Consider the following 64,247-nt stretch of genomic DNA (forward strand, 5'->3'; position numbering starts at 1 on the left):
GGAAGTCTAGTTTGATCTGAATTTCTCTGTCCCAACCAACCCATGGTCTTTCCTTAGCATATGAGAATTCAAGGGATTTCCCCTAAACTAATAAATACTGGGAGTTCTCTGGACTGACAGCACTAGCCCCAAGCCCAAAAATAATCCATTTGACCAAAGCAGATATCAACTTACATGCCTGTGATACAATGATATACAGTAGGAAATCTGGATTATAGGTTATACCTATAATGCCCCTTGACTACTACAGAAATCAAGACCATTTGAGCACCTAGATTAGTGCTGTACAATAGAAATTTCTGCCATGATGGAAATGTTCTATATCTGTCTAGCCACTAGCCACTTGTGACTATTGAGAATTTGAAACATGGTTAAGTGAGACTAAGAAACTAAATTCTGAATTTTATTTAATATTTGTTAATTTAAATAGAAATTTAAATAGCCAAATGTGGTCAGTGGCAACCAAATTGGATAGCATATACCTAGATGCTTTGATTTCCTTGAAAAAATTTTTGATATTTTTATAAACTTGATTGTGATTTTTCTAACTTTGTATACTATTATTCACTTTCAATTAATTACTCATTATGCTGTAGCTTTTAGTGTGAAGTTTACTTTAAAAACACAGCATTCCTCCAAAAACTAACCAACTAAAACTGAGAGCTAGAGAGTTACTTCCCTAATGTAGAGCAAAGACAAAAACCTCTGTCTTCTATTACAATTTCAGAGCACTTCAAACTATATCATACTATGTTATCATCTCCTACATTATAAATTCAAAATAGAGAATAAACTTTTCAGATGTGACATATATTTTTTTCCCTATTATTGACTTTAAAACACACTTATCTAGTTCCTGGAGTTAGTCTAAATTTAAATATTTAAAGAATTTAATTATTTTAAAGTGTTTATGAAATGAAAATATTTTATTAATAATTTGAGAAAATTCACAAATGATTTACAAACTAATAAAAGAATTGATGGATTATCTGTCTAATTGTATTTTTTATTATAAAACATCAATTACGTATGCTAATGTTCATGCAATTTTGCTAGCCACTATACATATTTAAAACAAACTCCCAAATTCTTATCAGCTAATACTTTATATTCTAAAGAAAAGCTTCCATGTATTTTTCAAAAACACTATGCTGGTGTTTATTAGAAGAGATAATTTCTCTGAAGTGCTTTAACCCTTCTATGAAATACAGCCTATATCCCTGTACCAGCAATTAATGAGTATGCTACTTGAGGAAAACACATTGACTATGTAAATTGTTAAATTTACTTTATATGACTTTCTGAGTCAGACCATTGGAAAACACTTCTACAAACATCAGAACCTTCCTCTTACAGACCTTTTCCCAGTCCAAGGACACTGGCTAGCTCTGAAGTTCAATCACTTTTTTCCACTAGTATCCTTCATTCCCTCTAGGCATGGAGAATTTGGAAGATTCCCTATTCCAAGCCCACTGGCCAGCCTTCTTGTTTTCCTGAGTCCCCGGTCTTCTGAAGGTGTTTGATGTCCCAGACACCTTCAGAAAGCCTGTGTTGTACTGTAATATTTTATGAACAAGGAAAGAAAAATCCTAAATATTGGATTTTACATCTCAACTGAAACAGTCCATGTCAAAGAAACTACCTATGCAATAAACATATATATAAAATTTTTCTCCATACATCTGTTTAAGGAATAGGTTTCCCTTGAATGTTTAGCAAATAAATAAATAATAAATAAAACAATTATTATAAGGTCACAAGTGGCATGAAATTTGAATTTACTTTCCTGCAGCATTAAAAATATACCTTATTTGCTTATACTTTAATAAGTTACAGAGTGTGTCCATAGAATGTGTTACTACATGATCAAATCACACTGATCAGTGTAATATAATACATGGAAAATATATAGTTCACAAATATGGATTAATGACCATGAGGGTGTCACAAAATATTTCATATGTTAATGTTAAATGATTAAACTATACTTGTAAGCTGATCATTGTAAGATTCTCTGAACACATGGTAATGAAACATTTAATTATTTTATAACTGCCAGAAACATTCTTTTAAATCGTTTGATTAAAAAAATGACTAGTGAATATTTTTTATGAAAAAAATTATTCAAGATAGAAAGAGACCTCTGTGCCTGGTTCCAGCCCAGAGGAATTTTTAACTACAAAGACTTATTTAAATTACGAAGGCCTTTTTCACTTTTGAGTTTCTCAAAGTGTTTCATAATAATATAAACTAGAAATATAAGCTGGAAAGTAGAGGAGAATGCTAATGCTAATGCTAATGCTAAATTATGAAGGGCTTTTTCACTTTTGAGTTTCTCAAAGTGTTTCATAATAATATAAACTAGAAGTATAAGCTGGAAAGTAGAGGAGAATGCTAATGGAAAGCTTGAGTGCTATAAAATAAACTTGATATATGTTTGGCTTTTACTTCTCCCCCCATCAAAAACAAACTTACTTTAAAAAATGTATTTGTGCTTAGTTGTTTATTTCATCTTTTTTATAACGTGTTCAAACCTGATAGCTTATGCTTTAAAATTTTACCCATGGAGCATCACTTGTGAATTATAACACAGAGGAATTTTTATTTTGCTCAAAAGTATCACTCTGTGATACACCTTGCAAATAGCTGTCATATAACTATACTTTTTCTGTTTTTCTCTCACCAGCAGGTACTCAGTAAACACTTGTTGAATGAATGAATAAATCTCAATGAAGTGCCTTAACTTCTCTTGCCAATTATAGAACTTCCACTTTAACCTCTCACCTTTAAACAGCTCCATGTCAAACAAACAAGTCTAATTTGCTATGGAAGGAACCATCAATTTTACTCAGATTGAAAGGAAATAAACAGGTTGCAATACTGGAGAATAGGAAGAGAAGATCCCAGAATCTCAGATAACCTACAATCTATATGTATCCTTAAATTCCTACCACTTGAAAAGGTAAAATAAGAGAAATCTTATAAGCATGAGTGCTTGGATAATAAAGAATTCATTAAAACTCTGACTCTAATCCAACTAATATCTTCAATTTTACATGGATAGAAAAAGGGGGTAACATTTAGATAACATTACATTGTTTAAAAGTACAACTCTGTGACCCAAACTGATCACCTAACTTCAATAAACTAAATTCGGCCCCTTATTTCTATAGATAAGGCTCAGAGATAGCATGTTCTTTGTTTTTCTAAAATTATAAACTTTAAATTGTTTTAAATTAAACCAATGAAACATTTTATTCTTTTTGATAAATTATTTAGCTGTTTTAAAATATTTTTTCTATTCTTTCAATTTATAACATACCATTATAAAACCATTTTTTTCCTACTATACCTGGGTGACCATAATTAATTATTCCAGGCAAAAATCCTCCTATCTGTGCATTGATTCTTTTTTTTTTTTTTTTTTGCGGTACGCAGGCCTCTCACTGTTGTGGCCTCTCCCACTGCGGAGCACAGGCTCCAGACGCGCAGGCTCAGCGGCCATGGCTCACGGGCCCAGCCGCTCCGCGGCATGTGGGATCTTCCCGGACCGGGGTACGAACCCGTGTCCCCTGCATCGGCAGGTGGACTCTCAACCACTGCGCCACCACGGAAGCCCTGTGCATTGATTCTTTGTCAACCTCACTGTCATTCCTTTTTCCACATTACTGGTTTATTTTGCTTCTGGGTTTTTTTAGTTTCAGAAAGACAAAATACACATTGGTGAACAAATGTATCTTTCCATAGACTATTACCACTTAAAAAAAACAAAATAATTCAATAAAAGATGGTTCTTCGTGTTTACATCCCAGTTCCTTACTCTTTCTCAGTACTGCAAAATAAATGCTAAATGAAATCCTTAATTTGGAATTTCAGTTTAAACACTCACAAATTGCACAAAGTCAGTGTTTTACTTAAAGTAAGTCACTTTTTCCATTTTTTGTTTCTGCCCTAACAAACGAGATATAGTTAATTTTAAATGTAAAACGTTGTGCACTATGCAAATCATGTCTGTGTGTCTAAGAAAATAACAAACTTAATGAGGAATGTCAAAAAAAATCAGAACCCATTAGTTTAAAGATACATAGGAGCAGCCAAAGATGACAAACACGCATAAAATTCAAAACAGTGGGAAAAGGGAATAGGCACTGAAACACATAAATCAGTGTTTTGAATTCTTTTTCTCTGTGGGTATAATTGTACCTTAGTTTCTTATAATGATTTATTGAGGTAAATATTCTGTATGGTTTAACAGCTACAGCTTCAAAGTGTCAGGCACAGGCTCTCCTTTATTCATGAGGCAGCTGAGTATTGGGATGTGAATTCACTTCTGTATTCTGGGACTTGGCAAAGTTTGTTTTTAAGGTCCTTATAAAGAATTCATGTTGATGCAGTCTATTCAAATGTGAAAAACACTGTGCTGTAATGAGTGAAATAGAAAATCTTTACAGTAATTCTGGAGAAAAAAGTAAATAAATTGAAATAAGCCACACAGAATTACTTTCAGCAAAGTAAAAAACGTCCCTGAGTTCATTTCAACCATTTTTTCAGGTTTAGGGATGTCTATAAACCCCATCATTGGATGGGCTACTAACCTGGATACTAAATCTAATATCATACAAAAAGAAAATGGTCAGAGAGAAATACATTTAAGTCTCAGTTTGTAATATTCACCTAAGGAAGTCTTGAGGGTTGATTTTCAATTTGCACATGCTATTGCTCTGGGATTAAGGTCTAAACAACAGAAACCAGTAATAACAGTTGCACAACAGATTATTAAAGTTACCATATAGCAACTTTATAGTTTGGAGGGGGAAATGAATAATTTACCAAATATATTTCTTTTGAAAGCATCATGCCAAAAGAAGTTACACATGGATATTTAAGGCACAGAGCCCTATCTTGGAACTCACTGATCTTATGCTTGTCTATGCCAAGATTTTGGCAGGAAATTCAGATTTTTGCCAAGAAATACATGTGCCTTAGATGTATAAGTTCAGCGTGCAGTGGAAATTCAACCTTCCTGGACAGTGGTTCTCTGGTACATGCATACTCCTACCCAAAGTGGCTTTATGATTCCCCACAAGATTGTTTCCCAGTTTAGGGGTTTAGATGTTAACTAAAAGAAAATTTTAAAAAACTTTTTTTTGTAATGAGATTCTCTCATTTCCAGTTAATATAAACTAGGCTTTCAAATTTTGTTCAATTGAGAGAGCATTTCACATTATTCGAGAGAGATGACACTAAAAAGTGGCTTTTCTTTTTCACAATTTTTCCTTTAAAATTAAGAATTACCTAAAAATTCTGCCTGCTAAAAGCCACTCATTAAATTATAAACTTTTTAGTTATCCTCACAGAGTCTAACATAGCCATGCCTGGGGTAGATGATCAGTAAATAAGGACTTAAATCAGATAGTAGCTTATTAGTTTAAAATGGCTCTAAAAAAGTGTTACTTTTCAAATGACATCGTTTTTTTCCCAGAATAACTTTTTCACCCAAAAACACACTAAATAAATATACCATAAAACGTGATATTTTGATATTACACTTTCAGGCAAAAACACTCACTAATTTACCGAACTTAACAATTTCTAGTCAGACAATATCATCTGGAAAATTCTGCATTTTGTACCATGACCCAAAATGTTCTGCCTTGCTAATGAACAATGAAGATGTAGCATCTTGTAAAACTCTAAAAGTGTGCCATATGTTCATATTAAATTCATGTGAAGACAAGATAATTATGAGCCCCTAAAAGGCTAAAAAGTTGATGGGGAAATGGTACAGAAAGAACATACCTTCCAAAGAATGAACACCTCCTCTTCCACCAGCCACCATCCATTATCCATTCTTCTTCTCCTCCTTCAACAAATACAATAAAATTTTATTATTTTATAGTTTATCTATAATCTACATTTATTTGCTTTCAAATGTTATCTATCATTTATACAAACTTGCTTTCATTGTTCCTCAAATAATATATTTTTCTATCTGTAAAGAGCCTGGGTATCTTGGGTTGGGATAATACATATCATAATTTTTACCATTAAAATTAATGGAAATATTTTTTATTTTATGGGTTTTCACTAAACAGCAGAATTTTCAGAAACAAATTAACATCTTTAAGCAAGGGATAGGTATACTGTATTTAAATTTTCAAAAGGCATCACACACCTAGAGAAGAAAGAAATTAGTATCAACTGAGCATCCCAGATTTATCAGGCATAACTCCAGGTAAAGACATGTTAGTTCATCATGTACTTTACAAGAGCTGTGTGAGAGAAGTATTGTTATTCCCCTTTCCGAAGAAAATTGAGACTCTGTAATATGAAATGAAGTGTTCAAGTTCACACAGATAGAAAGTAGCAGGGCCAGAATTCAAATCAAATGTTGCCAAATCCAGTGGTCATTTCTCTGTGCTCATCTTACTTGCATTTCTCATCAGCATTCAACACAATCAACACCTCCTTCCTTCTTGAAACACTGACCTCTTCACCTATGAATACCATACTCTCCTGGTTTATTTCATCCTCGCTAGCCACTACCTCTTAGTCTCCACTGTTGAATCTACCTCTTCTACCTGACTTGTAAGTTCTAGAGTTCCTCAGACCCAGGCCAAAGTCCCCTGAGACTTGTCTCTTTTCTTGGAATAGTACACCCATTCCCATGGATTTAAATACTATCCTTATGCTGATGACTTCCACATATGTATCTCTAGCCCTGACTTATATGAATTTCATATTTGAATATTTAATTACCTACTCTGTTTCTTGACATCATCACCTAAACATGCCAAAGACACTGAAAACTTATTGTGTCCAACAAAGAAATCGAAAAAGAAATCATGATACCTACTCACCCAAATCAGTTCATCTTCCCCCATCTGAGTAAAGAGAAATTCTGTCTACCAATTGTGTTCAAGTCAGAAACTTAAGAATCATCTTTTATTCCTTCCTTTCCATCATCCCCAATGTCCAATTCATCAGAAAGTTCTGCTGCTTCTAATTCTAAAATATATCTTAAATTTTTCTACATCTCTCTATCTCCACCATACCACCTTAACTCAGGTCCTCATTATTTCTCAACTGGACTGTGCAAAAGCTTCACTTCTACTCAAACCTCCTTTAATCCATTCTTTATATTGTAATAAGAGTTAGTTTCTTAAAACATCAAATCAATCACTCTTCTGCTAAAATCCCTGCAAAGGCTTACCATGGCACTTAGGATAAAATCCAAACTCCATAGCATGATCTACAAAACCCTGCCTATCCTTCCAACCTCATCTTATGCCATTCTCCTATCTTTTCACTACACTCTAATTCACAATGCTCTTCTTTCAGCACCCAGAACACACTAGGTTCTTCCCAGCCTCAAGGCCTTTTCAGATGCTGTTCCCTCTACCTAAAACACTTCCCTATTAATTCTAGCTCCTTTTCCTCCTTAGTCACAACCTCAAAGAAACAGTCCCAAACCACACTGTCAAGAATCCCTTGTTTGTTTCCTTATGGTACTTATTAAATTTTGTAATTGTTTTATGTACTTGTCTTTTTGTTGTCTACCAGAACAGAACATAAGCTCTATAAAGGTAGAGACTAATTAGTTGATTGATTTATATTGTTTATTAGTATTTCCAGTGCCTGGCACAATATAGCTCTCAATAAATACTTGCTGAATGAATGAAAACCAAATATGCCTGATTCTAAAACCAATATTCTTTTCACTATATCATGCTGCCACCTTAATGGATCTTAGAAATTATCTAGTCCAAACTTCTCTTTTTACACAAGTAAAAACTGAGATCCAGAAAGATAATTTATTTACCCAAGATCACACCATAATAAGTGACAGAACCACAATAACTCCAGGCTTTCTTACTTCTGATTCAGGCTTTTTCTTCTAGACCACATTGCTTTATGTTGACAGCCCCATCCAAAAATATGACTAAGAAGTTTTCCACAAAGTGGCCAAAAATATCACTAAAAACTTTTGCAACCATTTACAAAATCAGATAATACAAGAAAGGAACAGATATACATCTATATATTTGTACATACACATACGTATATGAAATAGTGGTACACAAAGCATTGATTGTCAAAATCTTTTACATAATTGTTTTTGTTTTTAAAGAAAGTTTTGAAAATATAGACAAATGGTTCTCTATTTTACATTACATATATCATTTACTTCACAATATAAACAAAAAGTTTTATTTCATATGGATAATACATCTAGAATAAACTTTCTTAGGGAATCATACTTTGTCCCTAAAAATTTACTGTAAGTTTTCCCAATAGCCAGTAACTCTCTAAAATTCATGCAAAACATAAAATTCATGTAATTTTGAAACTAAACAAGAAACTAAGCAAAATATCCACAGTTAGTAATAACCACAGGTAAAAGAAGAAACAATCAAACCCAGGAATCCTATACTGCCTACTTCTGGCATCTAATTTCTGGTTTGTAAAGCATTTAGCCATAAGTCTACCTACTCAGTTCATGAATCAATGCAGTCGACACTGTCACAACTACATACTACCTCCAGCTCCTTCCACTCCTCCAGAACCCAAATCAAATAGCTACTAAACCATCTCAAGCTGCAATTGTCACCTGGTGACTGATGGAGAAAACTTTGATCCAACTTTTCTCACCAACAACTTTTACTTCCCTACTAAACACAGAGTATCAATACTCATTATTCTGTCTACTTGTGTATATATATTTAAATTTCCATGATAAAAATTTAGAAAAAATAAGCTCTATCATTAACCATTTAGTCCTTAAAAACAGCTTTGTCATCATCTACCTCCTTCCTCATCTTCTAAAGAATTCTACATAATTTTTCAAAAGTATTAAAAACTATAAAATACAAATCTTTTACTTTTAGCATATAATAGTATTTATTACTGCAAATGATAAATATTTCAGCTATATTACAGTTCAGATAGATTTATGTAGGCTATCCTAGTGAACATTATTTATAGCATTGTTCTCAAAAACAAAAAATCTGCTTCTATGGAAATTTTGTTCGAGTTCCAACTTCCCTAAAGTTACTATGCTAAACTTTCAAAGTTTGTCTTAGTCCATTTGGACTGCTATAACAAAAATACCATAGACTCGGTGACTTAAAAAACAAACATTTATTTCTACCAGTTCTGGAGGTTGGGAAGTCCAAGATCAAGGCCCCGGCAGATTGGTGTCTGATGAGAACCCACTTCCTAGTTCATACATGGCTGTATTTTTGCTGTGTCCTCACATGGTGGAAGGGTCAAGGGAGCTCTGCCCTCATAACCTAATCATCTCCCAAAGGCCCTACCTCCAAATACCATCACATTGGGGATTAGGTTTCAGCATATGAATTTGGGGGGACATAAACATTCAGTTTACAGCAAAGTCATTTTCATATAGTCAGTCATGTCTATTGTTTTTCCCTCATTAAAATTTCACAGTTATTATATAACCTTTGTTATTTACCTACCAATTGCTCTGAATGTTGTGTCTCTTAGTTTTCTTTTTTTTTTTTTGGCTGCGTTGGGTCTTTGTTGCTGCACTTGGGCTTTCTCTAGTTGCTGCGAGTGGGGGCTACTCTTCGTTGCAGTGCGCGGGTTTCTCATTGCAGTGGCTTCTCTTGTTGCGGAGCCCTGGCTCTACGCACGTGGGCTTCAGTAGTTGCAGTGCACAGGCTCAGTAGTTGTGGCGCATGGGCTTAGTTGCTCCACAGCATGTGGGATCTTCCCGGACCAGGGCTCCAACCCATGTCCCCTGCATTGGCAGGTGGATTCTTAACCACTGTGCCACCAGGGAAGTGCCTGTGTCTCTTAATTTTCATTAGGTCTTTTTAGTCCACCAAATGTCTCTCTTGCTGCTGCTCATTAGTATGCAAATTACTTCAGAATATACTGGACTCCTATAGGTTCATGGTTCTGATTTAAAAGTTGTCATTTAAACTCTGGCAAAACAGTCCTGTTGAAAAAGTTTCAAAAAATAAATTTCAGTGGTAGAGTTCAGAGCTCTTTCTTATTCACTTTAGAAACTCAAAATCCTATATCTCAAACATAAACTAACAACCCACTATTAGTATACATTATAGTGGAATATAGCTAAAAGCATGAGTTAATAATATCAAGTTTGTACAGCACTGAGCACTCTCCCATTCTATCATGGAAAGCCCCTAACCTGTGCTGTCCAATATAGTAGCCAATAGCAATCTGTGGCTTATTGGGCTACTGGAAATGTGACTACCCCTAACTGAGATGTGCTGTAGTATAAAGTACACACTGAGGACTTCCCTGGCGGTGCACTGCTTAAGAATCTACCTGCCAAGGCAGGGGACACGGGTTCAAGCCCTGGTCAGGGAAGATCCCACATGCCGCAGAGCAACTAAGCCCATGTGCCACAGCTACTGAGCCTGTGCTCTAGAGCCTGAGAGCCACAACTGCTGAGCCCACATGCCACAACTATTGAAGCCCATGCGCCTAGAGCCTGTGCTCCGCAACAACAGAAGCCACTGCAATGAGAAGCCCGTGCACCACAACCAAGAGTAGCCCCTGTTCACCACAACTATAGAAAGCTGGCACTCATCAACAAAGGCCCAACGCAGCCAAAAATTAATTAATTAATTAATTAAAAAAATAAAGTACACACTGGAGTTTTGAAGACTTAGTATAAATAAATAATGTTAACTATCTCAATACTTTTTATATTGATTGCATGTTGAAAGAGTAATATTTTGGATATATTGATTTTCATAAAATACATTATTAACGTTGTTTCTTTTTACTTTTTTTAGTGTGACTACTAAAAATTTTAAATTACATACATGACTCATATTTGTGACTACTTTTTATTTCTATAGTACAACACTGGCCCAACTGTAATAAACAGAGTTCTACTGTAACCTAAACTGTTTATCTCTCCTCCTCTTACAAAAAACTAAATTCTCCTTATGGTGATCATGATCATGATCATGATCATGGTAACACCTTAAATTTTACCACGTACTTTCAAATACAACATTGTATAAAAGAAGCTAGATATAAAATTATACATACTGTATGGTTCTATTTAAATAAAACTCAAAAACAGGGAAAATTAATTTATGTTCTTAAAAGTCAAGACAGCTATCTTTGGGAAGGAAGAAAAGGTAGTAACTGGGAGGGAAGACTTAAGGGGCACTTAAAATGTTTTATTTATTTTTTCTTTTTTAAGTTAACCATTTTATTTATTTATTTATTTTTGCTGTGTTGGGTCTTTGTTGCTGCGTGTGGGCTTTCTCTAGCTGTGGTGAGCAGGGGCTACTCTTCATTGCTGTGCGTGGGCTTCTCACTGTGGTGGCTTCTCTTGCGGAGCACGGGCTCTAGGCATGCAGGCTTCAGTAGTTGTGGCACATGGGCTCAGTAGTTGTAGCACACGGGCTCAGTAGTTGAGGCTCACGGGATTTAGAGCACAGGCTCCATAGTTGTGGCACACAGGCTTAGTTGCTCTGTGGCATATCGGATCTTCCTGGGCCAGGGATCGAACCTATGTCCCCTGCATTGGCAGGCAGATTCTTAACCACTGCACCACCAGGGAAGTCCCAAAATGTTTTATTTCTTGACCTGGGCAGTGATCACGTAGATATATTTATTTTGTGACAACTGAATTATATACTTAGAATTTGTACACTTTTCTGTATATCTATAGTATTTCTATTAAAAAAATTCAAAAAATAAAATTCTGTGGTCACACTAAAATTTCATTTTATATTACTAGTTAAATTAAGACATCATCTGAAATTTAGGAATCTTTTTTTTTAATTGAGATTTGCTTTTTAAAGAGGATTTTATCCTTAACAATACTTCCACAGTTTTTAAATTCACAGAATTACAGAGTTTTGCAGATGGAAGAAAAATAAACTAGTTTGGCTCTAAGAGAGTTTAGGTGACATGGCCGTGATTAAATTGATAGCAGTGATAGGACTAAAATTTAGAACTTCCATATTACATGGAAGGACTTTAAAAGTTTTTAAGTAGAGTTAGACTCCATTAGAGAGACTTGGAGTCCCTCTATAATCTTGATGGTTTACAATGCTAAAAGGACAAAAACTACAAGTCGGTCATTCATTCTTCCATTTCTGTTGTAATAAAATAATGAATAAATCATAAAACAAGGAAGGAACATCATACTCAGCCTTCTGGTGAGGAACTTTATAAGAATTAGCAATCCATGTCCTTTGAACATTTTTTTAAACTTACTCTTTATGAAAACATACAGAACATTTGTGTTCAACCAAATACTGTATTAAAAACAGAGTAGTCTCAATGCACATTGCCTCTTTCTCTTTCACTTTTGTAACTTGTGCATAAACCAGTTTAGTAGCAACAAAATCAAAGTGCTGATTCCTGCTGGAAATGCAGCTACATTTGAGCTACGAGCAATTCACAAGATTCAAGGCTATAACCACTTATTCTCTTTGTTTCCTTCAGACTTTGAAGCAATTCTTCCACTTTGTTCTTTCTTTTCTTTCTTTCTTTCTTTCTTTCTTTCTTTCTTTCTTTCTTTCTTTCTCTCTCTTTCTTTCTATCTTAAGAAGAAGCCATTCTTCTGGCTCAGAAATTTAAAATAAGCTATGGTAACATCCTTTATGTCTGGTCTTTTCCTGTTTAATCTCTTTTTTTTTTTTAACTATTTTGTTTTGGGGGAGGGGAAAGAAGGAGAGTTCTAAGAAAAGCTTTCATAACAGGTTCAAAAGTATAAAAGCCATTTCAAGCTCCAGACATTTGTAGCCTTTATTTCTATAGTCCTTGAAAGGGCTTTTTAAATGTTAACAGCTAGGATAGGACTGCTTTACCATACTGATTTTCCAGGCTTCATTTCCTTTGTAGTCTTGGGTTCTTCCCCACCCTTAAAATCCCCCAATAACCTCCATGCCAGCTTCTTTTCTAAAATAAAACAAAAACAATTAAAAAAAAAAAAAAGATTTCATTCATCATGGTAATGTGTATAGGCAGACTTCTGAGATCCCATACAGAGTGACCATCTCTCGAATACAGAGTATTAAAATATTTTTGCTTTAATTTCTTCTGTATTTGGTGCTTTCATGTGCCTACTTAACATCCTTTCATTTTTAACATAATGACATGTCACCTGCAAAGTTATTACAACTAAAATTGCTGACAAGAAGCTTTGTTAGCTCCCTCTCCTTAGAAATGCTGAAATACAATCTTCAAAAACTAAGTGTCAAAAAGGTGCTCATTTATATCCTCTTAAGTTTAAAAAAAAAGGCTTAAATCATTTAAATCAATAAATGATACAATCTTATCCTATTTTAGAAAAAAATTAAATAAACACAAAATATAAGTCTGAAACACTGAATTCCAAGGTCAAAACAGTTATTATTTCTGGGTGGTGAGATCATAAATGTTTTTAATTTTCTTCTTGCTTATGAATATATTTTATCTTAAGTGTACATGCATTGTTTGTAATAAGGGAAAATGCTGCTCATAGTTTAAAAAATAAGAGCTGTTTTAATACTTCCAGCACATCATATGAGTACTTCTTAAAAATTCATATACATATATGCTTACATTTAGCTATTTATATGTGTATTTTATTAGTTAAAAATTCTAAAGTATAATTTCCAAAATGGTAAACTCATGACTCTCATATAAATACAAACAATAAGGACAGCAATCATGAGTTAAAATGTTAAGTGCCAGGGATTTTATTTAACATATTAACGAGGAAACCAGTAAGAAGTGAAAATCAATTCATAATAGAATCTGACTTACAGAGATTTATATTCTCTACTGGAAAAAAATTCTTTTGCATTGCCAAGAATAGGAATCAATTACATTGCTATGGGCAGAAAACATTTGCATTGTTTTCAGTTTTCTACAATTTAACTTTTATCCCTGCAGAGCTGTAAAACAGCCTAGTCAATCAAACATCACAAAAAGTACACACTCATATAGAATCAGATAAACCCTCTAGGGCCCCTAAACATTCAGCATTCCCTTGAAAAGAAACCCAGTGATTTTGTTTTGCCCATTTCCAAGTCTTTGACAAATTTTTCTGATACATTTTACTAATTAGTAAACTGAATTAAAACTATCACAACTAAAATTTTAATTTCTTTAATTCTCTTTCTTATGCATCCCCTAGAAATGTTTAGTAAAGTGTGCTGAATTTAATTTGTATATGGTCAAGGTATATCACAAAATATTTGAGGTAGTACAAGCTTTAGAAACTTCACACCAGTCTAAATGATAAAACATTAATAAATTATAAAACATCATGAAATACTGATATACAAAATAGGAAAAACTGTATAAAGAAATGATGAGTAATTCAATATAAAATCATAGTCCCAAACACAAATGTCCATAGAGAAACAAGCTGTCAAATAAAGCATGATCAACTCTGTTTTTCCATCAGTAACTTTTCTAAAGTTGAGAAAATTTTAAGGGAGAAAATCTTAAAACTGAGAAAATTCCATCTGCTGAACTAAATTCCCCTTCTCAACTAAAGAATGATTTTCATCATCTGAGTATTACAATGGAACAACTAAATCCAAATCACAGAAGCATAGTTTGACTAAGAAACTGAAACCCAAAGTATTTCAGTGACACTCCAAGGTCATATAACTACTTAGATATTCAACAATACTTGCTGTTATAAAAATTATAATTCACAGTAGTCCTACCTTACATTAAACATAAAATATCATAAAAACATAAACACAAAAATATTTTAATAATTACTGGACACGGTAATGAATGAAGTGATTAACTACTAGACACAAGCACATTGAAGGAATCCTTGATTTTTTAGATTATTGTCTTGAAAGAGAACAATTATTTCTTGGAATTGAGCATCACAAATTTGTAGGAAATTGATTATTTGCAAGTTTTCATTCAATAAATATCCTGTATGCCACGTGTGAACTAACTCTACATGTAGCAGCATAACATAGTGATTAAGAACATAAACATTACAGCCAGAGCAAGCCATCAGCTCTACTGTTTTTAGATACGTGATCTTAAGCACATTATTAACCTTTATATGCCTCCATTTCCTTGGCAAGTTACTTAATCTGTATATGCCTCAATTTCCTCACCTGTAAAATGAGATATTAACATATATAAAACACTTAAGGAAGAAACTGGGCACAAAGGAAGCATTACCAACATGTTTGTCAAATCACTGGTTCGAAACACGTGGTCCTCAGACCAGCAGCAGCATCCAGAAACTTGTTACAAAATCTTCTGACACATCACAGTCCTAACTGATTAAGAAACTCAGGTAGGGCCCAACAATATAAGCTTTCACAAAAAATCTTCCAGGTGATTCCAATGCGCACTGGAGTTTGAGAGCCATTGGTGTAAATTAATAAGATTGTATCTCTTTCTCTCTGAACTTTAATACAATGTCATTAGTATACATAGCCATTGGTATACTTGGTGTTTTGCACACCTCATTTTTTACCCCAAAACATCTCAAAGATTTGGTTTCAAAACTGAAGGTAACTTCACATCTACTAGGATAGCTATAATTAAAAAAACCAGATAATAACAAGTATTGCCCAGGTTGTGGAGAAACTGGGCCCTTCAAACATTGCTGGTGAGAATGTAAAATGGCGCAGTCACTTTGGAAAACAATCTGACAGTTCTTCAAAAAGATAACCACTGAGTAACCTCATGACAGCAATTCCACTCCTAGACATACACCTATGAGAACTGAAAACATTTTCACACAAAAACGTGTACATAAATGTTCATAACAGCATTATTCATAATAGCCAAATAGTGGAAACAACCCAAATGCACATGAAGTGATGAATGAATAAACAAAATGTGGTATATGACACAATGCAATCCTATTCAGCTATAAAAAGGAATAAAGTACTGATACATGCCACAATATGAATGAACCCTGAAAACGTTATGCTAAGTCAAACTTAATCCCAAGAGACCACATATTGTATGATTCCATTTATATGAAATGGCTAAGAATAGGCAAATCTATAGATTCAGAAAGTAGATTAGTGGTTGCCTAGGGCTTGGGGAAGTGGAAGGAAAAATTGCTGATGGATACATGGTTTCTTTAGAAGATGATAAAATTGATTTCGGTGATAATTGCACAACTCTGTGACTATATTACAAAAATATTTAATTGTGTACTTTAAATAGGTGAATTATGTGGTATGTGAATTATATCTCAATAAACCTGTTATTTAAAAAGCCTAAAACCATGCCAAACTATTATTGATGGAAAATATTTGTAAAATAAAAACTGATGCAATAACAAAAATCTGTACCTAAATCCTAAATTATATTATCCTGAAAGTGAGGGAGGGAAGAAAAGGGCAAAAGGAAAAGTGTTAAATTCTTCACACATTTGACAGGGGAGTCAGGAGACACTGAGATATTGTTTTAATCTTGATTAGAGTAAAAACTAAAGTATAACCATTAATAATATTGAAAACAAAATGTATATCCTCCAAATTAATAGAAAAAAGAAACTAGAAGGATTTACATTTAGATGTTAACTAGTTACCTCACAACTATGGCACTATGAGTGATTTTTATTTCCTCTTCATTTTCCACATTTTCTACAAAGGGTTGTTTTATCTTCATGTAAGTCTGCTTACCTTTGTGACTCTGACTTTTTTAAAATCTAATTTTATTTACTTATGTATTCACTTATGGTTAATTTTTAATATGCTAATAGATTCAGGTAATTTAAAATTCAAAAGATACAAAAAGGATGGTGAAAAGTCTTGCTGCTACCAGTGCACTCAGCCCCCAGCCACCACCACAGGCATGGAGTCTACAAATATTAGCAGTTACTTCTTGGGTATCTTTGTTGACATATTTGATGCATATATATTAATTCTTTTCTGTCTTTTTAATACAAATGCAGTATAACGTATACACTGTTTTGTATCTTCCTTTTTTCATTCAACAATGTATCTTAGAGATTGTCCCATATCAGTACCTTCAGAGCTTCCTCTTTCTTTTTAATGGCTACATGGTAGTTCACTGTACGGATTACCATACTTTATTGAGCCTCATATTCACATACTACTTTTATAATTGGCAAGAACAGCAAAGTGATTTTGGAGAAAAAACTATCTATCTTTTAATCTCAGGCTCTTCTTCCTCATTCTACTTTTTTTTTTTTTTCTTTTCCAAGTAACTGTCTTCTACATGTTCACTGGGTGAATGCAATCACTCTACTAGTTTGCCCATCATATCTAGATGGGTGATTTCCACATTTATGGCTCTCTCCTAACTTTGAAGCCCATATTTCTAACCGTCTACTAGACAACTTCACTTGGTATTCCACTAATACTTTAAATTTAACATGTCTAAAATTAAAAACTTCTTACCACATAAACCTACTCCTCTCTCACCACATTCATTCATATATTAATACAATAAAATTTTATTGAATCATGGTTTATACACAAGACATGATGCTAATCTTAGATCCTATCCAAAAGCATCTTACAGCCTAGAATAGCCAGTAAGACATATATCTTTGTTCATACCTCTGTAATAGCACATATATTTTTGTTGTAAATAATGATGACAGACTAACCAAGATAAATAAAAGGTAGTAGTAGAAAATAATATTGGAATGAATGTTGAGGTCAGAATATAGACCCTTAATTATAGGCTTAATTATATCAACTTAAATCTGTATAAAATGGAAAGCTCCAGAAGTTTTTGAGCAGGAGAGTGTCTACATTCCATTTTCAGATGATGGATCCCGCCATGATGTGTAAAATGGATTTAACTGGGGAACTATTCAAGGATGGGAGAAGGATATAATAAATCTATTAAACAGATGATTTGAACCTGAAGAGACAGAGTGGAAGACTGAAACTCAAGGCTTTGATCAGGCTGGCTTTGATCAGGCTACAGAGTTTTGTCTCGGAATATGATACTTTTGTGCTTATCAGGTTTCAGTCACACAAGACACTAACCATTTCCAAATACATGCCCCACCCTGCCTCCACTGTTTTCCAAGGCCTAGCTCAAAAACTTTTGGGAAAGAATTTCCCCTTTTCCCTCAGCTAAAATGAACTGCTGTAACTTACTGGTGCCATTTAATCATTCTTCCCCCACCAAGCTGTAAACTCCTTGAGGTAAGGGATTACCTATTATTTATTCTGGTTTTCCAGAAATTTAGCACACTGCCTGACACATACTAAGTACCCTATATAAATGTTGAGTTATACTGGCACAGTGGAAAGTGCATGGGTTTTTGGAGTTTGACAGACTTAAGGACTCAATCCCAGCTGAGCCACTCGCTCGGTAGCTCTATGATTATGGGCAAGTATTTAACATTTCTTAAGCTTCATTATCTATAAAATAAAGATTCTTGCAAATTGTTGTGAAGCTTTGATATCAGTTATTTAAAAAGCACCTAGCAAAGTATATAGCACATAGTGGAATTCAATATATAATAGTTATAATAATGGCTTCAGGAATTTTTTTTTAGTCTCAAGTAAAACAGCAGATTTTTTTTGTACAGAGCTTTTATTTCTTCTTTAGGTTTGTTAACTATGCTCAGTTATGACTCCCCTTAGTTGAGGGATATCAATGTATGCACTCAACAAACATTTATGAATGCCTACTACATGCTAAGCATTGAGTATATAAAACTGAGGAAGGCATGGTCTCTATACTCAGGAAAATTATTTTAAAATCCTATTAGTAACAGGGTCTCCTTTCCTTGTCTTTACTACCCAAGAAAGAAGGACACTGCAGAGTTTCTGGGCCTTATACGAGATACAATTCTGTTACACTGTATAATTTCATATTTCCTATATTAATTTAAAAAATATTAACTACCCTGTGGCAGGCATTGTCCTAGAAGATACAGAAACAAAAAAAAATGAAGATGGAACAGTTCCAATCCTGAAGAAGGTATTTTAGAGTATCTTCTTGTTTTTAAAAACAAGGAAGAATGCACCCAACATAGGACCACCTCAATACATAAGGCAAATACTAACAGCCATAAAAGGGGAAATCGACAGTAACACATTCATAGTAGGGGACTTTAACACCCCACTTTCACCAAAGGACAGATCATCCAAAATGAAAATAAATAAGGGAACACAAGCTTTAAATGATACACTAAACAAGATGGACTTAATTGATATTTATAAGACATTCCATCCAAAAACAACAGAATACACATTTTTCTCAAGTGCTCATGGAACATTCTCCAGGATAGATCATATCTTGGGTCACAAATCAAGCCTTGGTAAATTTAAGAAAACTGAAATTGTATCAAGTATCTTTTCCGACCACAATGCTATAAGACTAGATATCAATTACAGGAAAAGATCTGTAAAAAATACAAACACATGGAGGCTAAACAATACACTACTTAATAACGAAGTGATCACTTAAGAAATCAAAGAGGAAATAAAAAAATACCTAGAAACAAATGTCAATGGAGACACGACGACCCAAAACCTATGGGATGCAGCAAAAGCAGTTCTAAGAGGGAAGTTTATAGCAAAACAATCCCACCTTAAGAAACAGGAAACATCTCGAATAAACAACCTAACCTTGCACCTAAAGCAATTAGAGAAAGACGAACAAAAAAGCCCCAAAGTTAGCAGAAGGAAAGAAATCATAAAGATCATATCAGAAATAAATGAAAAAGAAATGAAGGAAACAATAGCAAAGATTAGTACAACTAAAAGCTGGTTCTTTGAGAAGATAAACAAAATTGATAAACCATTAGCGAGGCTCATCAAGAAAAAAAGGGAGAAAACTCAAATCAATAGAATTAGAAATGAAAAAGGAGAAGTAACAACTGACACTGTAGATATACAAAAGATCATGAGAGATTACTACAAGCAACTATATGCCAATAAAATGGACAACCTGGAAGAAATGGACAAATTCTTAGAAATGCACAACCTTCCAAGACTGAATCAGGAAGAAATAGAAAATATGAACAGACCAATCACAAGCACTGAAATTGAAACTGTGATTAAAAATCTTCCAACAAACAAAAGCCCAGGACCAGATGGCTTCACAGGTGAATTCTATCAAACATTTAGAGAAAAGCTAATACATATCCTTCTCAAACTCTTCTAAAATATAGCAGAGGGAGGAACACTCCCAAACTCATTCTACGAGGCCACCATCACCCTGAGACCAAAACCAGACAAAGATGTCACAAAGAAAGAAAACTACAGGCCAATATCACTGATGAACAGAGATGCAAAAATCCTCAACAAAATACTAACAAACAGAATCCAACAGCACATTAAAAGGATCATACGCCATGATCAAGTGCGGTTTATTCCAGGAACGCAAGGATTCTTCAATATACGCAAATCAATCAATGTGATACACCATATTAACAAATTGAAGGAGAAAAACCATATGATCATCTGAATAGATGCAGAGTAAGCTTTCGACAAAATTCAACACCCATTTATAATAAAAACACTGCAGAAAGTAGGCACAGAGGGAACTTTCCTCAACATAATAAAGGTCATATATGACAAACCCACAGCCAACATTGTCCTCAATGGTGAAAAACTGAAACCATTTCCACTAAGATCAGGAACAAGACAAGGTTGCCCACTCTCACCACTATTATTCAAGATAGTTTTGGAAGTTTTAGCCACAGCAATCAGAGAAGAAAAAGAAATAAAAGGAATTCAAATCGGGAAAGAAGAAGTAAAGCTGTCACTGTTTGCAGATGACATGATACTATACATAGAGAATCCTAAAGATGCTACCAGAAAACTACTAGAGCTAATCAATGATTGTGGTAAAGTAGCAGGATAAAAAATTAATGCACAGGGGGCTTCCCTGGTGGCGCAGTGGTTGAGAGTCCGCCTGCCAATGCAGGGGACGCGGGTTCGTGCCCCGCTCCGGGAAGATCCCACATGCTGCGGAGCGGCTGGGCCAGTGACCCATGGCCGCTGAGCCTGCGCGTCCGGAGCCTGTGCTCCGCAACGGGAGAGGCCGCAACAGTGAGAGGCCCGCGTACCACAAAAAAAAAAAAAAAAAATTAATGCACAGAAATCTCTGGCATTCCTATACACTAAGGATGAAAAATCTGAACGTGAAATCAAGAAAACACTCCCATTTACCATTGAAACAAAAAGAATAAAATATCTAGGAATAAACTTACCTAAGGAGACAAAAGACCTGTATGCAGAAAATTATAAGACACTGATGAAAGAAATTAAAGATGATACAAATAGATGGAGAGATATACCATGTTCTTGGATTGAAAGAATCAACATTGTGAAAATGATACTACTACCCAAAGCAATCTACAGATTGAATGTAATCCCTATCAAACTACCACTGGCATTTTTCACAGAACTAGAACAAAAAATTTCACAATTTGTATAAGGGCTTCCCTGGTGGCGCAGTGGTTGAGAGTCCACCTGCTGATGCAGGGGACACGGGTTCGTGCCCCGGTCCGGGAGGATCGCACATGCCACGGAGTGGCTGGGCCCGTGAGCCGTGGCCACTGAGCCTGCGTGTCCAGAGCCTTTGCTCTGCAATGGGAGAGGCCACGACAGTGCGAGGCCCGCGTACAGCAAAAAACAAAAAAACAAACAAACAAACAAAAATTTCACAATTTGTATGGAAACACAAAAGACCCCGAATAGCCAAAGCAATCTTGAGAACGAAAAATCGAGCTGGAGGAATCAGGCTCCCTGACTTCAGACTATACTACAAAGCTACAGTAATCAAGACAGTATGGTACTGGCACAAAAACAGAAATACAGATCAAAGAACAGGATAGAAAGCCCAGAGATAAACCCACGCACATATGGTCACCTTATCTTTGATAAAGGAGGCAAGAATATACAGTGGAGAAAAGACAGCCTCTTCAATAGTGGTGCTAGGAAAACTGGACAGGTACATGTAAAAGTATGAGATTAGAACACTCCCTAACACCACACACAAAAATAAGCTCAAAATGGATTAAAAACCTAAATTTAAGGCCAGAAACTATCAAACTCTTAGAGAAAAACATAGGCAGAACACTCTATGACATAAATCACAGCAAGATCCTTTTTGACCCACCTCCTAGAGAAATGGAAATAAAAATAAACAAATGTGACCTAATGAAACTTAAAAGCTTTTGCACAGCAAAGGAAACCATAAAGAAGACCAAAAGACAACCCTCAGAATGGGAGAAAATACTTGCAAATGAAGCAACTGACAAAGGATTAATCTCCAAAATTTACAAGCAGCTCATGCAGCTCAATATCAAAAAAACCCAGCAACCCGGGCTTCCCTGGTGGCACAGTGGTTGAGAGTCCGCCTGCCGATGCAGGGGATGCGGGTTCGTGCCCTGGTCCAGGAGGATCCCACATGTCACGAAGCGGCTGGGCCCTTGAGCCATGGCCGCTGAGCCTGCGCATCCGGAGCCTGTGCTCCGCAACGGGAGAGGCCACAACAGTGAGAGGCCCGTGTACCGCAAAACAAAAAAAAAAAAAACAAAAAAACCCCCCAAACAACCGAATCCAAAAATGGGCAGAAGACCTAAACAGACATTTCTCCAAAGAAGATATACAGACTGACAACAAACACATGAAAGAATGCTCAACATCATTAATCATCAGAGAAATGTAAATCAAAACTACAATGAGATATCATCTCACACCGGTCAGAATGGCCATCATCAAAAAATCTAGAAACAATAAATGCTGGAGAGGGTGTGGAGAAAAGGGAACCCTATTGCTCTGTTTGTGGGAATGTAAATTGATACAGCCACTATGGAGAACAGTATAGAGGTTCCTTAAAAAACTACAAATAGAACTACCACACGACCCAGCAATCCCACTACTGGGCATATACCCTGAGAAAATCATAATTCAAAAAGAGTCATGTACCAAAATGTTCATTGCAGCTCTATTTAGAATAGCCAGGAGATGGAATCAACCTAAGTGTTCATCATCGGATGAATAGATAGAGAAGATGTGGCACATATACAATGGAATATTACTCAGCCATAAAAAGAAACGAAATTGAGTTATTTGTATTGAGGTGGATGGACCTAGAGTCTGTCATACAGAGTGAAGTAAGTCAGAAAGAGAAAAACAAATGCCGTACGCTAATACATATATATGGAATCTAAGAAAAAAAAAAAGGTCATGAAGAACTTAGGGGTAAGACAGGAATGGAGACGCAGACCTACTAGAGAATGGACTTGAGGATGTGGGGAGGGCGAAGGGTAGGCTGTGACAAAGTGAGAGAGTGGCATGGACATATATACACTACCAAACGTAGAATAGCTAGCTAGTGGGAAGCAGCCACATAGCACAGGGAGATCAGCTCAGCGGTGCTTTGTGATCACCTAGAGGGGTGGGATAGGGAGGGTGGGAGGGAGGGAGACCCAAGAGGGAAGAGATATGGGAACATGTGTATATGTATAACTGATTCACTTTGTTATAAAGCAGAAACTAACACACCATTGTAAAGCAATTATACTCCAATAAAGATGTTAAAAAAAATACAAGGAAAAAGAGTATTACCGAGTTTTTCTGCCACATATGCAGTTCTATTACACTGCATAATTTCATCCTTACCTATAGCCTTCTGTATATGAAACTGAATAAAATCTGATGAAACGATCCAGACTTTATTATCTCCTACGTTACTTCTTGGATTTTAATCTTGTTTTATGATAACTTGAAAATTTAGCCATCCAAGTGCCAACAATTCTGGTGAAGAAATAAAAGGTCACTAGCTTATTAAACTTTTCTGGACTTTCATCAATTAGTAAAGTTTGAACTATTTACTAACTACTAACCTTATTGATGGCCCTTTTTTATTTCAGAATTCTTTCAGAAGTCTACATTACCTATTCAGCCATCCTATTTGTTTATTGATAACAAAAGTAAGGATTCTAAATTATATATATTATAGTCTGTCAAACCCTTTGAGTATGAACTGTAGTCCACCCTAGAAAATTCTGTAACTTAACTGTATTTCATTGTAGTTATGATAATAGAAACTTGGTAGAATCATGGAGTTAGGCAAAGCACTATAAATAATTTAATTAATAGTAAAGAGCAAGCAACCACTTCCCAAAAATACCTTTTCTCCTCATGGGTTTACTCTTCTCCTCCTTAAGGTTTATTCTTACCACAGAACTAATTGATAAAGATACCCTTGCTTGGTTATAAAATATGACCCTACCTTAGATTTTTAAAAATATTACCCTAATTAGAATTGTTATTCCTTTGCTTCCAAAATAAAAGAGCAAAATTTGAATACATGACTGCATAAGTTAAAGAACTGTCTTCCACTAGTCACAGTTCTATAAAAGATTCAGTGATCATCTGAAATCTAGTAAAGTAATACTATTTCTGCACAGGCAGGCAAACTAGTGTAACTGCTGAGATCATAAGCTAATAGTTAAGCAGTTTCACAGGCTGCTCTCAGTACCAAATTGCACTCTTCATCTGTATTGTCTGTACAGACTGTACTTACTTTTGTTTTAGAACAAAATTAAAATTCTGAACAAGGTCAGAAAGCTTCAGAATAAGTAAGGAAAAAGGAGGTTCAGATTCAGGCCTAGTTAAAACTTCAGATACCTTGACACTCCATGAATTAAACTCCAGTATCCTAGTAATACCTATAGATTCAGTGCTTTCTTTCTGACAGTGGTTGGTGGGGAGAGGGGAGATGGGGGAAGGGCTTCTTAATGGGTATTGACAGTTCCTTTTGGGGTGATGAAAATGTCTTGGAACTAGGAAGAGGTGACGGTTGCACAGCACTGTTTATGTACTAAGTGCTACTTAACTGTACACTTTAAAATGGTTAATTTTGTATAATGTTAATTTCACCTCAATTTTTTTTTAAAGTAAATATTTCTTAAAAAGAAAAGAAAAAGATACAGGGCTTTTTCGCAGAGATGGACTTCACTTTGAAAAGGCCCCCAAAGTACAAAGCCTACATACCAGCAGCGAGGTTGAAGAGGGTCACTCCCACTTCACATAAAGCCGCATGGAAAGCTTACAGGATTCCCTCATATGAACCTTGGTTACAATAATGGCCAATTAAGTGGCATTTACCACCAATATGAACTCATTTCAGTGAGAATGAGAAAGCGGGAAAATGTTTGGCGGGAGTTTTTTAAAAGCTGCCCCACCGATTTAGAAATCACCTACGAGCAATAGAGAACACCACGGGGGAAACGGTAGGAGCCATATTTTTTTCTGAACGGTTTTTGTCTTGCGGTGACTGTACTCGTGAGGATTCAATAAGCCTCAAACATTACCTTTAAACCTAGGTGCTTAACTATAACGAATGCATTTGTCAATGGGGCAGCGTCTCACAGGAAAATGCGAAAAGCCAGCCTAAGTCTCTTTCTGTAGCGACGAAGCTTGAGCACAAGGATCACCGCCATATCCACTCGACGAAAAGCTCCCTCCACCAGCCGAGGAAGACGCAGCTTCGGCGGGCACTCCCGCCACACAGCGCGAGCTGCGCCGCTGGGCTTCCTGGGATTTGTAGTTTTAGTCAACCCTCCGTCCCCTTTGTTCAGGCGGTATGTGGTGAACCAGAAAACTACAACTCCCAGAGCGCTCCGGGGTGGAGAGCGCACGCGGCGGTGACGACAGTGGCGGAGAAGACCCGGAGAGGCTCTGCGTTGTGGAGTGGCGCTCCTTGGGCTGGTGGCTGACTGCAGGCTGCTGGCGCCGCGGCTGAGGAGAACGGCGAGTGGGTTCGGCATTTCCCATTGGGGTCTCCGCAACGATGAGTGCTGCCAGAGAGTCCCATCCGCACGGGGTGAAGCGTTCAGCCTCCCCAGACGACGATGTAAATAACAATGGCGGAGTGGTGGAGGGTTGAGGCCTACTAAAGGCTGGGGTAGGCCGGGAAGGGTGGATGAAGACGGAGGAAGCGTCTGAGGTGACCTGAAGGGGGAGGGCCGAGGGGAAGGACCCAGAAGAATGGGAAATATCCCTTTTGCTTAATTTGACTTGGAATGTTTGAAGAGGTCCGCATGCTAAGAGCCGGAGGCCTGCGTAGGAAGGGGAATCGAGGAAGGAAATCCTGAATGGTTGAGAAGTGAAAGAGCTTAGTCAAGGGACCATGTTTGCCTGTTCGTGGGCTAATGAAGCTTCTTTATGGGGCCTTTCTATTCAGTAGAAACGGCAAGATCCTCCCTGTTTTAGGCTTAAAATGCTGCTGTGATAAAGTCAAGATGTTCATGCAAATTTGGACAGATTTTTCTGGCCGGGATTATTTTTGCAATGTACTGTTAAGAGTTAAACTTAACTGTACTATTAAGAGTAAACCAATAAAATATTGAACGGAAAAATGGTACCAGGGGAATAATTTGGTTCTGGCGCACCGTGCTGAGGCCTAATACGTTGAGACGTAGAAGCCCGTTTCGATGTCAAGTACCTCTCTTCCCTCTCCTCCCTCCCCCTACAGTTGCCAGTTTAAATTGCAAAGCATTCATTCCTTAAAGTAAACCATTAAATATTTACTGCTGTGCCAGGTGTTGGGAATTCAAAGATGAAGAACTGTGGTGTTTATCCTAGGCCTTTTGTGTGTTTGTACTAGCCCCTAGCGCGGTGTCATGGATGCTGCAGTAACCAATAAACGTAAAACTGGGTCCTTCATACAATGGATAAATGCCATGGAAACGTTGATGGGGAAACTGGGGGGGGGGGCCGATGGAGAGGTCATAGTTAAGAGTGAAGAAGGGAGGACATCTAGTTTTCTTTAGGTTGTTTAAAGTGCTGTCAATTTCTGAATGTGTAGAGTTTATTTTCTATAGTGCAGTTGAGTTCCTTTCATAATATTTTACTTTGCGAACTATAGAAAGCTCACTGAACACTGTTAGTGCATCAGTTGTAGCAAATGAGATGATGTTAAGACTCATCCCTCTTTGGGTAAGTGGTGGGGTTAGGTCCAGAATAGTAAGGCTCTTTACTGAAATTGATTTTAGCTGTGCAGAAAGATTAGTAATCAGTAAAAATTTGGGGACAAATAGTTATATAGTGAGATTTATTCATTCCTGCTGTTCCTCCCTACAACTGGTTTTGAGATCTTTTCTTGTTAATGTGGTAGGCCAGTACCTACCAGGAATGTATCTAGGCTTTTGAGTAACTTGGGTGCCCTTTTAAAAACTATTACATTGTTTTCCTCCTGGTATTTAACTGTGACTTGATTGCTAGAATGTCAAGCACCTGTTTTGCTAGAATCAAAGAAATAATCTTTTTGACACAAAACTCTAGGTGATATTAGGTAATTTAACAAAGTTAAAGGGATTAAGTAATTAAATCTCTACAGCTTTTGATGGGATCGGTTTAAACTAGATGACCTTTAAGACCTTTTCCAATCCTATAAGCATTTTCTTTAAAAGAGGTGGTTACAGTTGCAATTCAAGATTAGGTCCTAGGACCTTCACACGTTATCTGAAAAGGATTATGTTACTAATTCTATATTTTAGTGCAATAGAGTAGTAACTTGTCCCTTGACGGTGATTTTTTTTTTTTTAGTCAGTTTCTTTAATATTAATTTTATTTTTGTTGGTAATTGGGAGTTATCTTTAAGTGCTTGTGTTTTTAATCTTTTAAGCATAATATATATTTTTAATAGATTTATTCTATTTATTGGCTACGTTGGGTCTTTGTTGCTGTGCGCGGGCTTTCTCTAGTTGTGGAGAGCGGGGTCTACTCTTCGTTGCGGTGCAAGGGCTTCTCATTGCAGTGGCTTCTCTTGTTGCAGAGCACAGGCTCTAGGGGCACAGGCTTCAGTAGTTGTGGCTCACGAGCTCTAGAGCGCAGGCTCAGTAGTTGTGGCGCACGGGCTTAGTTGCCCTACGGCATGTGGGATCTTCCCAGACCAGGGCTCGAACCCGTGTCCCCTGCATTGGCAGGCGGATTCTTAACCACTGCGCCACCAGGGAAGCCCCAGAATATAATATATTTGTTTTTTAAATATATGTCTACGTTTAGAAAATAACCCAATTATAGTGTGTAGTTGGTCAGCAATTTCTAATAAACCTCTGCATGTAAAAGATAAAGTTTTCTTTGCCCACTGACCTCACACATTTAATGGGGGTAACAAATCATTGAATCCAGTTGTAGGAAAACGCTGACAATGGTAGAAATAAATTCTAAGAGTTACTACAGGGTGTACTGAGGAGGAGGTAAATTGACTGCTGTTCTATAATAAGGGTATTAAGGATGAAGCCAACTTAAAAATGGTTTCATTGGTTTGATTGGAGGGGAGAATTGAAAGCTATCTTTCAGGAAGTAAGAGGAATGGGGAGGTTAATTTTAGTAACTGGTGGAGAATCTCTAAGAATGTATCAGGCACCCATGTGATTTTTAGAATGCAGCACTTGAGCAAGGTACTTGCTACTCTATGCCAGGTCCAGGGAACAGTGATTTAGTGAGAATCAAAACTTAAGCCTCACTGGTACTTTGTTTTTTTGTTTTTTGTTTTGTTTTAACTATATTGAGCCAGAAACAGTTAAGAACTAACTAGTCTATGAAAAAATATGAACTGTCAGATGGAAAGAAGTAGAGATTTGGAATTTAGGTAGCCAAAAGGAATAGCCATAAGTGGGTGTCCAGTATGGTACAAATACTTCAACTCTCATATGCCCAGGAGGGATGGTCATCATTGTTTGATATATGTATTATTCTATTAGTCTTTTATGAATAATATTCAGAAGAATAAAAGGATAGTAAAAACAACTTTATTAGAAATTTTGATATGAACTGAACCATAGCAAACCTAGTTTTCTTGATTTTTCACTATATATATACCCAAAATGTTTAGCATTTTCTGAATATAGCTAACAGCTTATCAGTTGTCATGTGTGAAACTGAAACATATAATTTCAGATTTCAAATATGTTTCTAATAGATTTTAGCTTTATTTTAGTTCTTGGATTTGCATCATCAAAATATACTTGAAGAATTTTTTTGAAGTGTTTTCATTGCTCATAGTTTTGTGTCAAACGGGGTTTGTCTTCTTTGCTCTATAATTGCAAAACATTTTCATTTTTAGATTATAAACTCAATGAGAATGATCAATCCAATGAATGTTTTTCATTTCTATATTCCTTCTAGTCACCTGCCCTCGGTACTTGTCCACTTACAAACCATATCAAGTAAATTTTGGTGTACAAATATCATAAAAGATGATATTAAATAGTCACATACCTCTTTAGAAAAACGGGATGGTCCAGGCTGTTGTAGCAATATTGCAAAATATTGCAAGATGAAGTTCTTCCTATTGAATGGCTTTCTAGATGAAAGTACCATATATTTTTGTTATTTTGTCTCTCATTGACTCCCGGTTGGAGAAAAGTTATCTAGTATTTCATCATCCAAAAACTCGTTTAATTGCAGTTAAGTTTGCCATTATCATTAGTTTAGACACTACCTGTCATTTTGCATTCACCTTGTTATTTGTCTAATTGTGAAATGCCTTCTGTCAGTTTTCAGTTTTTTACTCGGTTGTCATGAGTAGAAATTAAAATTTTCAGCTGGGTCCAAAGAGAGCTAGAAGCATACAACAGAGGGGTGATGTCTTCTTGAAAGATGATGCAGCACTTTGGACAACACGATGAGAAAACTTTTCTACCACTTTTCTATCTTATTATTTTAGTCATTTTTAGCATATTTGGGAATGATTAATGAATTATAATGAAATAATTCTTAAATTTGTTTCAATATGTAGGGAAAAATATCGCTAGGATTCCATAATATATATTAGATTTATAAAAGGGTTCAATAGACCCATTTGCTAATTACAAGATAGAATGAGTTCTATTCTTTTTTTAAAAAAAATTAGTAAATTTTCTCTTTGTTCTTTGGAAGACCTTTAAGTAAGAATAAAAGTCCTAACAGGTACTTCCCTGGTGGCACAGTGGTTAAGACTTTGCACTCCCAATGCCCGGGGCCTGGGTTTAATCCCTGGTCAGGGAACTAGATCCCACATGCATGCCACAACTAAGAGTTCGCATGCAGTAGCTAAGGAGGCAGCCTGCCACAACGAAGACTGGGCCCAACCAAATAAATATTAAAAAAAAAAAGTCCTCACACATCAGTCCTTACAAATAAGGAAAGTGTTCAAAAAAGAAACTAAAATTGGGTCCAATTGACTCTGATATTGTACTGTTCTTTAGAATATCAATATAGCCAGGGTTTTAAGTTCAGTTAACAGCTGTAGCAGCCTCCTGGGTTCAAAGTACTAGGTACCCTAGGGCCCTGCAAGGCTCTAAGGCAGTAGGTCTCAAAGTGTGGTACCCTACATCAGCAGCATCAGCATCTCTTAGGAATTTGTTAGAAGTGAAATAAATCTTCAAGCCCCACCCCAGATCTGCTAAGTTTGAAACTCTTGAGGTGTAGCCCAGCAGTTTGTGTTTTAACCAGCCCTCCAGGTAATTCTTATAGTATAAACGTTTGAAAACCAGATCTCTGGCTGCAAAAGAACTAAAGGACTTTCCCTTAAGGTAACAGAAAAGGAGTATATTCTAATTCGAATATTATGCATATGCTTAACTTCCTAAGCAAGAGTGAGTCCAGTTTATAGTGAAAACTGACAGGGGGAAAAAGCTTGGGATTTACTGGTAGACTAAATTTTTAAATATTTATTACTATGCAAAAAAGATTAATTGGCTAATTTCTTTTCCAGCTTGGATCTAGCAATTGGGAGGCAGCAGACTTAGGTAATGAAGAAAGAAAACAAAAGTTCTTGAGACTTATGGGTGCAGGAAAGGTAAGCATCAGACAGAATACATTTTTACCTTTTCTGTGAAAATAATGCCCTTTTTTATGTATGTTAAGTGAGAAGGAATGAATACACTTGGATCCCATTTTACTGTTCTGCATGGCTACTTTAGGCTTTCGGAAATATAGCTGACCTCACTGAGCTGCTTCTAGGATTCTCAGTGCCACTGGGTGGTAATGTTTAGAGACTGCATAGAGAAAAAATTTGGTTTGAGGAGACTCTCGTGGAAGAAAGAAAACGTGAAAGTTCATGATTTGCCATCTGTTAGCCTGATAATTTGATACAAGGTACTTCTGGTCAGACCATTTGGTAGGTCTTTCATATTTTATAGTTCCTTCCAGCCCTTGAAGTAGTAGCCAAGGGAATAGCCTTTGTCAAAAACTTAATTTTAAAAATGTTCAGTATATTTTGAAATCTCTTTCAGTTCGATTAACGTAATAGAAGATATAAAATATAGGTGCCAGGAAACATCACGTGTTGGAAAAAACTGTTGTTCCTAGCAATTAATTTTTACATGCAAATACAGTGATCTCTAAATACTGATTTTTTTTTTGTAAGCAAGTACATTTATTTTCCTAACACTGTCCCAGTAATCTTTCTGCAAACCTGATGTGGAAGAAAAAGGAAAACTTTTTTCTCTTTTAAGCTCTTTAGAAATAAGTTCTGCCCTTTGTTTTTTATTTGTATGGGAATGCATTTTACCAACAGCTGTTGACTACTACATGCCAGGCACTGTACTAGGTCCTGGGTGGGGGGGTCACGTAGATCAGTAACATAAGTTTGGAGCTATCATGTGCTGGAGGAAACCAGATAATGACAATATAGAATTATAATTGCTATGGAAGAGCTATGCACATAATGCTGTGGAATCAACAGGCAAGGGAAGCTCACTCTGGCTTAGCAGCACAAGAAAGCTTCCCAGAAATAGAATTGATCTGAATCTGAGGGGATTAAGAGTTAGCCAGACTAGAACAGTGGATTTGGGCATAAGGAGAGATCATGTAAGATGTTAAGCCCTATACAAAGGAAGCATTTGTATAATATCACATTAATCCAGATTTCCCAATAATTTGTGATTTGTCATAGAAAGTAGTCTGAAGTTTCTCTTGGTTCATGCAAATAAAAGATTTTGCTAAGGATATATAAAGTAATAGTTTAAGGGTATGCTCAAGCTAGTAGGATCACATTTCTTTAAGTACCTAGGAAGAAACACCCTAACATAAAATGTATGAAATTTAGCTACCAATAGTCAATTGTATCTCAATAAAACAGGGCGGGGGTGGGTGGAGAACAAATTGAACAATTAAAAAAAAAATTTGGCTGCCGATCAATGGGCATAGCATACGTTAAATTCTTTGCTAACAAGTGCAAAGATCATAGCTTTGATCTTTTACGTAGGCTGTTTAGATTTATACTGTTTTGTGGCCCCAAAGTACATTCCTAATCCTAGCCACTGAGTATTTTATTGGTCACAGGGGGAACCAGCTGAGAAAGTATGATAGACCAGTATAATACTATCATCTTAGAATAACTTGATGCCATTATGTATATTCAAATCTTGTTATGAGGTGTCTTCTGCAATAAAGGAACAAACTACTGAATTATTGATTTGCTTTTGTGCTAATAACATGTAAGGCAATAAGCATTAATGCTTGAACCTTTTCAGGAGTATCATCTTTGGGTATGGAGAATGTGTCATGATTTCACAATAGGGTGATTTGTTATTTACTATATACACAGATAATTGGGTAAGATTGCTTTGCAAAGTCAAATTTAATCTCACTTTCACTCAGTTTTAGTGAACGATTTCCCTTTTTTTTCAGTTGGTTTTTTTTTTCTTAATTGAGGTATAACTGATTTACAATGTTGTATTAGTTTCAGGTATACAGTGAAGTGATTCAGTTATGCATATATATAGATAGATTGATATTCTTTTTCAGATTCTTTTCCATTATAGTTTATTATAAGATCTTGAATATAGTTCCCTGTGCTATATAGTAGGACCTTGTTGTTTATCTATTTTATATATATAGTAGTTTGTTAACCCAAAATTCCAAATTTATCCCTCCCACCGCCTTTCCCCTTTGGTAACCATAAGTTTGTTTTCTATGTAAGTCTGTTTCTGTTTTGTAAATAAGTTCATTTGTATCATAACTTTTAGATTTCACATGTAAGTGATATCATAATATTTGTGTCTCTCTGTCTGACTTCACTTAGTATGATACTCTCTGGGTCCATCCATGTTGCTGCAAATGGCATTATTTCATTCCTTTTTATGGATAAGTAGTATTTCATTGTGTGTGTGTGTGTGTGTGTACCACTTCTTCTTTATCCATTCACCTGTTGATGGACATTTAGGTTGCTTCCATGTCTTGGCTGTTGTAAATGCTGCTGCTATGAACATTGGGATGCATATATCTTTTTGAGTTAGTTTTCTCTAGATATATGACCAGAAGTGGGATTGCTGGATCATGTGGTAACACTTAGTCTTTTAAGGAACATCCATACTGTTTTCCATAGTGGCCACACCAATTTACATTCACACCAACAGCATCGGAAGGATCCTTTTTCTCCACACCCCCCTCCATTATTTATTATTTGTAGACTTTTTGATGATGACCATTCTGATCAGTGTGAGGTGATACCTCCTTGTAGTTTTGATTTGCATTTCTCTAGTAATTAGTGATATTGAGCATTGTTTCATGTGCCTGTTGGCCATCTGTTTGTCTTCTTTGGAGAAATGTCTATTTAGGTCTTCTACTCGTATGTTGATTGGGTTGGGTTGTTTTTGTTTGTTTTGTTTTGGGTATTGAGCTATATGAACTATTTGTATATTTTGGAAATTAATGCCTTGTTGGTTGCATCATTTGCAAATATTTTCTCTCATTCCATAGGTTGTCTTTTCATTTTGCTTATGGTTTCGTTTGCTCTGCAAAAGCTTTTAAGTTCAATTAGGTTCCATTTGTTTATTTTTGTTTTATTTCCATTACTCTAGGAGACGAATCCAAAAAAATAATGCTGCGATTTGTGTCAAAGAGTGTTTGGCCTGTGTTTTCCTCTAGGAGTTTTGTAGTATATGGTCTTACATTTATGTCTTTAATGCATTTTGAGTTTATATTTGTATATGGTGTTAGAGAATGTCCTAATTTCATTCTTATGCATGTAGTTGTCCAGTTTTCCAAGCACCACTTCTTGAAATTAGTGGTCTTTTCTCCATTGTATATTCTTGCCTCTTTCATCATAGATTAATTGACCATAAGTGCATGGGATTATTTCTGGGCTTTCTATCCTGTTCCATTGATTTCTGTCTGTTTTTGTGCCAGTACCATACAGTTTTGATTACTGTAGCTTTGTAGTATAGTCTGAAGTCAGGGAGTGTGATTCCTCCAGCTCTGTTCTTAAAATTGTTTTGGCTATTTGGGGCCATACAAATTTTAAAATTATTTGTTCTAGTTCTATGAAAAATGACATTGGTGATTTGATAGGGATTGCATTGAATCTGTAGATGGCCTTGGGAAGTATAGTCACTTTAACAATACGGAGTCTTCCACTTCAAGAACACGGTATATCTTTCCATCTGTTTGTGTCATCTTCAGTTTCTTCTATTAGCATCTTATAGTTTTCACAGTACAGTTCTTTTGCCACCTTAAGTAGGTTTATTCCTAGGTATTTTATTCTTTCTGATGTGATGGTAAATGGGGTTGTTTCTTTAATTTCTCTTTCTCATATTTCATTGTTACTGTATAGAAATACAACCAATTTCTGTATATTAATTTTTTATCCTGCAACTTTACCGAATTCATTGATGAGCTGTGGTAGTTTTCTGGTGGCATCTTTAGGATTTTCTATGTATAGTGTTATGTCATCTGCAAACAGTGACAGTTTTACTTCTTCCTTTCCAATTTGGATTTCTTTTATTTCTTTTTCTTGTCTGATTGCTGTGCCTAGGATTTCCAGTACTATGCTGAATAAAAGTGGCAAGAGTGGGCAGCCTTGTCTTGTTCCTGATCTTAGAGGGAATGGTTTCAGCTTTTCACCATTAAGTATGATGTTAGCTGTGGGTTTGTCATATATGGCCTTTATTATGTTGAGGTAGGTTCCCTCTATGCCCACTTTCTGGAGAGTTTTTATCAAAAATGGATGTTGAATTTCATCAAAAGCTTTTTCTGCATTTATTGAGATTGTCAACTGAAAAAGTGCACAACCTAGAAGTTGAGAATTATGTTTTATTTGGCGGATTTTCTGAGGACTTAAGCCTAGAAGATAGCCTCTCAGATTGCTCTGAGGGACTGCTCCGAAGAGGTAAGGGAGGAACCAGGATGTATAGGAGTTTTGCAATAAAAACTGGATAGTTGGAACATCAAAAGATTACTGTTAATTAAAGAAACTGTTAAGGGAAACTAGACATGTCAAGTTAATGAATTTAACACTTTTCTACATCTAGGAAGATGCAAGACTGGACTCATTGAAATCATTCATTTGATTTGCACCTTAACTATCTAGGGCCAGTATCCTTCTTTTCTCCATTCTGAATCCCCACAGGGTGCACGGTTGGGAGTAGCTGCAATGGCTGCTGGTTTGATGGCTGCAACATCCTTTGTTTACTGATAGGGCAGCATTTTTCATTCACAGTGCTTCCCCTTGATCATAAATTCAACCAACATTTGGGAAGCATTTCATGACCAATTTTGTCCCACAGTGCTAGGAAGGCTCATTCCTAGATCAGGCAAAGATTCTGTTGATAGGCCACTCAAATTTTTGGATTAGGACCTGTTAATAATCTAAAATTCTCTGGATCACCTATCTTGCTAGTCTGCTATGACCTAGAAAATGTTTTCTCTTGTTGCTTCTTTTCATACGAGAGTTGCACTGTTACAGTTATCCTGTGTAGAGTTTTTTATATACATATATATATATATATTTGTGTGTGTGTGTGTGTTTGTGTATGATCAACTGTTTCAAGACCTTTAGCCATCATTAATTTTTTTGGAGACCTGGTTACACATTGGGTAAGAGACAATCTTATAAACTAGACAGGATAATTAATATAGTCAGTAACATTAATAAGGTCATAGTACGGCAGAGAGAGACACAGAGCATAAACAATTCAGGAACAAAGAGAACAAATTAAAACAATGATTAATAGATAACTAATAAGAACCTGCTGTATAAAAAAATAAATTCAAAGAGAAAACAGTGATTAGTATAACTAGTTGTAATCTGGTCACAGTAAACCATCAAGTCCATAGGAGAGCCAGGTGGAGAAGCCAAATATGGAAGGATTAGGTAGAGAGGAAAAAATATGTTTTATTTTTGTTTATAAAAGAATACTTGATCAACTTGTAGGTCATAGCATAATAGAGGAAGAGTTTTTCTGGAAAACAAAGAGGAAAAGCCAATATATTTCCCCAAAAAAGTCATAAAGTTATAAATCATATTTATAAATTCATTCAGTCCCATGTAATTCCTGTTGATTTGGATGAAGTAGTCAGGTTTTACATTAGAGTTTTGTCATTTCTTACCCAGTTCAGTGGTATGATCTAAAAGTTATCAGAAACTTATACTTGTTAAAAAGTCCTTTTTATGAATCATCTTGAAGATCTTCCTTTTATAAAAGCATCAGACTAAAACAATGACTATTTATAAATGACAGGACTTAAAATGCCATGGTTAAAGATCTGATTACAATGCAGTTGACAAGGAACTTGGATATTTCGATAATAACTAGAATTATGATTGATAACATTATACCAGGATATCTCAGATTTTAGTAATTTCATATAAATTTTGGAATATCTGTATTAATGACATTTATACATACAATATAACATAAGGTTTATCACTAGTTACTTGGCAGTGCTTTGCAAGTATTGGTTGGCCAAAAAGTTCGTTTGGTTTTTCCATAGGTTGTCTCTAGTAGCACTTAGTTGTCTTTAACTTCATTCGAAACAATTTTGTTAGATTGTATTGTGACAGTTGTCATATCAGTGTGCATTTTAAAAAAACTTTATCAAAACTGGTGAATTTTTGTGTAGCCATTTTAATATTGAAGAGAAAAAACAACAGTTTCGGCATATTATGCTTTATTATTTCAAGAAAGGTAGAAACACAACTAAAACGCAAAAAAAGATTTGTGCAGTGTATGGAGAAGGTACTGTGATAAAGTACCTTTGACTGATTGAATGTGTCAAAAGTGGTTTGCAAAGTTTTGTGCTGGAGATTTCTCGCTGTACGATGCTCCGTGGTCAGGTGGACCATTTGAAGTTGACAGCAATCAAATCAAGACATTAATTGAGAACAGTCAATGTTACACCACATGGAAGATAGCCTACATAGTCAGAATATCCAAATCAAGCACTGAAAATCATTTCCACCAATTTGGTTATGTTCATCGCTTTGATGTTTGGGTTCCTCATAAGTGAAAAAAACCTTCTTGACCGTATTTCCACATGCGATTCTCTACTAAAACCTAACAAAAATGTTCCGTTTTTAAAACAAATTGTGATGGGTAATGAAAAGTGTATACTGTAGAATAATGTGAAATGGAAGAGATCATGGGGCAAGCGAAATGAACCACCATCAATCACACCAAAGGCCGGGCTTCATCCAAAGAAGGTGATGTTGTATATATGGTGGGATTGGAAGGGAGTCCTCTATTATGAGCTCCTTCCAGAAAACCAAATGATTAATTCCAAAAAGTACTTCTCCCAGTTAGACCAGCTGAAAGCAGCACTCGACGAAAAGCATCTGGAATTAGTCAACAGAAAATGCATAATCTTCCATCAGGATAACACAAGCCTGCGTGTTTCTTTGATGACCAGGCAAAAACTGTTACAGCTTGGCTGGGACATTCTGATTCATCTGCCATATTCACCAGACATGGCACCTTTGGATTTCCATTTATTTCGGTCTTTACAAAATTCTCTTAATGGAAAGAATTTCAATTCCCTGGAATACTGTAAAAGGCAGCTGGAACAGTTCTTTGCTCAAAAAGATAAAATTTTTAGGAAGATGGAATTATGAAGTTGCCTGAAAAATGGCAGAAGGTAGTGGAACAAAACAGTGAATACGTTCAGTAAAGTTCTTGGTGGGACTTCCCTGGTGGTCCAGTGGCTAAGACTCCACACTCCCAATTCAGGGGACCCAGGTTCGATCCCTGGTCAGGGAACTAGATCCCACATGCCCCAACTAAGAGTTCACATGTTGCAACTAAAGATCCCATATGCCACAACTAAAAATCCTGTGTGCCACAACTAAGACCCAACACGGCCAAATAAATATTTGTTTGTTTGTTTATTTTTGGCTGCATTGGATCTTCGTTGCTGCACGCAGGCTTTCTCTAGTTGCGGTGAGGGGGGCCACTCTTTGTTGCAGTGCACAGGCTTCTCATTGTGGTGGCTTCTCTTTTTGTGGAGCACAGGCTCTAGGTGCACAGGCTTCAGTAGTTGTTGCTCGTGGGCTCTAGAGTGCAGGCTCAGTAGTTGTGGTGCACAGGCTTAGTTGCTCCGCGGCATGTGGGATCTTCCCGGACCAGGGCTCGAACCCGTGTCCCCTGCATTGGCAGGTGGACTCTTAACCACTGTACCACCAGGGAAGTCCCTAAATATTTTTTTAAAAATAAATAAAGTTCTTGGTGAAAATCAAAAATGTGGTGTCTTTTGTTTTTACTTTAAAACCGAATGAACTTTTTGGCCAACTGATTAATTTATCATACCACATAAGCTAATTAGTTTGACATTGCTCTCTGAGGTGTCTTGGTTCCTTTGAAGCATCCCAGAGTTAGCTGGAGGTCAAAAGAACTTTAGAATTTGATATTTGGGAAGTTTGTCAAAAATATCAACACTTGGTCAAATAGGATCATATGTCACTGAAATAATACTTAACCACAGTGACAAAAGATTTCAAAAGCAAATATAGATCACTTAAAGACAGAGAAACTCACACAATCCATTGTCAGAAGCAGTGTTCTAAGAAACCTTTGTTCTTTAAACAGAGGAACCAAATCCAATCGTGTACCAGTCTACTTTTAATAACAAAATCCATTTACATAATTAAATTCATTCTGAGTTTAGTCAATCCTGACAGTGTACAAAATTCTTTTCTCAGGGTTCCTTTTCCACAATCCTTCCATCACTTTCTATATCCGTATTATTTTGTCTCTTACTTTTCTCATCTAGAAACAACTAGCTCTAGGACAAAATTATTTTCTTTTCCCTTAACAAAATGCAAATCCATTCCTCATACCTTCTTTGTTCACAACACACTTATTTTTCTAGCATACTGAACTGTTTTTCTGTATTATTTCTAGTAGATTTAATTTCATATTTAAATTAGAATTCTCAACCCTTAAAAACTTTGATTTCTAGTGAATACTAAGAAGTAAGCAATTATGAACTGTCTTTTACATTAGCGTTCTGTAGATTGGTGAACATAAATACCAATTTTTGTAAAGTTTCATCTCAATTCTGCCAACTTTTACACCTTTGACGTTAGTTTCTCTTAGGACCCAATCAACAAGTCTTGGTATTACAAGGAGTCCTAGAAGCTTTCCTTGCTTTTATTCTCTGACCATTTTATCTATTTTGTATAAAAGGCTCTGGGGTCCCCAGTGAGGGGTTGAGCCAACTGACTCAGGCCCTTTTGTCAACTTGATTAATTGGCCTAATTGTTGCCCCAAGTAATTGTTGGTCAGGTACCTCAGTGTAATTTTCTTCCACCATTTAAATATATATATTTTAAACAGGGGTAAATAGAGCAGACTTGCTTGGGGTCCTTTAATGTTGGGTACCAATACAGTGGAGGGGGGGTTCCATTTGGCCCATTGAACCTTAGGAATGTTGTATCAAGATGTTTTGTTTCAATCCCATTAACATTCATTTTATTTATCCCATTTTAAAGTAATCATCTTAAGATTTCTTTATCCATTTGGGATAAGTTCCATTAAAAAGTTTACCTTGTGGGGAAAGAGTCTCTAGACTTTCCCTTTAGTTTTTTCTCTTATTTTTCTGTTAATCAACCTAATTAATTATTTTAATGTTTTTATTAGCATCTGTAAGATCCATTGAGGGAAAGCAGAAACCACAATAAGGTCTCCCAAACCAGTTTTTTTGGTTTGTTTTAAACTAAGCGAGTTCTTAGGTAAACCATTATATATTTTTTTCCCACCTTTAATTTTTTTTTCCCATAGATATCAATAAAACACCTGTTTATAATGAGAGTTCTCTAAAAATTTACCAATTTAGAAGTTTCTCCAATTTAAAGGATCTGTCGTCTGGCCATTAATGAGATATATGTTAATAGTGACTTAAACCAATAGGATGCAAGAGGCTTCCCCACAGGAGAGTGTGAAGGATGCGACCTAAACAGATCCAGAAAGTTTACTCCCAAAAATAGTCTAAGAAAGTAAAGGCCCTCACTAAACAGGCTGACGCAATGAAGGTTAAGATGGCAAAAATTCAGACAAAAGCCTGCTCAGGGGGCTTCCCTGGTGGCGCAGTGGTTGAGAGTCCGCCTGCCGATGCAGGGGACACGGGTTCGTGCCCCGGTCTGGGAAGATCCCACGTGCCGCGGGGCGGCTGGGCCCGTGAGCCATGGCCGCTGGGCCTGCGCGTCTGGAGCCTGTGCTCTGCGGCGGGAGAGGCCGCAGCGGTGAGGGGCCCGCGTACCACAAAAAAAAAAAAAAAGCCTGCTCAGAATCTCAGTCTATTCGATTGGCTGCTAAATGTACACCATATGTGTACCTTTTGGATGACAGAGATCAAGTACTCAAAACACACACACATGCACGCGCACGCACACACGCACACGCCTGAAGACCAGATAAAACATTTACATCTCAAAGACACAGGAGGAGGAATGCAACTTCCCCCTAGAAGGGCTTTTGTTTTTTTAACATCAGAATTCTGAAAATATGTTTTTATCAAGCCAACTTTTTCTAACATAGCTGCGTATACAATAAAAGAGCTCCATTTAGTCATTTTCAGAGCAAGATTTCCTTTATTTACTTGCAGGTATGAGCTCTGTACATACATGAATCTGGCTAGAGTGCTAGTTGGAGGTTGGCTTTCTGACGCCCCTCATTTCTCTGAGAGAATCTGTTTCCCATTTGAACTTGAATTTCTCAGGCATAAAATTTTATTAGTGCACTTTTATCCTGACACATTCTTGTCAAGATAGCCAATTGGAGGAAAATGTCAGGTAAACCTCTTACCTAACCAACCGTTCAGCTGAGACTGCTCAGTATCTTTCAAACTGAGGAAATCCTGGTGTCTTTTAATTGAGTTACCCTAGTATCTTTCAGGTAGGGGGCACTTTCTCCCAATGTCTTTCAGCTGGGCTCCCCTAGTATTTTTCAACTAGCAGGGGCCACTCCCCAATATCTTTTAACTGGGGAGCCAGTACCTGTTAGACACCGCCAAATAAAACTCAGGATCATCAGCCAGTAATTGGGAGATCCAAGAACCAGGAGGGACTCACCCAAATTCATCTGGACTCTGCAGAGCCGGATGGGCACAACAGGCCTCTGCTGGTACCAAGGCCCCAGTTCCTTGTAGAGTTCAGGCAAAGCAGAGACGTCTGCTCTGAGTCCCTTCCTGGTCACCAAAACTGTCAACTGAAAAAAATACACAGCCTAAAAGTGGAGAATTATGTTTTATTTGGCGGATTTCCTGAGGACTTAAGTCAGCCTCTCATATTGCTCTGAGGGACTGCTCCAAAGAGGTAAGGGAGGAGCCAGGATATACGCATTTTGCATCAAAAACTAGGTAGTCGAAACATCAAAGGATTACTGTTAATTAAAGAAACTGTTAATTATGGAAAACCAAACATGTCAAGTTAATGAATTTAACACTTTTCCACGTGTGGGAAGTTTCAAGAGTCTGGACTCATTGAAATCATTCCTTTGATATACACCTTAACTATCTAGGGCCAGTTTCATGCTTTTCACCATCCTGAATCCCCTCAGGGTGCACAGTTGAGGGTGGCTGCTGGTTTGATGGCCACAATATCCTTCATTTACTGATACAGCAGGCCACAGCATCTTGTGAATACAAGATGATCATTTGGTTTTTATTATTTAGTTTGTTAAAGTGGTGTATCACACATTGATTTGCAGATATTGAAAAATCCATGCATCCCTGGGATAAATCCCACTTGATCATGGTGTATGATCTTTTTAATGTTTTGTTGGATTCGGTTTGCTAGTGTTTTGTTGAGGATTTGTGTGTTTATGTTCATCAGTGATATTGGCCTGTAATTTTCTTTTTGTGTGTTATCTTTGTCTGGTTTTGGTATCAGGGTGATTGTGGCTTCATAAAATGAGTTTGGGAGTCTTCCTTCCTCTGCAGGAGGTTTTAGAAGGATAGGTGTTAACTCATCTCTAAATGTTTGACGGAATTCCCCTGTGAAGCCATCTGGTCCTGGACTTTTGTCCGTTGGAAGTTTTTAAATCACCGTTTCAACTTCAATACTTGTTATTAGTCCCTTCATATTTTCTATTTCCTCTTGGTTCAGTCTTGGGAGATGGTACCTTTCTAAGAATTTGTCCATTTTTCCTAGGTTGTCCATTTTACTGGTGTATAAATTGGTTGTAGTAGTAGTCTCTTGTGATCTTTTGTATTTCTGTGATGTCAGTTGTAACTTCTCCTTTTTCATTTTTAATATTGATTTGAGCCCTTTCCTTTTTTTCTTGATGAGTCTGGCTAAAGGTTTATCAATTTTGTTTATTTTTTCAAAGGATCAGCTTTTAGTTTCATTGATCTTTTCTATTGTTTTCTTATTTCTGCTCTGATCTTTATGATTTCTTTCCTTCTGTTAACTTTGGGCCTTATTTGTTCTTCTATCTCTAGTTGCTTTAGGTGTAAGGTTAGGCTGTTTGAGATTTATCTTCTTTCCTGAGGTAAGCTTGTATTGCTATTAACTTTCCTCTTATAATTGCTTTTGTTTTCTGTTTTTTCTCATTTTGTTTAGTTATATATATTTTATTGAAATACAGTTCAGTTACAATGTGGTGTTACTTTCTGGCATACAGCAGAGTGATACTTTGCTGTACTATATATATATTCTTTTTCATATTATTTTCCATTATAGTTTACTACAAGATATTGAATATAGTTCCTGTACTATACACTAGGACTTTGTTGTTTATTTTATTTTTTATTTTAATTTAATGTTTATATTATATTAGAGTAAGGTTGATTTACAGTGTTGTGTTAGTTTCAGGTGTACAGCAAACTGATTCAGTTATAGATATACATATATCCATTCTTTTTCAGGTTCTTTTCCCATATAGGTTATTACAGGATATTGAGTAGAGTTCCCTGTGCTATACAGTAGGTCCTTGTTGATGATCTATTTTATATATAGTAGCATGTATATGTTAATCTGAAATTCCTAATTTATCCCTCCCCTCCCACCTTTCCCCTTTGGTAACCATATGTTTGTTTTCAAAGTCTGAGAGTCTGTTTCTGTTTTGTAAATAAGTTCATTTGTATCATTTTTTTAGATTCCACATATAAGTGATAGCATATGATGTTTGTCTTTTTCTGTCTGACTTCATTTAGTATGATAATTTCTAGGTCTATCCATGTTGCTGCAACTAACATTATTCTTTTTTATGGCTGAGTAATACTCCATTGTATATGTGTACCACACCACAGTATCATATGAGATTTCTCTTTCTCTGTCTGACTTACTTCACTCAGTATGACAGTCTCTAGGTCCATCCGTGTTGCTGAAAAGGGCATTAATTCCTTCTTTTTAATGGCTGAGTAATACTCCATTGTTTACATGTACCACATCTTCTTTATCCATTCCTCTGTCAATGGGCATTAGGTTGCTTCCCTGTCTTGGCTGTTGTAAACGGTGCTGCAATGAACATTGGGGTGCATGTATCCTTTCGGACCATGTTTTTCTCTGGATATATGCCCAGGAGTGGGATTGCAGGGTCATATGGTAGCTCTATTTTTAGTTTTTAAAGGAACCTCCATACCGTTCCCCATAGTGGCTGTACCAGTTTACATTCCCACCAACAGCGTAGAAGGGTTCCCTTCTCTTCACACCCTCTCCAGCATTTATTGTTTGTGTTTTTTTTTTTTTTTTTTTTTTTTGCGGTATGTGGGCCTCTCACTGTTGTGGCCTCTCCTGTTGCGGAGCACAGGCTCTGGACGTGCAGGCTCAACGGCCATGGCTCACGGGCCTAGCCACTCCACGGCATGTGGGATCTTCCCGGACTGGGGCACGAACCTGTGTCCCCTGCATCAGCAGGCGGACTTGCAACCACTGCGCCACCAGGGAAGCCCTGTTTGTGGATTTTTTGATGATAGCTGTTTTGACTGGTGTGAGGTGATCCCTCACTGTAGTTTTGATTTGCATTTCTCTAATAATTAGCAATGTTAAACATCTTTTCATGTTGGCCATCTGTATGTCTTCTTAGGAGAAATGTCTGTTTAGGCTTTGTATTGCTGTATTCTTTTAGTTTTCACTTGTCTGGGAAATTCTTTATCTCTCCTATTCTAAATGATAATCTTGCTGCATAGAGTATGCTAGGTTGCAGATTTTTCCCTTTTAGGACTTTGAATATATCTTGCCACTCCCTTCTGTCCTGGAGTGTTTCTATAGAGAAGTCAGCTGATAGACTTATGAGGGTTTCCTTGTAAGTAACTCTTTTTCTCTTGCTGCCATTAGAATCCTCACTTTAACTTTTGCCATTTTAATTATAATATGTCATGGTGTAGCTTTGCTTGGGTTCATCTTGTTTCCGACTCTGTTTTTCTTGTACCTGGATATCTGTTTCCTTTTGGTTTGGGAAGTTTTCAGCCATAATTTCTTCAAATGCATTTTCAATCCCCTTTTTTCTTTCTTCTCCTTCTGGGATCCTATTATGTGTAGATTGACTTGCTCTATTTTATCCCATAAGTCTCGTATATTGCTTTCATTTTTTTTCACTTGTCTTTTTGTCTGCCGTTCTGATTGGGTGATTTCCATTATTCTGTCTTCCAGATCACTTATTCTTCTGCATTATTTAGTTTGCTATTTATTGCCTTTAGCTCAAGTTTTATCTTGGCAGATGAGTTTTCTAATATTAATTGGCTCCTCTTTATAGTTCTAGTTTCTTGTAACAGTGATCTGCATTTCTTCTGATAGTCTTTGTTAATTCGTTTAGTATTTTTATTACCTTCTGTTTGGACTTGGGGTCTAGTAGACTGGAGAGGTGTTTCATCGTTTGTACTTCCAGGGGATTTCTCTTGTTCTTTTAGTTGGGAGCAGTTCCTGTGTTTCTTCATTATACTTGTTTCTCTGACTCTATGACTTTAGGAGAAACAGTTATCTACTGTGGTCTTAAAGGGCTGTTTTTATGTGGGAATGTCCCTGTGTAGCCTGAATGAGTCTAATATTTTTGGTGTAAAGGCCGTTTTTAGTATGGATGACTGCCACGTCTTTCCTCAATGTGTGCTTGCCCTTTTCCCCTTGATAGGGGGTGTGATTGGTGTTGTGGTGACCAGAGCCTGCACTGGATGTTGAACAGGGGCCTCCACTTTGCTCTGTAGCTGTCACAGCCCTGCCAGGGGCAGGGTCTGCTCCCCAGGTGTTGGAGTAAAAGCACTCAGGTCCGTTGCTAAACTGCAATGTGAGGTAGATGGGACTAGAGTGCTCCCACTGGGAGAGGAGCCACTGGGTATTCTTCCCAGGAGCTGTCCACTGAAAAGTATGCTCTGTGGTGTCTCCTGTCACCTGTCATGAGTACTCACAAAGTACACTGTTGTTGGCACTGCTCTTGGCCCCGCTTCAGCTGTGGGAATGCAGTCAGTTGGTCCAGATGCCCCTCAGGCGCAGTTATCAGAAAGCAACCAGTGCAGATCTGCCAAAGTCAGGCACCATGACCCACCATAGTCGGGCACCTGGACCCACCGTGGGAGCTATGGAATTAGCCCTGGACCCGCCCTAATCACAGAAGCACCAATAATCTGCTTGGATGTCCCCCAGGTGCTGAGCTTACAAAGGCACCAGAGGCATAAATCTGCCAAAGTCTCAAAGCTGCTGGCTGGACACAGCTCATATTTCAGCCCCACCTCTGTGTGTAGGCAACCACCAGGGCTTGTCTACTAGCAGAGCTCATAGAGTCAAGAGTTGTGCCCACTGTGAGCACAAAGAGAATGAGGCTGCTGTGGTGGGGTCCTGACCCTCCCTTCATGAGCACATTACCAGTGGGGCTTCTATGGTGGACCCAGGCAGTATCCTGCTCACACCTTGTGGCCTGGGCCATACTCCAATACATTTTGGCTGTCTCCGCGCAGTCAACCCCAGTCCTCTCCCCAGGTCTGTCCCCTAAAGCCTGAGTTTTAGCACCCAGCCCCCTCGCACCAGCAGACACACATCTCAGGCTGGGGAGTAAGTAGAGCGAGGTGGCCAGGACCATCAGTGCTGGTCTCTCTTTGTTCTGCCTTCCTAAAGCCTGTTGCTGCACTCCTCTGAGCCAGTGAAGCACACTTTCTGTCCTGGCTGATTTTTCCCAGCTGGTGAAGGGGGTTCCTGGGGTTAGAGAACCTTTCCTCTTACACAGCTCCCTCTCCCAAAATTGTTTTGAATTTGTTTTTGTAGGTCTTTCACCTTTTGTTCTCTTCTCTTGTGATTTGATGACTATCTCTAGTGTTGTGGATAATTTTGTGTGTATATCTATTATAGATTTTTAGTTTGTGGTTACCATGAGATTTTTGTAGAGCGGTCTATATGTATACGTGATTGTTTTAAGTTGCTGCTCTCTTAATTACAAATGCATTTTTGAAATCCTGCGTTGGTACTCTCTTCCCCTCACAATTACTGTTTTTGATATCTTTTTTTTTTTTTTTTTTGCGCGGTACGCAGGCCTCTCACCGTCGTGGCCTCTCCCGTTGGGGAGCACAGGTTCCGGACGCGCAGGCTCAGCGGCCATGGCTCACGGGCCCCGCCGCTCCGCGGCATGTGGGATCTTCCCTGACCGGGGCACGACCCGACGTAGGGGACGCCCAACCACTGCGCCACCAGGGAAGCCCTTGATATCATATTTTATATCTAATTGCTTTGTGTATCCCTTAACTGCTTATTGTAGATACAGATAATTTTTCTACTTTTGTCTGTCAGTCTCCCTACTGGTTTGCATTTGGATTATTTCCTATATGTTTGCCTTTGTCTGTGAGCTTTTTCATTTCTTAATTTTCTTGTTTCTAGTTGTGGCCTTTTCTTTTTCATCTAGATAAGTTCCTTTAGCATTTGTTCTAAAGCTAGCTTGCTGGTGCTGAATTCTTTTAGCTTTTATTTGTCTGTAAAAGTTTTGATTTCTCCATCAAATCTGAACAGGAGCTCTGCTAGGTAGAGTATTCTTACTTGTAGGTTTTTCCCTTTCATCACTTTTTTAAATATATCGTGGCACTCCTTTCTGGTCTGCAGTTTCTGTTGAAAAATCAGCTGATAGCCTTATGGAATTCCCTTGTATGTTATTTATTGCTTTTCCCTTGCTGCTTTTAATATTCTCTCTTTTATCTTTAATTTTTGTCATCTTGATTACATTGTGTCTTGGTGTGTTCCTTGATTCTTTGCACTTCCTGGACTTGAGTGACTGTTTCCTTTCCCAGGTTAAGGAATATTTCAGCTATTGTCTCTTCAAATATTTTCTCAGGCTTTTTCTTTCTGTTTTCTCTTTCTGGGACCTCTTTAATGCTAATATTAGTGTGCTTGATGTTGTCCCAGAGGTCTTTGAAACTGTCCTCATTTCTTTTCATTCTTTTTTCTGTTCAGTGGCAGTGATTTCCAGTACTCTGTCTTCCAGCTCACTGATCCATTCTTCTATATCACTCAGTCTACTATTTATTCCTTCTGGTGTATTCTTCATTTCAGTTATTGTATTTTTCATCTCTGTTTGGTTGTTCTTTAAATTTTCTAACTCTTTGTTAAAAACTTCTAACTTCTTGCTCTGGCATCCATTCTCCTCCCAAATTCTTTGGTCATCTTTACAATCATTATTCTGAACTCTTTCTCAGGTAGAATCTTGTTCCTTCATCTGGAACATATTCTTCTGCCACATCATTTTGTCTAAGTTGGTATTTTTATGTATGTGGTAGGTTAGTTACATTTCTTGACTTTGGAGAAGTGGCCCTCTAGGATGTGTCCTATGCATCCCAGCAGTGCACTCCCTTCTCGCCACCCAAGCTATATGCTCTAGAGTTTCCTCCTAAGAGGGCTGTGTGGGTCCTTCTGTTGTGGTGGCCTGACTATGTGGGTGATCTGGTGGGCTTGGTTGGTTGCCAGGCCCTGCCTTGTGCGGATGCTGCTGGCTGCTGTTAAGCAGGCCCTGGTTATGAAGTGACTGCTTGCAGAACCCTAGGGGGCCCCAAGGCTAGTGCTGGCTGGGTAGTCAGAGTCAGGTTCATGAAGACTCTGGGGCTGTTGCCCACCCATTGGCAGGTTAAGCCGGATTCTGGAGGCAACTGGGCAGTCAGAGCTGGTTCCTGGAGTCTGGCTGCAGGGCCCCTGGATCCCAGAGCACATATAAGATTTGGGGTTGGGAGGTGGTTCTTGACACAGTTGGTTATGGGGTCCAGGGTGTCCTGAAGGTTGCATTGGCCTGCTAGCGGGCACAGTCTGGCCTGCTGTGGGCAGACTTGGTCTGTAGTCTGCGGGAATCATATTTTTCTTGCATCTGGTGTCTGCCCCCTGGGTGGTGAGGCTGCTCTAGAGGCTTGTGCAGGCTTCCTGGAGGGAGGGGCTAGTGTCTGCCCACTAGTGGGTGGAGCTGGGTCTTAGTCCTCTCATGGGCAGAGCCATGTCTAGGGGGCATATCTTGAGGTGGCTGTGGGCTCAGTAAGTCTCTAGGCAGCCTGTCTGCTGAGGGGTGGGGCAGTGTCCCTGCCCAGTTAGTTGTTTAGCCTGAGGAGTCCCAGCACTAGCACCAACAGACTGTTGGGTGGGATAAGGTCTTGGAACTAATGAGCCAAGATGTCAGCCGCCAACAGTGTTCCCCGGTATTCTGCCATCAGTGTCTGTGTCCCTAGGGTGAGCCACAGTCCCCCTACCACCCCGTGTCTCCAGGAGACTCTCCAAGACTAAGAGGTAGGTCTGGTCCGGGTGCATGTGAGATTTTGTATGCTCCCTCGAAGAGTGAAGTGTATTTCCCCCAGTCCTGTGGAGCTCCTGCAGTTAAGCCCCAGTGGCCTTCAAAGCCAAATTCTCTGGGGGCTCATCTTCCTGGTACCAGACCCCTGGGCTGGGGAGCCTGATGTCGGACTCAGAACTCTCACTCCTGTAGGAGAACCTCTGCAGTGTAATTATTCTCCAGTTTGTGGATCACCCACCCCAAGGGGTATGGAATTTGATTATATCCAGGTTGTTGTGGTTCCTTCTTTATGTCTTTAGTTGTAGAAGATCTTTTCTGGTGGTTCCCAGTCTTTTTCATCAATAGCTGTTCTGCAGATAGTTGTGGTTTTCGTGTGCTCGTGAGAGGAGGTGAGCTCAAGATCTTTCTACTCTGCCATCTTGGCCAGTCTCCCAAACACTTTATTTACCTTGTGAAACTGATGCCGAAAACTCGGCGTCTGTGCACCAGTACGGAATTGAATCTCGGAGACAGAGTTTTGGGTGAAGTAGAAGAGAACAGCTTTATTGCTCTGCCAGGCAAAGGGGGACACAGCAGACTCAGTACCTCTCAAAACTGTGTGTCCCGACCTGGAGGGATTTGGTGAGGAGTTTTATAGCAGTGGTTCAAAGGCAGGGTTGCTGATAAGGATCAGGGTGTGTGCAGGGCCTGGCTTCAGGTGGTCTGATGAGTTTCTGTGACTCCTTTAATCTGGCCTCAGATGGTCTCTTGAAGAGCTTCTCTGGTTCCTTTTAATCTGGGATAAAGAATGCTAACATCTTACATTTGTTGGGGGTTTTCGTTCTGTAAAGAACTCATTGTTATGTGTATCCCTTCAGGCAGAACCAGGACCCTATCCAAAGGCTACACTGTTGTTTCTTGACTGCTCCTCCCTTGTCTCTGCATGGCAACAGTTCAAATCTGCCCTTTGGAACTCAGGGAGTGTCACGGAGGCTGGAGTCTGTTCCCTATAAACAAGAAACTGGGGACACGGAAAGGCTTCCATGCCCGGGAGCCCCACAGGCTCATGCTTGGTTTCAAAACTAAATATGAACCATGAAGAATGGATTGGAACTGATAAATTGAGAGTAATTATGTAAGCTGATTAGTTGGTAACTAATTACCAATTAGTTGAGTCAGATTTATTTTTATGTTTTATAGAACTAGATTGTTTTAAGTTCTGTGCTTTTTGATAGTTTGAAAGTGGGTGTTTATTGTAGTCAAAAGTAATGAGCTAGCTATTTGTGGTATGTTGTTAAATAGTAATGGTTATTTTATGTTTTATATTTTAAATTTCGATCACATTGTTCATTATAAAGCTATTATTTTTATTCAGTTAAATCTCATTTGCTTTCTTTCCATGATATATGCCTGAGACATCAGAAAGAGAAGGTGGAAAAATCAAAGCAACTCATTTTACTGGCATTTTAGGAAAGAAAATGTTTAGATTGATCCACTTTTCTAGCTGTTTATCCCATTTAAAATTCCAGCTTGAACTCTACATACTTTCTATCCCCTTCCTCTGCTTGGTTTATTGTAATTACACTGCCTTCAGACATACTGTAATTTACTTACTGATTTTGTGTCCCCTCCCCATCCCTATCCATGCAAGAATGTAAATTCCATAAAGACAGGGATCTTAATTTAGTTCTTTTTCTTCACTGTATCCCATAAGCCTGGAATATTGTCAGGCACATAGTAGACACTTAATAATTATGTTGAATTAGTGGTCTCAAATTCTAATAAATTTCCTGCCTTCTTACAGAAAGAACATACTGGTCGTCTTGTTATAGGAGATCACAAATCCACATCTCACTTCCGAACAGGTAAGAAAGTAAAATATAATTAAAGTGGAGGTGCTAAATTTGGAATATGAAATATTTGTACATATTTTGGGATATTCTAACTTTCGTGTATAATTGTTGATTAGTTCTAATGATTAATAAATATTAGAAATATATGTAGTATATGTAAACATGTTACGTATATCATGTAACAGTTAGTATATACTTTCATAAAAGATTTGAGTATATGTACATCGATATGATATTCTAACCAAGAAACTAACCAGGTTCTGTCTTCATTTTTACTAACTCACAACGTGTAGTATTTTAATTGTAGTGAGGTTTTATGCCTCATCTTGCCAACTATAGTATCTAGAGTTTACATGTATTTTGTAAATTATTTAACATACAGTGTTATAGTTGGCATATTATACTGGTTTTTAGTTTATTCACTGAGTTTTGCTCTGAAATCTTGGAAGAGTATAAACTCATTGGAATGCCTGAAGAAATTAATTTTTCTTTTAATTTTGGGGGAAAAACTTTAAAAGTAAAAACAGAAAATGAATTAGAATTTGGATTTGAATTCAGTCTGCTGAAAAGTAAAGTTTTATCCCATTTAAAATTGGCCCTAATCTTAGACATTAGAAATTGATAGGCATTTTATATTTCTGGTGTTGAACAGTTATTTCAAATTGATTTGCACTGCTACAAAAGGCAAAAGAGTCCTGAGCTTTGGCAGAATGGAAATATATTTAACTGTTGCATTCATTCTTTTAAAATATGAAATTCTTCTTGTATTTACAAATTAAAATGTCACGTACAGAAAGCTTCACTGGTATTGGTAATGTTCTGCTTCTTGGGTGGTAAGTTTATAGGTGGTTGTTTAGTATTCTGCTTCATAACTTATATATATAACAATATGTTAAAAATAATTTATATATCAAATGTTGCATGATAAAATTACAAATAAGTTTATGTTGGTGCAGTAAACTGATATGCAAAGAAAGGCGTAAAGGGAAGCCATTCCAAGGTCATTTTACATTTTATTTAGCCATTCTCTAAACAGAATTGTGTGCCTTTTCATTATTTCTGTTCAAAGACAGAAGCTTTTGTTTGTTGGAGGATTTTTTCTGCATGACTAGGAGGAAACTTTCAGGAGAACCATTATTAGACTATAAATAAACTAAAACATGATGCCCAAAGTTCTTAGTAATTAATAGTTACAATATGTAAACTTAAGCAGTTCTGAGATTCCTGTATCTGGTTTGAATTATTACATGGGAAAAATTAAGTTTTTCATCTTTAATAAACAACTTGTGCTTCAGGGGGTTGGTTATTAAAGAAGTAATCATAAATACATCCTTCAATTATTTTATCTGTTGGGTAACTACCTATGGTTTATAAACCCATCCACAAAATTCGCTGTAAAATTAGTCACAGTTAGAGAAATCAGCCCTGAATATAATAGCATCTGTATTGTGGGTTTTTTGTGTAATCAAATATTTTTATTAATTTGACTGAAACATAATCAAAGTACACTGGACATACAGGGGAAGAAGACAAGAAAATTAACGAAGAACTGGAGTCTCAATATCAACAAAGTATGGACAGTAAATTATCAGGAAGATATCGACGACATTGTGGACTTGGCTTCAGTGAGGTAGTAATTATGTATTTTCATTAAGTGGGAAGATAATTTCCAATTTGATTATCATTTATTTGTGTTAAATTACTCTAGCGATCAAGAACCCTATGTAGAAGGCTTTCTTTATGCAGTTACATTTTTACATGCCAAACTAGGTCTTTGTAGATAATGAGAATAGATATTTTTGACAGTTTTAGAAATATGTTTTCTGATACTAGCTTAATATAAATTCTGCTTAGATAATCATTAGGGCACATCTTAAGTAGGCATGAACAACATACAAGTTACGTGAAATATTTCATGTAAATACCGGTTCAGGAGAGTTGTCTTGGCTGTTTCCTACATCATCTCTTTTCATATAATAACTATTGGTCCATTACTCCAAAGTAATATAATATGCAAAACATAGATAACTGTTTAAATATTCCCATGGATCAGTGGTTAACTTGCCTTATTTACTTAAAATAATACTGTTTCCATCAGGAAGATAATAATATATTATTTTCAAACTAGGGGGGAGGGGAGAAGGTGAGTGGTCTTCAGAGCCCTTTCTTAAACCAAAATCCTACTCAAGTCCCAGGGTATAAAACACATGGAGGTGCCTGAGTCCTCATTTCTTCCCTAGGCAGCCTCTGATCTTAAACTGTTAATGGCTAGGGAGTGAGACAAAAATTTTGGGGTCTTTTCCAGTTTTTATACTGGATAATGTATTTTAATAGCTGTTGATTGATGTTTTTAGGTAGATGATCATGATGGAGAAGGTGATGTGGCTGGAGATGATGATGATGATGATGATGATTCACCTGATCCTGAAAGTCCAGATGACTCTGAAAGTGATTCAGAGTCAGAGAAAGAAGAATCTGCTGAAGAACTCCAAGCTGCTGAGCACCCTGATGAAGTGGAGGATCCCAAAAACAAAAAAGATGCAAAAAGCAACTATAAGATGATGTTTGTTAAATCCAGTGGTTCATAACTCCCAAACACTTAGTCTTTGTATTAAAAGTAAGCCTTATTGTTATAATGCACAGTGGAGGACTGCTTATAGAGCACAGACCTTTGTATTATAATTTTTAAAAAGGCCCTTTTAAATAATTACAAAGAGTGTTTGCTTTCAGATGCCATGGGTTACACTTTTATGGGCATGACTATAACCATTTTTGTAAACAGTAAGAGTTGTATAAAATAAGAAATAAATACAATACTCAACTTCCTTTCATGTTAGCATCATCAAACTTCTAATACTACCTTTTTACCCCTTCAAATACAGTTACGGGGGAAACAGTATTTTTTGTGTGGTAGCTGTTTATCTTTTTTTGTTCCTTCATGTTTCTCTCTTATAAAAGTTTATCTGGTACTGTGATGTGTTCATAAAAATATTCTTTTATTATACTCTCTTATAGTAGAACTATTCACCATGGATATTTCTGCTGCCAGTAACAATCTAAATTAATGCTGGCAAAAGATTAGGTACTTAGTTTACTCTTACTGAATCAGCTCTACTCTTTTGGACCAAAGCAACATGAGAGCAAATACTTTTCACACCGGTTAGGATGGAGTTGCAGTTGTCATATATTTGGAATGTTATGATCCCAAGCAGTCTTCGCATAATTTGAATGACACTGTATGTTAGATTTTTGATAAAATTGGCCAGTTTTTACAGAAGAAATTTTTTCTCTGATCATTTGGTCCTATCTATTTAGGAATATGTAAAACTGGATTTTTTTTTTTTTAAGGTAATATGTGACCAAAGTTAATTTTCTTCCTAACACCTAAATAAAGAGAAAGCAGTTTCTCATATGTGGTTGTGATACCTTTATCCTCATTATCTGAAAATGAGGAATAGGCTTATTGAACAAGAAGCTGAAACAAGATATTCTCTTCATTTTATCCCAGTGCTGTTATCCTGATTTTCTAATTACAAAAAGGAGTATTGCTGTATGATTTTATCGCCACTTCTGTTGGAGTAAGATCTGACTGTTATTATGTGGTTAATTTGTACAGCAGAGTAACACAAACTGCATTATGGGCTAGTCAATGATCTTTGAGTAATTGGGTTCAAAATCTTAATGTTTAAGTGACATGTTCAAAGGCTTTGAGTTAAACCTTTTTGTTTGCTGAACTGTTACACATCTAGATACTTAAGTATGTGTTTAATGTGTTGTTTTTTTTTTTTTTAATTCCTGTGTCATTTTGAAGTTTAGAATTTTCGAGGAATGTAGCAAATAGAACAAGCGATTTCTGGATTATGCAATCCATCCTGAAATTTTTTCATGTATCAGACCCCCAACATTTCATTTTTTCTTATGTCTCACATTGTTTTATAATAGGTGCTACCCTATATAGTAAAATACTGAGTCAGTGACTAGTAGAATGTGTAACATTTAACAAATAGTATCTGGTTTAAACAAGTTTGGCTTTGTTCAAATTTCAGTTTGGCCACTGATTGTCAAATAGCTAGTCTGTAGGGTTGCTTATTACAACTAATTTAAGTAGAAAGTGAAGACTGATATATGTTTAAGAATGGAAGAGGGAGAGACCAGTATTATGTTTTAAAAGGTATTTTCATCAGTTTATTTAAATATGCTTGGTTATTTATAAGTCTTGGTTCTTATATGTAAATAGAAGAGCCTCCTTCTAAAATAACTACACTGGAAGACCTTTTTTCTTCATCTTCAGAGAAAGAAATTCTCATTCCAATTCATATATTATTGGACATTAACAAAATTCAGGGTTGGAATAAATTTAGGTCTGTTGGTCCATGTGGCCTAGTGTCCCAGCACCACATTAAATATCATGGCTGTCTTTTAAGCATGAACATTGGGTTGGTTTTTGCTTTTTTTTTCCTTATCAAATTGTGTGTGTGTGGTGGGTGGATTAAAGGAAGAGAGATGCCATGGCATTTTGATATCCCTACTGAAGTACCATAAGGGAAAACACATTTTTGGGGGGGCAGTGAAACATGCTATTGAGGGGAAAGTTGAGTGGCAACTTTTTCTTACTATTGATAATTTCTTACCTGAAATACACTTCTCCCAAGTGCTTGACTATACCAGTGATCCAGTGATCTTTCTATTGTAAAGGTTTTCAAGAACACAGATTCCAATTTTGTGTGTATTGATAGGTAAAAATCCTCTTCTCAAATCTAATTTTTTAAATCCGGATGAATTGCAGGTACAGAAGAAAGTCTGAAGTGATTGCTGTTCTGATAAAACAACAGTTTGAGAGCAGAAAGATAGGTCATATTCTCTGAGTAAATTTTGAGGAAATAAATTGCAACTACCTGGTTGACATCAGTGGCCACTTACAGGGCTTTAGTTCCATTACTCTTGTCTCCACAGCAGCCACATCTTGGCTACTTTCAATATCCCAAAACAACTTTACCTCTGAAATCACAAATGTAGAAACCTCACCTCTGACCATAACAGTTGTATTCCTTTACACAAGTTCAAATCAGGTCATTATCAGTCTGTTTTCACCAGTTCCATAAGCCCTGTCTAGATTTTTAAGTGATCTGTCAATTCAGTGTCACTGTTGTCAGTATCCCAAATAACCCTCCCCAGTGTCATAACCTTTCTGGAAAATACAGCCCTAGATGTATCCAATTCCCTATGGATTATTTCTGGAGAAAGGCCACCAACTGTACAAATCAATATTACTAAGTGTTAATTAACAACACTGCATGTTATCCTTACTGTTACCTCTCATCAACTCTTTTCCTGTTCTTAACTGTTGAAAACTTCTCTTCTCAAACTTGTGACCCTGTCTTTTCTCCTTCACTCTTATAACATGTCCTTGCTTTCTGGCTTACATTAAAGAGATTTTATCAGGCAGAAATTCCCTAAATTGACACCTGTGGAGAAGTGCTCCAATGCTCTAGGTGACATCCCAGCTCTACTAACTTAGTGATAAACTCAGTGACCTTGGGCATAATTAAATCTGAGTCTCCTATCCTCATCTGTTAAATGAGAATATCAGTAGCAACCACGTTGTACGGTTATTGTGAGAATTAGTTGAAACAGTTAAAAAGTTTAAGCACACTGATAAAAAACAGCTCAGTAAATGTCAACTACTGTTAACCCTTTGCATCATCTTGTGAACCTAGTACTTTTGATTATCTTGTTTTAGGAGTCTTCAACCTCTCCCTCTCCCTTGATCCTTTTTTTGTCAACATTTCTCCCCAAGTCCCTAGGTATTTCACATCTTTTAAAAAAGATTTTTCCTAGATACCATACACTTCGGCTATAATCCTAGCTCCACGTTTTCAATATTCAGTTTTAATAACATTTCTATTACTGTCTGCTTCAGTACCATCCCCTTCCCCCTCAATCCACTCCAATATAGCTTCTACCCAACTTTTTTTTTATTATTGTTTCTTTTGGCTGTGTTGGGTCTTCATTGCCGTGTGCAGGCTTTCTCTAGTTGTGGTGCGCGGCCTTCTCATTGCGGTGGCTCCTCTTGTTGTGGAGCATGGGCTCTAGGCGCTCGGGCTCAGTAGTTGTGGCTCGTGGGCTCTAGAGCGCAGGCTCAGTAGTTGTGGCACACAGACTTAGCTGCTCCATGGCATGTGGGATCTTCCTGGACCAGGGCTCGAACCCGTGTCCCCTGCATGGCAGGTGGATTCTTAACCACTGTGCCACCAGGGAAGCCCTACCCAACTTTAATACAGCTGTATTGAAAACTACTTTGATCAAATCAACAATTCTTATTTTCCTAAACCATATTTTTTAATTCATTCCTTGCTTGACCTGATAGCATTGCTTGGCATTGTTAGCCAGTAGTCTTCAAATGAATACACACTCCTGGGATACATGAAGGGGTTCAACAGAATCAATTTCCCAACACTGTACATTCATATGTACTTGTTCTAAATTGATCTCTGAAAACTACTATTCCTTTCACTGTAACCCTTCACCCGTTAGAAAAAAGAAATACCTCTCATCCATCCCAAAACTCACTGTGTTTACCCTAAGGAGTAAAGCCTCCAAACAAAGGGACAATTTGAAACGTTGATGTTAAGGTCTCAATGACTGCTTTTGCAAGTCAGGTAGTTTCCAGTTACATGCCCTCAATAAAATTGGTAGAGAACTGGATTGTCAGCTGATTCATTAGACATAAAATTTGAAGAAAGATCACTATGATATTTGGCCTAAATTCCAAGAGTTCAGAGGATTAAGTGATGTTTCTAAAATCTATTGCTGACTTCATGTGAGCAAGGTTTCTCAGTGCTTTCATCTATAAAAATAGAAAATAGAAATTTTCTCCTTTAGAAGCTCCAATTATGTGCATGTTACATCTCCTATCTCCATGTCATTTTTATTTTTATGCTTTCTCATCGTGATTGAGCACTGTATACTCTATCATTCCAATTTTGTATTCATTTTTATGATTATTATGTAATTTTTTTCCTTGAATTCTGCCAGCTCATGTTTCTTCTGTTTCCTCATATCCTCTTGTATTTCTGATGTCGGCACTTTACCGAGATGTTAAGATATTAATGTTGTCATGAGATCTTTGATTATAGTTTTCAACTATCTGTTGAGGCAACATTTTTCTGGTGAGTGCTCTTCACCTGCCATGTATTTTTTTTTTTTTTGATCCTTTTCTATTTTTATATCCTCCTCCAAACCCTGTGCCAGTTCTTTTTTATTGTTTGGTCAACTGCAAATATTTTCTCAGCACCTGCTATGTGCCAGGCACTGTTCTAACCACTGGGAATACAGCAGTAAACAAAATCAGTCCCTCCTTTAATGAAGCTTACACTCTGGTGGAGGGGAGACAAACAATAAATATATATCATTTGTTTTATAAATATTAAGAAAACAAGGTAAAGAGATGCAATGAATAATAAAGCTGGGGCAGCAGAGGGTTGTGAGATGAGTTCAAAGAGAGAGCAGGAATAAGATCATTAGAGTTGTGACATGAACTTTGGATTTTATGCTAAGGAGAGTGAGAAGACATTGGAGAGTTTTTATTAGAGTGACATGATCTAACAAAGCTTAGACAGCTGTAGGGAGTCAACTAGAAAAATGGAGAGCACAATTATGAAATTATTGCAAGATTCTAGGTGAGCACAGGGGCTCGGACTAGGGTAGTCATAGTGGAAGTAATGAGAACTAGATTCTAGATTGGATGTAGTATATGAGAGGAGTCAGAAATGAGCTCTTGGAAGAGAGGAATTTCTGTTTACCTGGATGGGAAAACAGATGACTCGTCTTTAAATGAAGTTCTTCCCAGGTGTTGCAGGGTTTTCATGAAGGGGAAAGGTCAAGCTGGCAGAAAAATTTATCATGGTCCAGAGTTATGTGTGTGAACCATTGTAGCTCTGCCAGTGAAATCAGATGCCAAATGGCTTTTCACATCGCAGGGGACCGCTTCCCTGCTGCTCTAACAGACCTGTCTCACAAATAGCCTCACGTTTAAGAAGACACTAGCTAGGTTTCTCAGATCCTGCAGAGGCAAGCATACCCCCTGTACTCTCCTTTGACCTTTACTACTTTTTCAGCTCTTTCACCCATTTTAGAGTTAAGAGTTTCAGATGTCTCCTAGTTTCGTTGAAGCTGGAGTCAACTTCCTTTTCTCATTCTCCTTATTGCTTCTGGGTGATTTTCAAGAGAAGAGAGAAAGGACTTAACTCTAATGTCTCCAAACTCGGAAGTACACATTAACTTTTAATACCCAAATTACTATGCCTTGAACCCCTACTCATTTGATTTCTGAACTTCAGCTGCTTACCCCACTCTCAGAAAGCATTCCACAATTACTACAGGCCTGAGAAAAAGCAAAGGAATACCTCCCATATGCTCCCCACAAGATATGCCACCCACAGTTACCCAACAATGCCTTCCCTCTTCTCCCCAACTCCCAAAACCTGCGCTCAAAGCTGGCCTCAAGTAGCCTAACTTGCACTACTGAAAATGGTGCCTCTTGTGCCGTTACCAGTACCAAGATGTTGCCTCCTCAGGCTTTTTCATATGGAGACACTTTACCTGCTGGTCTTTTCAAATTAGGTGAAGCCATTTCCTAAAAGACTGTTATATTAGAAATAAGATCAGTCCTGAAAACAGGCTCACAGTTAGTTAATGTAGTAAATACGAAACTTAGCTTTGAGCTTCCAAACAGCCAAAGTCAAAGGTGCACACACCTATGTCTCTAGTAAACCGGTGATGTGCTTTCTGTCACAAAGCAGGCCATTGGTATTAAGTTTCAAGTGGGTCTTTCTCGTCTGGAGTACCATCCTTTGACCAATGGTTGTCAACCAGGAGGGGTTTTGCCCCATCAGGGAACATTTGGCAATATCGAGATATTTTTGCTTGTCACAACTGGGAGGTGCTACTGATATGTACAGGATAGAGGCCAGGTATGCTGCTAAATATGCTACCATGCACAGGACAGACCTTCACAACAAAGAATTATTTCGCCCAAAATATCAGTAGTGTTGAGATTGAGAAACCCTACCTTTAGACCCAGGTAAGATGGGCTCCTGCCTTGGGGCCTGTGTGTTAGAGGGTCCTGCATATCACAAATAGATTTTTATCAAAGAGCATGTGGGTGCCTCAGTCACTCAGAATTTGCCACTGAGGACTAGCATAATGCAGCCTATAACCTTAAATATTTAACCTTGTAACCAGGAAAATCCTCCACGCCTTTTGCCCTATGTCCTTGAAACAAAAGGTGGCCATGTCCCAATTCCATGAAGGTTTGTGGGTTATGTCAGAGACAGACACTGCTTCTTAGTACAGGGAAATTCGAGTGGCAAAAGCATTTCAGTAAGAGAAATGCTAGTTGATTTGTCAAATCCTTTTCACATGGATGTAATGGATTCTTGCATAATAAGATACTGTTTCCCAGGAACGGACAAAGAGAGAAAAAAGGGCTAGAATTCATATAATTGGAGTCCCTGAAAGAGAAAAGAGAGAGTATGGAGAAAATCAATTTTCAAAGAGATAAAGGTTAAGAATCTTCCAAAACTGACAAAAGATACCCACACATAGATTTGAGATCTACAAATCCTAAGCTGGATAAAGACAAAATCACATCTAGGCATACAACAGTGAAAGAGCTGTGACCCAAAGAAAAGAAGAAAACAAGTACAGACAGAAAAAAGGACACATTAACTTCAAGGGTGCAAGAATAAGACATTTAACTTCTCAACGTAAGCCAAAGAAGCCCGAAGACAATGTAATGATATCCTCAAAGCACTGAAAAAAATCATCACCAATTTACAATCCTATCCCAGTGAAAATATCCTTCACGAATAAAGGTGAAGAAATCCGTGGTGGCCAACCCATATAGGGCTTCTAATCATTGAAAGGGAAGCACACGCAATGAGTCCCACATTCCACCCAGGTTTCTCCCTGAGGTCATTTTTCAACCACAGTAAAGCGAACAAGCACAAACAGGTGGCAGACTCGCTGGGTGGAAGAAACAGACAAGCATACAGGGCTGACAAGAGATTGCAATTTGGAGGGAAGAGTACCAGACATGAGAGAGCTGTAGAGCCCCCAAATCTACATAAAGATACTCCCCTGGGTCCTTGACTGACTCCTAAGCTGTACACAAACATAGTGAGACTAGGACAGTCTATCAAAAAACAGCTCAGGCTCTCACAGCCAACAGCTTTTGGAATGGACAATTCACTTCAGGAGGAAAAGTGATACCAAATGTTGACCTCATGCTTCCTATTTTTCCTCTGGATCTTGGCTCCATAAATTTTCGCAGCTTTACTAGCTCTCCATTGCCTTCAAATATGTATTTTCAAAAATATTTTAGCCTCCTTTTCCATTTGTTCTCAGTAGGAAAGTTGGTTCAAAGCATCCTTGTCTACCATTGCTAGAAGCAGAATTCTTTTTTTCTATAAAATATTTTGGAGAGAAATATTTAAAGGTTTAAATAAATGAATTTATCATATTCATAGATTAGGACACGCATATTGTAGAGATGTAATTCTTTCCAAAGTAATCTACATGCAATGTAGTCTCAATAGAAGAAAAAATCCAATGGAGGATGGGGAGTAAAACTTGACATGTTTGTTCTAAGATTTATAAGGAAAGGCAAAGACCAAAAATAGCCAGGATAGTTGTGAAAAATAAGAACAAGAGAGACACATTGCTTTTCTGTGTGTCAACACTTACTATAAAGCTCCACTAATTAAAATAGTGCGATATTGGCACAATGACAAACAATGGAACAGAAAAAGAGATTCATACATATACTCGATTATGACAAAATGGCACTGTACAGCAGTGGGAAGGAAATGATAGATTCTTCAATAAGTTGCGCATCTATGTGGAAAAATGAAACCTGATGCCCACTTCACACCTTACTTAAAAACCAGTTCCAGGTAGATTGTAGATCTGTGAAAGGTAAAACAAGAAAGCTCCTAGAAAATACCAGAGGAGAAGATTTTTATGACTTAAGTACAGGAAGACTTTTTGAACAAGATGCAAATAACCACAAACTACAAAGGAAAAGACTTAAACACTTGCTTACCTTAAAATTAGTAATGTCTATTCATTGAAAGTCACTGTGAAAAGGCAAGCCCAGATGGGAAAAGACATTTACAAGGCATATCTATAAGAGGCTATGTGTCAGATATTCCTCATGCTCCACTGCACATCCTCTTGGCACCCATTTTATTCTAGGTATTACTGCAGTAGGATCTCATTTTAGCCACACCTCTCACGTGATGCCCCAGGGCTTCTTAGCTGCCCCAGCGTGGGCTTCCTATGGGAATCAGTCACACATGTGGGATCTGGAGATGTGAGGGATTTAACACCCCATGGGGAGCCCTTGGTCAAGGGGGGGCCCTGAGCTAGAAGATAAATGCTCTTCTCTTTTATAACACAGGTGGATAATTTTGAGGAACATTGTACATGGCTCTTCAGAAGGTCCCAACGAGAATGAGCCCAAGTTTCCCACAACAGTGACCAACTTGAGAAGGCGTGCTTCTATTGGTTTCCCCTCCTTTCCTTTCTACTTCTGTTCCTTGGATCATTTCCCAAATTAACTCTCTGCCTGCAAGCCCTTGCTTCAGGCTCTGCTTTCTAGGGGTAGCCCAGGCTAAGACAGGCTTACATCTAGAACCCCTACAAATCAACAAGGAAAAGATGTATAACCCAACGGAATAATGATAAGAGTCCTGACAGGTACTTCACAAAGAAGGAAATCCAAAGGGTCAACAAACTTGAAACGGTGCTCAATACCAGTAATATCAGGAAGATGCTAACCTAATTCATACACATTGAAAATGGGACAATAAAAAAAAAGTCTTGTTGAGTACATTGATTATCTATTGCCATGTAACAAAGCACCCCCAAAACTTCACAACTTAAAACAATAAACATTTATCTCGGTTTCCATGAATCAGGAATCTGGGCTCTGCTGGGTGCCTCTGGCTGAAGCTCTCTCACAAGGTTGTAATCAAGGTGTCAGAGAGGGCTACAATCATCTCAGGGGTTAACTGGAGGCTGGGAGGACCCATTTCCAAGCTCATTCATGTGAGTTCTCAGGTCCTCACTGGCTGCTGGTCAGAGACATCTGTTCCTTGCCCTGTGGGCCTCCCCACAGGTTAGCTCACAACATGGCCTTCACAGTGAGCAAGTGAGAAAGCAGAGGACGCCCAAGACAGAAGCTATAGTCTCTTTGTAACCTCATCTTGAGAGTGACATCCTGAACTTTGCTGTACAGAACACAACATTGTAAAGCAACTATACTCCAATAAAAAAGAAAGAAAGAAAGCGACACCCTGTTATGTTCTGTCACATCCTATTCATTAGAAGGGAATTGCTAGCTCCAGCCCACACTTAGGGGGAGGGGCTTACAGAGGGTGTGAATGCAAGAAGGCGGGGATCACTGTCTCAGAGGCTGCCACCACAACGAGGATGTGAAGCAACTCACATGTTCATGGTAGGAGTATAAATTAGTACTACTTTGGAAAACAGTTTGGCATTTTCTACCTAAGTTGAAGATATGCTTACCTTATAACCTAGCAACCCTACACCTAGGTATACACCAAAAGAAATATGAGTGCACGTGGATCAAGAGATATGTTTAAAAATGTACATAGCAGCATTATTTTTAATAACTTCAAACTGGAAACATCCAAATGTTCTTTAACAGAATGGATAAATACTCCTCGAATATTCCTACAGTGAATACTATACAACAGCAAAATGAATGAAACAGTTACATGGATGAATATCATAAACAATGTTCAGTGAAAAAAAGCCTGGCACAAAGGAATGCATTATTATTCCATTCTATTATTCCATTTGTACACATTTCAGAGAACAAATAAAACTAAGAGTATCTGACGATGCCTGATTAGATAGAAAAACTATAAAGAGAAAGCAAGTAAGGGACTTCCCTGCTGGCGCAGTGGTTAAGAATCCACCTGCCAATGCACGAGACATGGGTTCGAGCCCCGTCCAGGAAGATTCCACATGCCACGGAGCAACTAAGCCCGTGCGCCACAACTGCTGAAGCCCGCGCACCTACAGCCCATGCTCCGCAACTAGAGAAGCCACCGCAATGAGAAGCCCCCACTCGCTGCAACTAGAGAAAACCCAGGCGCAGCAATGAAGACCCAACGCAGCCATAAATTAATTAATTAATTAATTATTTTTAAAAAGGCAAATAAGTAGTAACAACAAAAGTCAGAAGGGTGGTTATCCTTCGTGGGAGAGGGAGGGCCTACTGAGCAGGAAGGGGCACCAGCACGGCTTCCTGCATCCTAGCAAACTTGAATTTCTTGACTAAGGTGGTGACTGCAGAGATGTTTGTTTTCTGATCATTTACTGAGCTGTGTGCTGTTATTTTATATACCTTCCACATGTATGTTACATTTTACCATAAAGAAAGCTTTCACAAAACTACACACATACCCGCATCCTATTATCCAATTGCACACAAAAGGGGGCCCAGCAGAGGGCCTGGCCTGAGGTAAGCGCTCAGTGTA

At 37.4% G+C, this 64,247-nt stretch overlaps 1 protein-coding gene across 1 annotated transcript; it reads left to right on the plus strand.

Moving 5' to 3' along the window:
* Nucleotides 1-25,601: 25,601 nt before the first annotated feature.
* Nucleotides 25,602-54,088, plus strand: LOC309825577 (small acidic protein). The gene is made up of 5 exons (XM_082659215.1): nucleotides 25,602-25,815; nucleotides 30,664-30,747; nucleotides 50,628-50,688; nucleotides 52,197-52,306; nucleotides 53,031-54,088. The coding sequence occupies exons 1-5, from the start codon at nucleotides 25,753-25,755 to the stop codon at nucleotides 53,262-53,264; spliced, it is 552 nt and encodes a 183-aa protein (XP_082515341.1). The 5' UTR covers nucleotides 25,602-25,752; the 3' UTR covers nucleotides 53,265-54,088.
* Nucleotides 54,089-64,247: the final 10,159 nt, after the last annotated feature.

This window comes from Grampus griseus (assembly GCF_964374135.1).
Source record: "Grampus griseus genome assembly, chromosome: 8".
Lineage (NCBI taxonomy): Eukaryota > Metazoa > Chordata > Mammalia > Artiodactyla > Delphinidae > Grampus > Grampus griseus.

Excerpts from the sequence above, each read along its gene's own strand:
- LOC309825577 (XM_082659215.1), top strand. The coding sequence starts at position 25,753 with ATGAGTGCTGCCAGAGAGTCCCATCCGCACGGGGTGAAGCGTTCAGCC. Across the intron at positions 50,689-52,196 it reads CACATCTCACTTCCGAACAG|GGGAAGAAGACAAGAAAATT; the intron begins GTAAGAAAGTAA and ends CTGGACATACAG. Across the intron at positions 52,307-53,030 it reads GTGGACTTGGCTTCAGTGAG|GTAGATGATCATGATGGAGA; the intron begins GTAGTAATTATG and ends TGATGTTTTTAG.